Here is a 72,089-nt window from a genome sequence, read left to right as displayed (position 1 = left end):
CTACCCTAGAATATAGTCATCCCCCTCCTAGGTATTTACCCAAGAAAAAAATGAAAGTGTATATCCATACAAAGACCTGTATACTAATGTTCATAACAGTTTTATTTGTATTAATCATAAGAATTGGCAAACAATTCAAATGTACATCAACAAGTGAATGGATGAAGTGTAAATTAAAACAATGAAATAATATTTAGTAACAAACAGTAATTAACTATTGTTACATGAACAACATAAATAAACTTAAAAATTACTATGAGTTAAAGAAGCCCAACTGAAAAAGAGTACATGACGAATGAGTCCATTCCTATGAAGTTCTAGAGTATGGAAACTGATCTGTAGAAATAGCAAGTAGCTTAGTGGTTGCCTGAGTCCAAGGTGTGGCAGAAGTAAGGAGGGGTTATAATGGGGCAGGAGGAAGCATTTGAAACGATGGCTATGGTTGCGGGTGATGGTTTTACCTGTGTACACATATGCTAAAACTTACCAAGTTGTACACTTTAAATACGTGCAGTTCATTTAATGTCAATTCTGCCTCAATAAAACTATCAAAATAGGGTGACCTCGATATTTGTCTTGAATGTCTTTTAGTGGTGTTAAGGGGAAAAAACCAGCAAACCCAAAGGTAAATGAGAAATTCTATCTCTGAAGAGTTAAAAGTCATCATTTGAAAATGCTCCACTAACGTGAAGTGTTTCTTGCCTCTTCTCATTTGGAAATATAAAATGATGACTAAAAACTACTCAACATGCATGCCAAATTGAAGTTGATTAACCTCTAACCTTTACACATCATTTAATGAGGCAGTATGCTCGCTGGCATGAAAAAAGCTCTGTCAAAATGCTGAGTTTGAGATGATTCCTTTTTCTGGAGCTCTTTGTTTTGCTCCCAGCCCACATAATTTGACCCTTGTCATGCTTGTACGAGGCTGGGGGCTTTATGTGAATCCCAATCAGTCACAGTTGTTGGCAGAGCAGCCTGGTGGAGAATGACAGTATGGCTTTTCATGTATAAAAAGATGTATGTGATCAACAGAAAATAAAATTTCCTTTTGTCTCTGGTGAGTCCAATTTAGCAATCATTATGGTATTTGAAGAAAATGTCAGTGTAGTGATTTTGTTTAGATTATCTTGTATCTTGATGAGCTAAGAAAAGAGAGCGGATGCCAGGTAGGTGTGTGATAGCAACTGACTGAATTTTCTGTGCTGTACACAAAGGCTGGAAACAAATTGCCCACAGATTGAAATAATTTCCATGGGGTCACAAATGTCAACAACATCTTTTAGAATTGGTTTTCTTTCATGATGTTGTCCAGCTATGAAAACGAGCCCTGCATTAAACATATTTAGAGCCTTTAGAGGACAACATTTTGGTGATGTGTCATCCTTTTATTTTATTTATTCATATCACTATTATCATTGTGATTGTCAGTGTCATTATTAAACATTTATTGATTGTCATGTGCAGGGATTAAAACAACCCCACTGAAACTATACATTTAAGGGAATGTGAAATTTAAGTACTCTCTTTATATAGTTTCATGTAAACATGTGACAGGTCTGCATATGATAAAATATCCATAATTCTTCCATAAGCAATGGAAACTTTTAAAAAATGAGCTTTTAAAAGCAATATAGTACCACTATTAGAGAGAGGCTAAAGCAAATCCTTCTAGTTGCCTAAGGGACTATTAAAGCTCTTTAAATGGAGAATATTAATTTGGGCCTTAATTTCATAGAAACTGCTTGCTATCTGAGAGAGGCCACGATGTAAGATGATTTTCTTATTCGTTCACATGATTAAGAATAAAATATATAAACTCTTAGAGGGAAAGGAGACCCTATCATCTATCTCACATCTTATCAGGCATGCATTAATTTTTGTCATGCATTAATTCAGTAATACTTACTAAGCAGCTACTATCTAGGAATACACGAAGATACACATAGGTGAAAAGCAATTACTTTGGTGAGAATATGACAGCACAGAGGTATGATCTACGTATAGTGAGAGGCACAGAAGAGGCTCCTAAGTTCATGTTTTGGGTGGTGGTGGTGGTGCTCAGAAAAAGCTTTTTGGAGGAAGTGATGCTTCAGTGAAGATCTGAAAGATGAGTAAGAATTAGCAAGGCAAAGGGAGAAAGGAGGTAGAAGAAGGTCAAGGGCAGAGGCCAGCACATGTGAAAGCTCAGAGGGGAGAGAGAGCAATCGTGGCACTTTTGGAGAAATAAATGTAGTTCAGTCTGGGTGGGGTATAGAATGAATGGAGCAATGGTGAGGCATATAACTGGGAAGGTAAGCAAAGGACAGAGTAAGGCCTAACATATAAGTTCAATTACCTAGCACACAAAGTAGTGTAAGCATGAGATTTACTTGCTTAGACTTTCACTTTAGAAAGGACTTAATATTGTCTGATGAGAAGAAAAGTAATTAGATTTGAAAGCAGATTATTATAAAATATTATAATGGAAATTTGTTAAATATATTAGTGTTAATAAATATATTGTGATTTATTTAATCCTTTTGAGGTATATGTAATTTGGGTAGTTTCAATTGTATCTTATTGTCATATTCCTTTAAGACTCATATCCATGTATGAATATATAATTTAGAATTTAAAACCATAGGTACTAAGCTACTTTGCCTGGAGGTGGGGAGATAGAAGCCTCTTCTATTTCACTAAGCTAAGAAAAAATAAATCTTTATGCACCAAACACATTCATAGTGTTCTCAAAAACACAGGTTCCATGAAAACCATCTAAAATGGAAATAGAAGAAAGAAGAATCCTGTAATACTTACTCATCATGTGAGTTGGGTTTGTATTTTGTGACTTAATTAGGAGAACTCAATGCATTTGAGAACCGGAAATTAGGGCCAGAAGTCTGTATTTTGAGGTCAAGTTTTTCTGCATTGCTATGTGTGAGCCACTGTATGAAGTAGTTAATTCATGGGTTCAGCTAACGTTTATGAGTGCAAACCATATGCCAAGCATGGTGCCAGAAGTCTGAAAGGACAAGACAAATGCAACCCTTGCCCTCCTGGAGCATTTGGTCAGTTTGTGAGGAAGAGACACATTGACCACTTAGTAAGTGGGAGGCAAGGATGGTAGAATGTCAGTGCACAACTGAGGCAGCAATGTGCTCGAGTGCAAGATAGAGGAGGGTGGTTTGGATAACTCTCCAGTCTCTGAGGAATCCATGGAAATTCTCCAATCTATTTTTATGTTCAGGGAACTTTTAGCTCATATTCAATTATCAGCACTTTAATTTTTACAGATCAATTTTGGTTTTTCAGTATATACAGGGTGTCCCCAAAAATGCACACACACTTAATCAGCTGATAGTTCAATTGGTGCTTCTTTCTTTTCATATTTAACCCATTGGAATTAGTAATTATTTAAAGTGCGTATACATTTTTTTGGAACACCCTGTGTATTTTTCACCCTGCAGGCTAGGAATTTTGCTGCAGAACCTCGCTGTTGGGGTGATAGAAGGACTCACTCAAAAGTCACTGATCACTGTAGGATCAAGGAAAAGTTTGGAAGGTGGAATTTAAATGAACTTTTTTTTTTTTTTTAGAGAAGCCATGAGCCTGGACTTGGCTTGGGCACTCCATGATTCTTGGTGGTGGTCAAGCCCCAGATTATGTTAAAAAGAACAGTTTTTGCTCCTTAATGAAGAGTGCTTTTCAAATGTTGTTATAATTTTCACTTTACAAAACTCTTGTATGTTAAAGTCCATATGTTTGTTTAATTGATGGGCAAACTGGGTCCATGGAGATTAAACCAAACAACAGGCTTGATATGTTTTTCACCTCTTATTTGCTTATGCTAAGTCACACAATTGCTTTGATTGCAGAGTAGACCCTTTAATTAAGTGAATGGATATGAAGCTGGGCTTATACGGGGTTTACTATAGTAAGACATGGTTTGGCCTGCATCTTAAAAGGACTTTATGCATCTTTGATGGGAATAGAATAATCATAGTTGGTAAAATGTCATAGAGGTGAATTTTTAATTTCTTTGAGTTTATTTGGTAATGAGATTTGTTTGAGGGTGGATCTAGATCTGAGAAAGCAAAAATATAGCCCTACAGTGTTTTTAATGAATGTTTTAATTATGCTTTTAAAAAAATTACTGGAAATAAAAGTCTTTTGTTCTAACATTCTAGCACATTCCCAAGAAGCTTGCTTTCTTGGGGCTCTCTGATTTAAGAAGTCATATAGTATGTGTGTTAAGTTATTTGATACACTCCAAGGGGAAATATATATATTTTTTGTGATATATATATAAAATATATTACAAAATTTGGCTTCTATAAGCTGCATGTCTGAACAACTCATCTTTTTCACAGAGAGAAAACTATTTCATATGATTGTGGTCCTAACAATTCAAATCCATGTGCCCAGTTGTTGGTGCATGACTCATGGAAATAGGTTTGTTTGTTTGTTTATTTATTTATGTACTAGAGGCCCACTGCACGAAATTAATGCACTCGGGGTGGGAGGTCCCTCAGTCAGGCCTGTGCCCTCTCACAGTCCGGGAGCCATCAGTTGGACATCCTTAGTGCTTCCGTGGAGGTGGGAGAGGCTCCTGCCACTGCTGCTGCACTCACCAGCCATGAGCCCGGCTTCTGGCTAGGTGGCACTTTCCCTGTGGGAGCGCACTTACCATCAGGGGGAAGTTTCTGTGTTAAGTGTCTGCCCCCTGGTGGTCAGTGCGTGTCATAGGGACCAGTTGTTCTGCTGTTTGGTTGATTTGGACATTAGCCTTTTATTATATAGGATTTATTGTTAATCCTCACCTGAGGATATTTTTCCATTGCTTTTTTAGAGAGAGTGGAAGAAAGAGGGAAAGACAGAGAGAAGTCTGGGCTGGGGAGGAGTCTGCAACCGAGGTACGTGCCCTTGACCTGAATCAAACCTGGAACCCTTTTGTTTGCAGGCTGACACTAGCCACTGAGCCAAACTGGCTAGCGTGAAATGGATTTTTTTTAGACTGTACTATGGGTATACACAAAGAGGCCAGTCTTAAATGATTTTGAGACTTAATTAGTGAAACATTAATGGGAAATCCCCTTGAGGTAGGTTCTCTATTATGCTGCTGTGCCTGATGGGCTACTTTATAGGGAAACCGGTGTATAAGGTGGCTTTGGGAATTAGCAGAAACCTGTACCATTTACATAAAGATATAGGCATAGTGTACTAATGGATCTTGTTTGATTTAAAATATTGTTGCTTTTGTTCACTATTTTGCAAAACCAAAAAAAAATGACTAGTGGACAGAGCCTAGGGCAGTGATGGCGAACCTTTTGAGCTCGGCGTGTCAGCATTTTGAAAAACCCTAACTTAACTCTGGTGCCGTGTCACATATAGAAATTTTTTGATATTTGCAACCATAGTAAAACAAAGACTTATATTTTTGATATTTATTTTATATGTTTAAATGCCATTTAACAAAGAAAAATCAACCAAAAAAATGAGTTTGTGTGTCACCTCTGACACGCGTGTCATAGGTTCGTCATCACTGGCCTAGGGTGTCTCAAACATAAGGAAAAGCCACCCCCATCTAAGTAATTTCAGAGTATTTAATAATTTTTTGTGACTTTTATATGTCAAAGTTCTTGTGTAATCTGAGAAATCATGACTGGAGAAACAGCAGCACAATTAGTTGTTTATTTTATTCCAGTGCTGGGCAGTGGAGCTGCGGAAAACAGTTTTGCAGTTCTGTGTTTGTTGTTGGGAAAAGCTGAATTTCACACTACCACTTATTAGCTATGAGATCCTGGACAAGTTTTCTCTTTCTTTCCTTTCTTTCCCTTCCTTCCTTCTGTTAGCATAACAAAAGAAAAGGGAGCTAGACTGGCTGAGCCTGATTAAAACTGGAAGTTACCGCTTCAGACACCCTCAGGGGAAAGCCACTTCTTCCAAAGGGGCCTTAATCCTGGGAAGATCAGCTCTCCAATCTAGCCCCGGGGACAACCAGTCATTAGCTGGAATTACCAAGGCGGGTAGGGAGGTATGGGGGTAGGCACGTGCCCAGTAGAAGCCAACTTGGTGCAGGAGAATGTCCTTCTACTTTGAGGCATGTGCAGTAGGAGCCAAGATGGTGACCATAAAGGGGAGGTGTCTGGGAAAAGAATCGGGTTGGATGGAGGTATGAAACCCCAGAAAATCTAGGAAAGGGATTGATAGGGGGAGGGGCCAGCACAAGGATTAAGAAAAAGACTGGCTAGTTTGAAAGAAAACCTGCCTTCTCCCAAGCCTGAAGTAATATAATAAAAACTTAACAAAAGCCCATCTCCGCAGCCCACGTGTGCATTGGTGTGCTGGTGTGCACAAGCTCTCTCCCAGTAGCAGCTGGGCGGGCCTGGCAGTGACTCTGATCCAGCAGAGCTCCAAGCATGGGCCTGGGTGTGGCAGCACAGTGCTGGCAGGAGCACAGCCAAGAACAGAGACTATGCTGGACCACCAAAGCCCAGGGTGGTGTCATTATAGTTCTGGATTCTGACCCTCCTGGTGGGCATTTATGCTCATCAGGCCCAAGACTTAGTCCACAGTGAGATGAAGTTAAGCCACCTAGGCATGGATGAGATACCAGGCACTTGGGGACAGTCTTCTGTGTTTGCTCCAACTCCAATAAATCTTATGACACCACATCCTCCTATGCCACTTCATCCTCCTAGGCATGGGTCCCCAAAATGTTTCTCTTGTGACTGTGAAAGAGCCCTATTTCCACCACCAGCAGCCCTTCCTTCCTTCCTTCCTTCCTTCCTTCCTTCCTTCCTTCCTTCCTTCCTTCCTTCCTTCCTTCCCTCCCTTCTTCTCTCCCTTTTCCCTTCTTCCCTTTCCTTCCCTTCCCTTCCCTTCCCTTCCCTTCCCTTCCCTTCCCTTCCCTTCCCTTCCCTTCCCTTCCCTTCCCTTCCCTTCCCTTCCCTTCCCTTCCCTTCCTTTCCCTTTCCTAACTTCTGTTTCCACATCTATAACATGTGGATTACAAGAAAACCTATCCGAGAGGGTAGTTGTGAGAATGAAATGGGACATTTAGGTAAAGAATAGGTCCTGACACCTAGGCAGTGCTCAACAAGTATGTACTTGCTTCTGTCAGCCTGTTAGGTGTCTATGGGACCCAAGGAAAAAGGACCTTCTTTGTAAATTTGCTTGTGGTGTTCTTTTCATAGGAATTTGCCTGCCTGAAGATAAAAGCTGTGGCAGATATTAGCTCATGTTCTAAGAGTAAGGGTGACCCTAGGAGAAGCAGAGTTTGATGGAGAATGCCTTGGCCAGGAGTTCGAAAACTTGGCACTTTGGTCCAGAGTTTGAAACTCATGGTGTGACTTTAGATTCTACAGACTTCATTTCTCTCCTCTCTAAGTACATAGGAACTTAGAAATATTTGTTGTCTGAATGAAGGAAATAATCTGCAAAATGAAGTGATTGGATGAAATGATCCAATCCAAATCCTCTTTTGGGGCTCCCATTCTAATGGAAAAAGTTCCGCAGTGATTGGACATTTGCTCTAACCACCACATAGGGCTTTCTGTAGGGTACTTCCACTTGATTTGATTGACACCAGCTTTGGGTGGTGGTGTGCTTGTGAGAATGATACTGGTTTAAGAAAGTAGCTGCAGAGGAATAAAGAAATGGTTTTATCAGAAGCTAAAAAAAGAACTAGGATACTCCCATAGACAATCAGCACTCTAATCTCCATTGCCTCTGAACATGTGCCATTATATTTTCCTGTTATTCTTTTTAGCTACTAAAGAGAATAGGACTAGATCCTACCAAGCTCTATCTTATATGTTTATTTGAATTCTTTCTTTTTTTTTTTTTTTTCAAGATTGCCCTTGGTATTTTAACCCAATTTCATGAAAGATTTTCAATGAGGGCAAGTGCAGGGCAAGGGGACAGTAATATGATATAAACTCATCATGAACTCTTATGCATGGTTCTGAGCTCTTAATGTTTTAAGGGATGATCAGACTGCTTCTTTCTACTCTTTTGGGGTTGGATATAAGAGCAGTTCATGAGAAGTCGCCCTTACGACTGTGTGCCTAAGTGTACTTTGAGATGTAGTTCTTCCACATCCATCATACTAGGGTGTGGAAAGTTTCCAGGCTCATTCATAGTACCTGAGCTGCCTTGTTCTTCTAGTCTGGGTGAGGATCAACCAGAATGATTTACTTAAGTAGTAGGGCGGAGAACCAAAATGGCGGCGTAGGTGAATACCTGTACTTGCTGCCTCCCACAACCACATCAAAATTACAACTAAAATACATAACAACTATCATCCAGAACCAAGGGGAAGCTGGCTGAGTGGAACCACTACAACTAGAGAGATAAAGAAGAAAGCACATTGAGACTGATAGGAGGTACGGAGGCACAGAATGGGCTGGCACCCAGGTGTGCTGCTTTTTAATTGGGAGGGAGATACAAGCTCCTGCTTGCTCTGAGCTCCAGTGCAGGGTGAGGCTCTGGGGGACCCAGTCACATATGGGGAGAAACTGGACTGGCATCAGGGCAGGAACACTGGGGTGGCTTTCTTCCAGATGGAGGTGCTTGCAAGGGTCATTGTTCCTGTGCTAGAACCTCCCTGGTCCAGGGATGACTGGCAGCCATTGCTGTTTGCTCCACCCTGGAGATTCCCTGAGACCCCGCCCTACCCAATTTTCAACCCCATCCAAGCTGTGTGCAGCAGCTTTTGCATATGAACGGCCTGTCCTTTCTCAGCCTAAAACTTGTCAAACAAGCTGCAGCTGGGTCAGGGAGCCCCAAAGCTATCAAAAGAAGGCCCAAGCCTGGCACCAGCACCAGCCTGCCTTGCTTCACAGCTATGCCTCGTCTGGGCACTTCCAAACCCGATACAAAGAGGAGGAATCTGCAGATATCTCTGTAGCTCCTGCTGGGTGGCCGCTGGAAGTGACTGACTTTGCACCTTCTCGGAGATCCAAGAGCCAGTGTACCCAGTGGTCAGTGTGAGACCATACCAGATTACAACTCTTCACATCCATAAGTGACACACTCAGGGGGCAGACTCAGTGAGCACCAAAGCCCCACTGAAGCAAGTCCTGCCCCATAAGGGTGTCTCTTGCACAGCAGCTCTTTTATTGTAGACACAGCTGGTCCTCACAGCCAATTGGCCTGGAGGTCAATTCCTCCCAGTGATAGCAACAGCAATCAAGGCTCACTACAAGACTGTGCACACAGACCACAAAGGGGTGCACCAAGATTGTCCACCTCAGGTGACTGGGGAGGCTGAGCCACTGGGCCTATAGGACACCTACGACACAAGGCCACTCTATTAACTCAAGGAGACTTAGCAGCTACCCAATACATAGAAACAAACACAGGGAAGCAGCCAAAATGTGGAGACAAAGAAACATGTCACAAAGGAAAGAAATGGGAGAAAGCAAACTACTGGATAGAGCAGGAGTGGGCAAACTTTTTGACTCGAGGGCCACAATGGGTTCTTAAACTGGACCGGAGGGCCGGAACAAAAGCATGGATGGAGTGTTTGTGTGAACTAATATAAATTCAAAGTAATCATCATTACATAAAAGGGTACGGTCTTTTTTTTTTTTTTTTTTTAGTTTTATTCATTTCAAATGGGCCGGATTCGGCCTGCGGGCCGTCGTTTGCCCACGGCTGGGATAGAGAGTTCAAAACCACATTTATAAGGTTACTCAAGAATCTTCTAGAAACCTCTGAGGAACTTAGTAGACCTTCAAGAATCTTAGTGAGAATGCCAAAAAAAAAAAAAAAAAAAATGGAAAAAGACTAGTCAGAAATTAAGCATACACTGACTGAAATAAAGAATAATATACAGAGATTCAACAGCAGACTAGAAGATCCCAAGAATCAAGTCAAAGATTTGAAATATGAAGAGCAAAAAACACCCAACTGGAAGAGCAAAAAGAAAAAAGAATCCAAAAATATGAAGATAGTGTAAGGAGCCTCTGGGACAACTTCAAACGTACTAACATTCGAATTATGGGGGTGCCAGAAGAAGAGAGAGAGCAAGATATTGAAACCCTATTTGAAGAAATAATGAAAGAAAACTTCCCCTACCTGGTGAAAGAAATAGACTTACAAATCCAGGAAGTGCAGAGAACCCCAAACAAGAGGTATCCAAAGAGGACCACACCAGGACACATCATAATTAAAATGCCAAGAGCAAAAGACAAAGAGAGAATCTTAAAAGCAGCAAGAGAAAAACAGTCAGTTACCTACAAGGGAGTACCCATATGACTGTCAGCAGATTTCTCAACAGAAACTATTCAGGCCAGAAGGGAGTGGCAAGAAATATTCAAAGTGATGAATAGCAAGATTACTCTACCCAGAAAAGCTATCATTTAAATTGAAGGTCAGATAAAGAGCTTCACAGGCAAGAAAAAGCTAAAGGAGTTCATCACCACCAAACCAGTATTATATGAAATGCTGAAGGGTATTCTTTAAGAAGAGGAAGAAGAAGAAAAAGGTAAAGATAAAAAATTATGAACAACAAAGTGACAACAAATACATATCTATCAACAAGTGAATCTATAAATAGATGAATAAAAACCTGATGAATAGAACAGACTGGTGAGTGTAATAGAATCAGGGGCATGGAAATGGAGCAGACTGACAATTCTCGGGGGGAAGAGGGTGTGTGGGGGGTGCAGGAAAGGATTGGATGAAGATCTTATATGCATGTATGTAGTACCTATGGACACGGACAATGGGGTGGCGAGGGCCTGGGGTGGGGTGGGAACTGGGTGGAGGGGAGCTATGGGGGGAAAAAGAGGAACATCTGTAATAATCTGAACAATAAAGATTTAGAAAAAAAAGAAGTAGGGCGAGAGGAATAAAGAAACCAGAATAAACATTGGAATGGGTCTGACGTGTTTAGAATTTTAAGGAAATAACATTGTAGAACTCTCTCCCTATATACTATATATACCATATTAACATAACATATATGTACATGTCCATTACCATAACATTTAAAGAAAGACTTACTATGTATCAGGTGCTGTATAAACTCTTTGAATGCATCACGTCACTTACTAGTAATCTTCAAAATACCCTATGAGGTAAGTGCTATATTTATCCTCATCTTAAAAATGAAGAAACTGAGACACAGAGAAATTAATTTGTCCAAGATCACGCAGCAAGTAGCAGAACTTGAATTTAAACTCAGAAGGACTTGTTCCAGAGCTTTAGTACAGATACAACTTGTCATAGCCTGGTTGCCCTTTGCTCAGGCAACATGGGATGAAGTCTTGCAGGGGTCCTGCATCTGGAACAGTGCTCTGAATTACCAGGAATGCCAGGACCTCCATCAGAGCCAAAATAGACCCAGCGAAGGTAAGGCACTCCTATAGTTATATCTGAACCTTGAGTGTCCTAGATTGTCATTCTGTATTTCTTTTAGAGACATACTTACCCTCCTAGTGTCATACTACAGTGACTCAAGCCAGCACCCTCACAATTCTACTTCTCAAGTAGCTGCTTTTAGCTCCAATTGAAATGAGACCTCACCATCCTATGCTTTTAACTCCAGTGTAGGTGGAATGTTCACCTACAGTCTAATAATTGTCTTGACTTCAGAGAGGGCACCACACTCAAATATCTGCTTTCTGTTCTCAGTCTCAACTTAGAAAATACCATAATTAAGAAAAATAATGCCCAGGTCCCCACCCTTGTTTGCATACAGGTATAGTGCTTGCCAGTGGAATGTGAGCACATGGGGGCCACGTCTGAATCTGTGCCTTAAGAAACTGGGCATGTGCTCTTCCACAAGCGCTCTTTCCCTTCCTGAGAGCTGGAATACAGAGGCGATTGTGACTGCCTGCCATCAAACAGACATGGGAGCTTGTGAGAAATGCAGAAACTCGGGCCCTGTCCCAGTTCCCTGAACCAGAAATTTCATTTTTAGCAAGATCCCCAGCTGATTCACATGCACATTAAAATCTGATGTACCAACAACAGAAAGACCCTGATTCTCTAAGTGATCACACGTAGCATGGCTTTCCTGGTATGTGAGAGAGGAATAAGCCACCATAATTTGAGGCCTCTTTATGAATGGCTTAGCCTTTATCCTAAGGAATGCAGTACTGTTATCTTGATTTTAAGGACAAGAAAACAGATTGAGAAAGCATATCATCAGGGCCCTCACAGAAAACAAGATTCAACTTGGATGGTTGGAGTAAAGAGATCTTAATAAAGGGAGGACTGAGCAAGGTTAAGAATAGAGGGTTGATATAGGGTCCTCTTCCAAGAAGCTGGGCAGTAAAGAAAAGGAAACCAACTGGTAGCTAGAAATCACAGTCTAGGACAGTGATGGCGAACCTATGACACGCGTGTCAGAGGTGACACGCGAACTCATTTTTTGGGTTGATTTTTCTTTGTTAAATGGCACTTAAATATATAAAATAAATATCAAAAACATACATCTTTGTTTTACTATGGTTGCAAATATCAAAAAATTTCTATATGTGACACGGCACCAGAGTTAAGTTAAGGTTTTTCAAAATGCTGACACGCCAAGCTCAAAAGGTTCGCCATCACTGGTCTAGGAGTTAGGAACCCAGATATATCTGTGGGCTGTGGGGAAGGGGTAGTGAAATGTAAGTAACTGAGGTTAAAGAGATGATCGATGAGATCTTGAAGGAGGCAAGGGGCAGAATAAAAGCATGGCTTGTAGGGAGAGGGGTGTCTACTTCTATGAGCTAGGAGGTACGGAGGGACAGGTGTGTGTGGATGTGGTCAATTTATGATGTGTGTGTGTGTGTGTGTGTGTGTGTGTGTGTGTGTGTGTGTGTGTGTGAGACTAGGCTTGAAGGAGCTCATGCCTTCTCTGCAAGCAGGATACCAGGCCTTGTGCTGAGGAGCCATTTCCTGTGCTAGCTGAGGAGATCTTGTATGAATCAGGATGGGGAAGATAGTGAATCCACGTGGGGGAGGTCTGTGTCAAATTTGAAAATCTCTCTTGTTGTAAGTGTTCTGCTTTGTTCCTGGGCACAAGGTGGTCAAATTGGAGAGCCACTCTGGTCTGGGAGGAAGTCACGATTCTGGTGAGGAATCTCCTATGTTAGATACAATTTGATAGAGAATTTCTTTAGAGTAAAGTCTGGACAATGGCGTCAATATCTGAACTACCATTTATCATTGGAAGCACTAAAATTTCTTTCTTTATTTTTGTTGTTGTTCATCTGCAGAAGCTGCACCCTGGACCTGGGGCTTGAGACCATGTGCTCACCTAGTTGCTCTGAAAGACCGAGCCCACGTACAATAGAACAGCTGCTTCAGCCACTCTCTTTCAAGTCTCTGTTTAGAATCACATGAGGAAAATTTGCTTGGTGCCATAACCAAAGTTGGCTGGAAAAATGGGGACTTTCCCCAGGGACTCAAGTTGCTTGCCACATATTCTGCAGACTCGGATCAGGGATGCTTGGATCCGGGATGTTGCCACTTTATAATCATTTCCATGTTAGTCGACTTTGCTGGCCAAACCATGAGGCCAGCTGGTAGCTTCTCTTTGGCAGCTGTTTTAAGAAAAGGATTTCTTTTACAGAGACAATGGATTTTTTTTATGCATATTTGAATGGATTTGGGTTCTCTCTTCCAGTGATGAATTGTTTTTCCAGTTGAAAAAAAAAATGAACAAGGACACATAATGCTCAATCTCTCTGTAACTTCTGGCTTCCAGTCCACATGGGAAAAGGGCTCTGCTTTGTACTTGCTGCAGGTAATCATTTTGAGTAATTTTTATATTTAATTGTATATAGGCAGGGGATGATTTTAGAAGCATTAAAGCTTTCACAAGTTTCATATAAGGAAAGATTTGTAGAAACCTAAAAGTTATATAATACAATGCATGAATTACTAGATGTCTAGTCACATAATGTTTTTTTGACATGGATACATTAAATAATTTTATATAAATTCTTGGCATTTTTCTTAACTCTGAGAACTAAATAACTAGGAGAATTACCTTATTTTGAATGCTGTTTCTTGTTAACAGAAAATATAAACTATCTAATTATTTACCAAACAGAAAGAAGCAAATTAAAACTTCGTTAATAGAATAATTTATTACTTGAAGTTTTCTGTGTTATTCTGGCTAGTAGTGCGTTTGTTTTGCTACGAAAACAAATTTATTTTTTTAATTATAGGCAAACATATCCAAAAATAAGCATTCATGGAAAAAGTGTCCATAGATATTGTTAAATGAAAAAAAGCAAATTATATGTGGTATGATTCCCAAACTTATGAAACAAAAAGTAATACATGCACATACAAATACACAGAGATGCATTTGATGTATGTTGATGTAAAAAAATAATTGGAAGATATGCTGAAATTTAATTTCATTTTTTATTGACTCTTTCTTGCATTTGCTGTTTTCCTGAATGGAGATACTTCCCATGTGTGGCCAGAGGGGAGTAGGTTTTAGGAATAAAGAACATGATGCTTCTCAGATGAGGATATGGACTGAGGTCTCCTGATGAATTTGAAGTGCTGAGAGGTATCACATTATTTTCCAGGGAGCATATGATGATGCAAAATTGGAAGCCTGAAATAACTGAGCCCTATTTCTTCCCTAAAAATAAAAAAAGCAGTGTTGCACAATCACTTTACTCCCAATTGTTGTAACTCTCAGCACTATATATTTGAGGACGGATAAAATTTATGTAATCAGGGAAAATGATTAAAAGCAAGGGAATTTCCAAGTAATTAACACAAAAATAATGTGATGACCTGTAGAGCATGTACTTGATTTACTAGTAAGTCAAACAAATTCCATTTACTGCACTAACAGGTTTCTAATGAGATGGTGGTTTAGGAAATAAGAATGGAGAATGCCCATGGAAGAAAAGAACATACAACACATTTTGCCCCTGTGTGTGTCTGGCTCATCTGACACCCAGTACAAACGAGCATGTTTTGGGGTGTGTTAAATTGTTATAGAAGGGATGCCAAGTGCTGAACAGATTCCTACATATAGCAGATTATTATAGCAAAAAACACTTTATTATAGCCTAGGAGCCAATATTGTGTGATTTCTGAAAACACACCTACGATTTAAAGTAGGCCCCAAGGGGAGCTCGTGGTGAGCCATCTAGCCCAAGGCAGTTTAATGGGCCGAATTAAGTTCTGGCTAATTTCCGTAGTGCTCGTGTGTCCAGCCCTCTCATTGACCGCACTGGTTACCAATGGAAAACCCGTCTTTCAGTGCAGGGCGCTTTGCTGAAGTGGAGCCAGCATCCTGCGAAGTGCCTGTAAGATTGGTGTGGAGTATTCTGAGGTGGTGTGGCGGTCTCCAGAGACTCACAGGCATGGCATAGTGACTCCTGTCAGGGGCTCCTTTGGCCTCGGGGGAAGGTTCTGAGGTGAGACTTTGTACTCATGCCAGGCCTGGTCGCTAAGACAGCCACCCGCGTGTTACTGCGCGGGAAGAGTTCCTTCGGCTCCACAGCTCACCTCTCACGGCGGGGAGAGGGACTGAAAGGGAGAGCAGAGGACTTGGGGGAGGGACATGAAGTAACGGAAGCGCAGAGGCTGGAGATGAGTCTGGAAAAGACTCCAGGTACGGTCTCTGCAGAAGAAGCCGTAGTCAAGGATAATTTCCAGCCAGAGAGCGTGCCATTTATGGAGTTCAGGCATCTTAGCAGAGTGTAAAGAAGTGAGAGGGACGGGAGATGCAGAAAAGATGCCAAGGTGGCGGGGGAGGGTAAACTGGAGTGGAACGGGTGGGGGCGGGGGCGCGAGGGGGATACATAAAATCAAAATGCCTTTGGATTTACAGCGTGAGTGGGTTACCCACACAACACACACTTCTAGAACTTTCTCTGTGAAGACTTCTGCACTTTTATTCGACAAATTCCCATTATGCTATTGTGTTTTCTGTTCGCCAATGTAATGAGCAGGCGAATGCTTTTTATAAATGACACTCAAGTAAAGGACTGATGTTCACCGCCAGTCTCTAAATCGTCCAGCAGCTTAATGCAGCGGGACAGGGTGAAGGGCAGAGGCACAGGCAGAGCGGACTTTAGCCAGATTGGAGGACGTGGCTAGCACAGAGATATGGGCACGGCGGACCTGCTTCGGGTTTATTCTCAAACAGTTCACCTTTCCTTGCAAGGAAGGGGAGACTAGCTAGTGCATCCCATCAGGCATCGGGGTGATGTCATCCTGGCATGGGGGGAACTCTGAGATGAAAGTATGGGATATATTGCGACCAGGGGTGTCACTGGAACAACAAAAGAGGGTGTAGTTGGAATCCTGAGAGCACGGCCATAAAAGGGAGAAAAAAGGAAGTTGAAAATTCGCCTAAGGATTGTAGCACAGCTCTAGGAAATTGCACAAGTAAGAGAAGACTTATCAGCAGATGCCTGGAGGAACCAACTAGAATAATTTACTTCATATGCTTAAGAAAAACAGCTGCAGAAAATCAATAAAAGGAAAAGTGAGGAGTCAGGATAGAATAGGGAGGCGTTTTTTTCAAAGGATCCTCCAAGCCCATGAGGCATCAGAAAAAAGCTATTACTTCTATTATGACAGACTTGGTGATTTAAGATAAGTTCTACCCTCAGTGAATATAGCATATAGTAAACTATGAACAGCAGGCTTGTAAAATTTCAGCGACTGTGCTTACTTATTTGCCTGTGCTCTGTCATTAAAGAGAAGGCACTCATATCCTCATATACTTTTTGCTTTATGATGCTTTCATCTCTGTAATTCTTTGTGTGTTAAAATAAAAGCTGTCCTTTTAAGATACCAGCATTTTTGCCTTCCTAATGAGCTTCCCTAGCATGTAGGAAAGAAAAGGCAACCTTATGGTTGCAGTTTAGTTTAATGCCTTTGGAGAGTATAAATAACAGTTTGGGCAAAATATCATGAGAACTCTTTCAGTAGTGTCTAATTCAAAGACTTAAAAAAGGTGATTTTTCTAAGAGGAGTTCAGTTATAATACTTCTGTATATAATTGATTATATTTTTCTATGCATATTTACGTTATTATGAAAACTGCTTTTCTGTATTGTAAGGTTAAAGTTGTTAATATCTCTCACTTTCTATAGCTGTAGGGCAATACTGACATCTTATTTTTAGGGTGTACTTTTAAAGGTAATATTTGTAAATGATGGTACTCTTTTCATTATAAGATTGACTTTCTAATACAAGGGAAAAGCATACTGGTATACCATTTTTGTTTTTTGTTTTTGGCTTCCAGTATCTGAATCCCTTTCCAGTGTTATGGGAGTTTTCTAAAAGTTGAAAATGACAGGGAACGTCTTTCCATGCAGCTGCGATGTAGATATGTGAGCGGGACTTGGCCAATCAGAGGCATGTACCCTGGACTTCGAATTGGGAGAGAACAGATTCCTGTTTGTCAACATGAACAGTGACAGCCACTTCACAGATGCAGCAGGGACAGCAGAGCCGAGGGTGCTACAAGCTGGGCACTGACTGCTTGGTAGTTGTCACTGGGGAGTTCTGGGTACGAGTTTGGTTAGCAGTGGTTGTGGTGCCTGGTCTGCCTTTTTCTTGCTCATTTTCTGATCTTGGTCTTCTGGTCTTCCCTGTGACTTAGTGAGGTACCCAAGTCCTTCCAATAAATCTCACTTTTGCCTGAATCTCATTTTTGTTACTTACGATTGCATTTAATGTTCAGTAGGTGTACCTCACTGAATTAAGAGGGGCCCAGGTTCCTTTCCTTTCAGTGCTGGGACTAATAAACAGGGTGCCCAACAGTCCTGGTTTGCCAAGGACTGAGAGGGTTCTGGGGACACATGGGCAAGACCCTGTGTTTGTTTGTTTATGTATTTATTTATTTTTAATCCTCACCCAAGGATATGTTTTTGTTGATTTTTATACAGAGAGGAAGGGGGAGAGAGAGAGAGAGACAGAGAGAGAGAGAGAGAAAGAGGGAGATATCAATGTGAGAGAAACATCCATTGGCTGCCTCCCATACATGCCCTGACTAGGGATCAAACCCGAAACCTTGGTATGTGTTCTGACCCAGAACTGAACCTTTTGGTATACTGAACGATGCTCCAACTGACTGAGCCACCCTGCCAAGGCCCCTGTATTTACTTTTAGTGGGTCAACCCTACTAAATAGATATGTGGCCTTAGACATGTTTCAAATCTGTACCTGTTTCTTCATCTGTAAAATTGAGCATACTTATTATGAAGATCAAATTCAAGAGCTGAAATGAAAGCACTTTGCAACATGTCATGGGTCACACAAAAGCAAGATGGCAAAAAGTCGTTATAGACAAGAGCCTTTAGTGTGATTCCCTAGCCAGTATCAGAGTGTGATTCCAGGACCATCTACATGAAAATAACCTGTTAAAATACATCTATATATATAAAAGCCTAAGCAATCGTCCAACAGTCTGACCGTCCAACTGGTAGCTATGATGCACACTGACCACCAGGGGGCAGATGCTTGACTCAGGAGTGGAAACCACAGGCATGGAAACATGGAACAGACTGATGAATCTCGGGGAGAGGGGAGGGGGCAAGGGGAGGGCAGGAAGAGATTAACCAAAGATCTTATGTGCATACTAGAGGCCGGGTGCACAGATTTGTGCACTGGTGGGGTCCCTCCACCTGGCCTGTGCGCTCTCACAGTCTGGGACCCCTCGGGGGATGTTGAAAAGCGAGTTTCTGCCTGATCCCTGCAGGCCAGGCGGAGGGACCCCACCGCGCCTTGGGCCTCTAGTATTAAATAATAAAGTGCTCCTTAGGAATGCAGATCCTTGGCCTCCACTCCAGACCTATTGAGCAAAAATTTTTGGAGTGAGTCCCATTAATTTCTGTTTTAAAACATTTTCAGATGATTCTAATCCACACTAAAATATGAAGACCCCTGTGTTAAAAGGAGGAAGCAGGGGGTGTAGAATACCCTTTCTCCCCTTCTTACTGTGGGCCTGTGTAAATGGGCACATTTACAATTCTTGCTACTCTAAGTGTGGACCACGAACCAGCAGCATTGGCATTGCCTGGGCACTGGTTAGAAATGTGAAATCTGAGGCCCCATCCCAGCCCCGAGGAATCAAAATGTGCGGGTTAACAAGATCTCCTGGTGATTTGTATGCACATTAAGTTAATGTCAAACAGCAGGGGAAGGATAGCCCTGACTGCCAGGTGTCAGGGGTGGGGCCCAATGGATAACCAGTTCCTCTTTTCTAAGCTCTCAACCAACTGAGAGACAGACCCAGGATTCAGACATTGGGGATCCGACGGCCAACTTTTTTACTGAGAAAAGCTGCATTGGAGGACATGACTTGGTGGAGTCAAGCATACCTATTAACCCTTTCCTGAGTCGAATGTGACCTCCCAAATATCAGGTTAACCCCGCGAAGCTTTGCCCCACTAGGCTCTCACATGAGCAGGGCACCAGACCGGAGCTCACCCTCCCTGCAGACAGACAGAGCCAGAGGAGGGAGAGGACAGAGCCAAGATGGCCAAGCTTTCACTTCCTAACAGCCAGCAGGTTCCTCGCGCCTCCTTGCTCTTAAGAAAGCCAGGAGTCCTATCTAGGCAAGTCACTCCACCTGGGGTTCCTTCTAACATCAGGATGCAAAAAACTGTCAAGGGAGCTTTTTGTCCCTTGGGAAACCATGAGTCACATGGGGCAGTCAGACCAGGTGGCCCCATGGTTACTGGGACATGGGATCTGAGATGACACCTTGGGGAATCTGCGTAGGAAGCCCCTGTCGCCTGCCCAGCTGCTTTTTCTGTCTTCCCATAACATGCTGGTTCCACTGCTGCCAAAGCTGGGGAACTGCATGGAAACCCTAGTGGTGGCTACATCTACAGAAGAACCTCTGGAGGCAGGAGCCAGTTAGTAAGCTGCATATTTTTGAAGAGAGAGGGATGCATTTCACTCCATGCTAAGATCAGCACCTTGGAATCTTCAATTATCCCTAAATGGTGGTAAGGGATAATTGAACACCTCAATTTCCATGCTAAGATCAGCACCTTGGAATCCTTCCATTCACGAAGAAGCTGCTTTTCTCCCACACATAGGTTTCTCACCTCCATTACATGAAAATGACTCTGAATTTAGACTTATTGCCTTGTGCCTAGTGGTGTGTTAGTGATATGCAAAACCAGGCATGGAAACCCAGTGTGTCTAGCATTGCCTAATCATTTAATTGGCCATAATGATTTTATTATCTGGGTTTTAAAATGGCACAATTGTCAATTTTCCCAAAAGTGCTTCCAGGTTGATTACAAATGTAATGGGGAGGAGGCATGTAATATCTATATGCCCAGTAACCGCTTTTTCAAATTATATTCATTCCTCTTTATTTTATTTGAAAGTGTGGTTAGTTCAGTATAGTTCAAGGAAAGCATCGAGGTAAACAGCCAGCTTAAATGTGAGCAGCGTAAAGAGCAGCAGCTTGCAGAAATATTGCTATAGATACTAGGACCGTATCCTGCCTCGATACAGACCACACATAATTGAATCATGTTCAATAGAAGGCCATTACAAAACCGAACTTATTTGCAATGCTAATGTGGGGAAGACAGCTGTCACAGAGAATTAAATATGATCATTCAGAGCTTGAATAAATGAGGTGTCCATTATCTTCTGGCTGTGTTGCAGGCTGCTTGAAGAACACAAATAAATGATACTGTAGCGATAACCAGCCCATGGTTTTGTTTTTTAGTCATAGAAATATGAGAGCGATGGGGGTGGGGGTGGGGAGACAGAAAAGAAGCTTGGCAGCTAAATATAGGCAAGTGGGCAAAGAGTTTGATTTCTCCATTTCCCCTAAGACACCATGGATGCAAGGACATAATCAAAATTCTATTTTTGATGCCTGGAATAGATTTTTAATTCTATTAAAGATTTTTATCAAGATTCATCCCTTCTCTATAAGACTCAAATCACAGCCAACTCACAAAGGAAGCTGAATGTGCAAGGGTCGAGTGGGGAGTAAACAAAGCTAATCCTTTTGTCCCTTCCCCAAGGCCTTCCTTCTCAACCAAACAGATAATAAAGGTAACAGAGAACTTCATGGATAATCAATCTGCCAATGAGCATAAAAGGTACTTGGATCAGTGCTAGTTTTAAAAATGTCATTAATTATCTAATTAACAAAAAGGGAGACTTCTTTTGATTGGTTCTGAGCAACCTGTCTACAAATCAGTTTTCTTATTTAAAAACAGGGGGATACTGGCTGTCATCTTTTTGACACATGAAAAAGTTAGCAACAATCTTTAAAAAATCACCTAAAAGGAATACTATTTTCAGATACTATATCTACTGCAGGTAATTCTAGAACATAGGTTATAGCCTGAAATTACATGACTCTGTGGTTGAGAGAAAAGCCAGCCTCCAGTGAGCAGTGGCTAGTAAGACTGGCTGGTCTTTCCTTATGACAGATACTGGCGATCCCTTGGAAGTAAACAGGTCTGTGAAAAAGTCTTGTCTTTTGCTCTTTTCTGTAAACTGTCAGTGTAGTTAGCAGTCATTTAAAGAGAGAGAGAGAGAGAGAGAGAGAGAGAGAGAGAGAGAGAGAGAGAGAGAGAGAAAGAGAGAAAGAAAGAGAGAGAGAGAACTCATGGACTTGGACAACAGTGTGGGTTGGGGAGGTGGGTGGAGGTGAAAGAGGGTATAGGGGGGATAAATGATGATGGTCAAAACATTAAATTAAATTTTTAAAGAAAGTAGTAAAAAATAAATTGATATAATTGTGTGTGTGTGTGTGTGTGTGTGTGTGTGTGTGTATCTATGTATTAGTTAGCATTAGATATTTTGTGTATTGTGGTATAGGGTTATATTTATGCACATGTAAATTAAATTAAAAAATGTATTATATTTTTAGTTTATAAGGGCTCTGAGTGCCTTGGTGCTGCTGGTATGTTAATTCAAACAGGTTGGTTTCAGGCATTTGTGTAATGTTTTCAAAACTTAACTGGAACTCCAAGCATTTGCAGTGTATCAGCTATAAATAAAAATTATTCCTCCAAGCTCACAATACAATACTTTCCTATCAGGGCTCATATATTTTTGGGTGGTTAAAAATCTATTCCTTTTGATAAAAAGACTGTTGGTAGGATATTTATTGTGGTGGGAAGAGAAAAAGCACACCATATTGGCCTTAAAGATTCTATTTTATATTACTAAGGCCTTGAGTCATGCTGTGTCAGTTAGGCCAGATGGTTAAAGGATTCTCTAGCACCCTGGCTTGGAAGCAATGCATGTGCTGGGAGAACTGCTCCTAATCTACTAAATACAGAAGTCACCCTGTATTCAGGATTTCTTACTTATTAAAAGCTTGAATAGTTTAGTATGAAACTAAATAGGTCTTTCAGCTGGATCCTTAAGATTTTTCTGAAATTGATTTTTCTATGTGATTGTAAATAGCATGCATGTTTGTAGTAAAAAATTTCAAACAATACAGAAATGTCTGATCTAGTAAGTGAAAGTCGCGCATAATTCCAGCCTTCCAGAGTCTCCTCGACAGTCTCATGTATATCATTTCAACATTTCTCCTGTGTATACACATCTTCCTCCTCCCCAAAAGATGTATGTAGGGTATGATTTAACATGTTTTATTCACTTAGTTGTACCTCATAGGCATCTTGTCATATCTGTACATATAGATTTACTTACTTTTTAAAAAGTGACTAATATTCTGTTGTGTATAACAATACTTATTATAATTGACCCAGGGTTTGGCAAGCTATGGCCTGCAGCCAATCTTGCCCCCGCTGTTCATGCATATTGGAACACAGCCATACTCGTTTGTTTATGATTTGTCTGTGGCTGCTTCGGTCCTACCGTGGCAGAGCTGAGTAGCTGCAACAGAGATTGCATAGCCTGTAAAGCTGAAAGCGTTTACTATATGGCCCTTTCCAGAAAAATTTTGCTGACTTTTGACTTAACCAATCATTTATTAGTTGGATGTGCCAATTGTTTCTAATTTTGTACCATAAAAACGTTGTAATGAATATATTTGTAAACCCATCTTTGTGTGTTCACTCACTATTTCCTGAATTCCAAGACATAAGGCTGCCGATAGTGCTTTACCTTTTATAGAACATTAGGGTTCTAGTTAGTAAATTTCTATCCTAAATGATGCCCCATAACCACCAGTTCTCAGTGGCATAGACATTAGAATCAGGCAGACCTAAACTTACATTTATGTTCCACAGTTACTAGCTGTGTGGTTGCATATATATTCCTCGAGTGCAAACAACAGAAACAAATGCTACTTAATTTAAGCAAAGAGGTTGACTGGATATTGTGCAATAAAAGATTAGTTCAGCAGGCCCAGGCTGCTCAAGCCCTGGACACTCCAAAGACAGACCTGTTTTCAGAAGGACAGCTCTAGCTCTTGACTGGCTCCTGAGAGGTAGCCTCTGAGTCCTTGGAAGACATTGCCTGATAAGGGTGTTTCTGTATTCCTGAGGCCTTGGCCATGCTCTGTCACTTTGGCCAGACCTTTAATGCCAGCTATGTGAGTTATAGTGGACACCATTCTCATTCACCTGAGGCCCTGGGCTGCACTGTAGTGTTTGACCTCTGAGGGCTGGAGACTGAGTAGCTGAGATCAGTCACACAGACGCGGTGTGCCTCGGTGACTGACCTTCATAAAACCTTGGACATTAAGGCTTCCCTGGGTGAGTTTCCCTGGTTGGCAACGCTTCACACGTGTTCATACACCATTGTGGGAGCATTAAACAACTCCACTGGGAAAGGGCTGCTGGGAGCTTGCTCCTGTTTTCTCCTGACACCACCCTATGTTTTCAGTCTGCATCTTTTTGCTGTAACAAACCACAATCATGAGTATAACAGATTATCTGAATTCTGTGAGTTCTAGCAAACCTTCAAAACTGAGGGTGGTCTTGGGGACCCCTGACTCAGGAATACATGTAGTGCGTAGGCTAGAGAGAGAGGTTTAGGATCAAGATAGAATCTGCACAAGGAGCATGGAAAATTATACTTCCAGCCAGGCCAGGACCATAAAAATGATCAGGTTCTATTTGTCTGTGTTTTTGGCACCCTACTTAAGAATCAAAGTTCCAGGACAGTGCCAGCTTAGGGCATGTGCTGGTGGTAGGAGGAAGACTCTGAGCATGCAGGCTTTAGGGAAAACAGTGCACACATCTCAGTCAGCAAACATTTAGTATCTATTATCTACCACTGTTCTAGGCACTGGGGATATGTTCCAGAACAAGAAAACATTATGCAAAAGGTAATTCTTCAAAAAGGTTTTGATGTGCTTTTAGGAAAGAGTATTGGATGCTAAGTAGCCAAAATAAATAAATAAGTAAATAAGTAAATAAATAAAATAAATAAATGAATAAAAAAACAACTGTCAACTTCAACCTTTCTAACTCTTACTGGGAAACACAAGAGACTTGGTTGGAAAATTTGTAAGCAGGACATTCTACTAAAAGGGAAATGTGTGGAAGGCCGCCTTCCCTGTTTGTCGGAATTCCAACTTAAGAGAGACTTAGGGGAGTGTCGAAGGCGGTGCCCCTAATTATCCCTTATCTTTCCAAACATGCCTGTGCATATGCAGATCCCGGGTGTTTACTGGAATCCCTGTGCTTAATCTTTGGATGCCCTTGCCTAGAGGACAATGTAAACACGTGTGTCCTCCCAAGATTACTCACCTACTGATTGTATCTAAAGATAAAAATTCCAGTAAAAGCCTAATGAGGCAGGCAACTGAGGCTGCCTGGCTTCTTCAGCTGGGCCATCCCTTTGCCCTCTTTTTCACAGTGAAACTGTGTCTGAGTAATCTGTTCATCCATCATTCACGGGCTGCTGGTCAGCCCCAGCAAACTGTTTTCTCATCTGCAAAATGGGGATAAAAATGGCTTTTTAGACTATTATATGGATTACTAGAGGCCCAATGCACAGATTCGTGCACATTGAAAGGAAATTAATTAGAAGAAATATTTTAATATTGCTATTCGCCCTTTCTCTATAATAGAAGTGTCAACCAAATTCACGATCGACAATGACAGATCAAAACACATGCATGCAATTGGCGCCAGTGAGAGCTTTATATGTATCGTGCATGCATGGGTCAACTTAGCTTTTTATGTATGTATAGATAAACTTGCTTAATTAGGCCTGCTTTCTGATTTAGCTAAACTTTTTGCAGCCCAGTGAAGCACCCCAACTTCTCTTTCAGGTAATTGTTAGTAACACAGCAGTAAATATTGACATGAAACAGATTATTATTGTAGATCACACAGGGAGAACAAAGGGTAAAATATTTGACTGCAGCAGTGTTTGACTATATTCTGTGCAGTGAGAAAGCCTGAAGTCATTTTCAAGGTCCACCATTTCTTACTTCTTTTCAGTCAGGTCAAATTTTTAAACTTTCTAAATCTTCATTTTCCAGCTAATGAAAAGAAAATAGGATTCTACCAAGTCTCCTATCTACCTACTCCAGGACTTCTGTGAGGATCAAATGAGGTGAGGCACAGGAAGATGCTTCACAGACATTCGGTTAACGTGTACATGTTTCCACCTGGCTATAAAGCAAATCATATTCCTGGGCTGAAGAAACTCCAAGGAGGCTAATTGCTAGGGAAAGGAAGCTGGGTGTTGCTATATGACGTCATTATCCGGGCACCCACAGCCACCATTTTTGGGCTGGGCTGGCTGTGGGCCGCATTTTGCACCATGGGGTCTTGGCAGCATTGACTGCAATTTGGTGGTGGTGGTCGTGGGGCCTGTGTCCCACTTGAGGGAAGCCGAGTGTTGGTTTGTCGGCACCAGATCTGTGGTGCTGGCCAGTGTGTGTCATGGCAGCTCCTGCGTTGAGCGTCTGCCCCCTGGTGGTCAGCGTGCATCATAGTAAATGGTTAGAGGGACACTTAGCATATGAGCCTTTTATATCTATACTAATAAAAGGGTAATATGCTAATTAGGCTGGGAGACCTTTTGGGAGACCTTCTGGACATCCTTCCAGACAAAGCCATGGTGGCGAGGCCAAGGCAGAGGTGGTTAGGGGTGATCAGGCTGGCAGGGGAAGGCAGTTGGGGGCGATCAGACTGGTGCGAGGGGGCATTTGGGGGAGATCAGGCTGGCATGGGGGGCATTTGGGGACAAACAGGCTGGCAGGAGGGGCAGTTGGGGGCAAGCAGGCCAGCAGGGGGGGCAGTTGTGGTTGAGCAGGCTGGCGGGGTCGGGGGGGCTGTTGAGGACGATCAGGCCAGTGGGGGAGGGGCAGTTAGGGGTGATCAGGCCAGCATGCACAGTGGTTAGGGGCGATCAGACAGGCAGGCAGGTGAGTGGTTAGGAGCCAGCAGTCCCGCATTGTAAGATGTCCTAAACTGGCAGTCGGACATCCCCCGAGGGGTCCTAGATTGTAGAGGGTGCAGGCTGGGCTGAGGGACACCCCCGCCTCTTCCCCCTCCCCCCCTGTGCACGAATTTCATGCACTGGGCCACTAGTATATAGATAAGAGATAATCTTTATTCTTGGCACAGAGAAAACACTCAATAGATAATGTTTATTGTTGTGTCTAAGAGTGAGTGTTCTAAATTCTGAAGTCAAACTACCAGGGTTCAAATTTCAGCTACTTGTTAACTCTTCATCTTCTGCAAGTTATTTAACTTCTCTCAGTAGGATATCTTCATATATATGCCACCCGTGCAGTTGTCCAGGGCCTAACACTTGGTTTAATGCCCTGCTGCACCCAGCAGGGAGAGGGGAGAAAGCCAGTGGCAGTAGCAGGCACTTCTTTTGGCCCGGAGGAACAGAGAACTGTAGGGGGAAGTCAAGCAGGGCAATCTGTGAGCTGTGAGCTGCCAGCAGCAGGAGAGGATAGTGTCTGAGTCATGTGCTTGGCAAGCAGCCAGTGGTGAGTGGTGAGTAGACAGCTGCAAGTTTTGTGGAGCCAGAGCGAATGGGGTCTGAGTCCCATGGGAGCAGCGAGAGCAAACAGTGACTGAGTCAGCAGATGCCTGCCCAGGAGAGCATGGGGTGCTGCTGTGCGGCTCCCCACCGCTATGCCTGGCAGTGGTATTTCAGACAAAAAGGGAAATTACAGAGCCTGCTGCTGCTTAGACTCCCAAAACTTGCCTCCTGTTGCCCTTCGAGTTGGCTCCAGGAGCATATTATCTGTAAACCAAGAGCTGTTGTGGTAGAATCACTGTTTCCCTCTGTGACTGAACCATGGAGGTCAGGGGTCACCATTATGATTAGAGCAAAACAAACCCTACCCCTAAGCAATGCCATGGTACTGTCCTACAAAAGCCACAGAGGCTCAAATCTGGGAGGACACAGGTAAAAATCTTGCAATTCAGTGCCATCTACTGGAATAGTAGAAAGACTTCCTTAGAGATAAATGTGAAAACAAAGGAGGGCAGCAAATACCACGAGGAACCACAGTAATGAAGATGACCAGAAAGAAAATGAAAAATCCTCAGAAAGTAGGCTGGAACACATGGAAATGTGTGATATAAATGACAGAGATTTTAGGACTGTGTCCTGAAAATACCCAAAGAGATGTGAGAAAATACTGACAGGCAATTCAGTGCACTCAGAAAACTATTCAATGAACAAAATCAGTATTTCTCTGAGGAAATGGAAACTTTAAAAACAAATCTATCAGAATTCCTGGAAATGAAGCATGCAATTAAGATTAAGAGTGAACTGCTGAGCATAGAAAACAGAACCAACCAGTCAGAGTAAAGAACTAGTGATATTGAAGATAGGAATCAGGAAATGATGCAGAAATACCTTAAACAATAAAGAAATTAAAAAAAAATGATGCAGAGGGAAGAAGAGAGAGACCTGAGAATAAAGAAAAATGAAAGAGCTCTATGAGACCTCTCTGACCGCATCAGACGAAGTCACATTAGAATCATGGACATTGTGGAGGAGGAAGAGAGGGAGCATGGAATAGAGAGTCTCTTAAAACAGTGGATGGGAACTTCTCAAATATATGGAAAGAACTAGATTCTCAAATCCAAGAAGCAAACAGAACATAGTTACTTCAATTCAAAGAGGCCTTCTCCAAGGCCCTTGGTAATGAAGCTGCCAAAAATTAATAACAAAGAAAAAAATTTCAAAGCAGTCAGGGAAAAGAAGGAAGTGACCTACAAAGGAAACCCCATTAGAATTTCATCTGACTTCTCAGCAGAAAATCTACAAGCCAGGAGAGAGTACAATCAAATATTCAAATATCTGAAAGAGAGAAATTATCATCCATAAATAATATATCCAGCAAAATTATCCTTTAAATATGAAGAAGAAATAAGGACCTTCCCAGACACACAGAAACTGAGGGATTTATCACCAAAAAACCTCCATTGCAGGACATACTCAAGGGAGTTATTCTACCTGAAACAAAGAACATAAGGTTACAACACTATGAGTAACATCACCAAAAACTTACAGCGTACACAGGGATAACTTGTGACAATAAAAACATACAAAGGGAAGGGGGAAAGGTCTGAACTGGCAAAGGAAAATGAAGATCAGATGCACTCAAAAGGGAAAAAAACACTATGGTATATATGCCACTTCATTTTTTATAAACCTAATGCTTGCCCATCGCCATGGTGTGGAGCAGGCAGGCCCTGCAGAGAGCAGAGAACCACAGGGAGCAGGCCTAAGCCATCAGTAGGACATCCCCTGAGGGATCCTGGATTGGAGAGGGTGCAGGTCGGGCTGAGGGACATCACCCCCCTACCCCATGCATGAATTTCATGCACCGGGCTTCTAGTGTGGGATATAAAACTGAAACTCATGAACACAAACAGCAGTATGGTGGTTGCCAGAGGGAAGGGAGTAGGGGAAGAAGAGGGTCCTAATATGAGGTGACAGGGGAAGATTTGACTTTGGGTGGTGGGCACATGGTGCAATATACAGATCTTGTAACATAGTAACCCACACCTGAAACCTATATGTTCATGTTGACCACTGTGACCCCAATCAATTAAATAAATAAAATTTTAAAAAAGCACTTCTGCCACTTCCTTGAAACTATTAATAATTTTTGAATAAGAGGCTCTGCATTTTAATTTTCACAGGGCCCTGCACATTATCTAGCTGGTCCTGTCTCTGAGTTTTGTGTCCTCATGTAAAATGGAGGTAATAATATATACCACATTATTATAGAGAACAACATAGACTGATGAAAAGGGACAGACCCAAAGACTGAGAAACAGCAATCAGGCTATCAATCCCCAGAAGGAAAGTAGGGGAGGGCGGGGGTAAGGGGAAGAGATCAACCGAAGGACTTGTATACATGTATATAAGCCAAACCAATGGACATTAACAACAGGGGGATGGGAGCATGAGTGTGCGGGGCGGGGGGGGGGGGGGGTTAATGGGGGGGATGAGGACACATTTGTAATACCTTAACTAATAATAATAATAAAAAATATATATACCACATTATTTTTCAATGGGCTTATTTTTAACTCTTGGTTTAAATGTTTTTATCCTTTTTCATTTGTCTCCTTTTCAAATATATTATCACACTGTGCTTACTTTATTTATTTTTATAGAAATAAAACTTTTTTTATAGGAAGGTGAAATTTTAGTAAGTCCAGAGCATACAGTTTCATGCTTTGCAATGAATAATCAGACACTAAATGTTTCAACATCTTTCACAGACTACTCAGTGTCTTTATATGGGGAAATTGTTGCATTTAAAACTGAAGATATAACAAAATGTGGAACAATTCATAAACTTATATAATAGGAATATAGCTGGCCCTTGAAGATTGTTGCTTTTATGTAGAGCATGGTATGAAAGCAAACTTCAGTACCTTTAAATGCCCTCTTATAACTAATACTTGCAATTTAGTTCCCTGCAATTTGGGCAGAGAGAAATAAAGAACCACGTTGCACTATATTGGGGAAAATAAATTTGAATGAAAGATTGAAAAGGAATAAACCATTTCTGAGTGCTTCAAGTACAATAGCATAGTTGTCTTTATAAACAGAGTACTTGTATTTAATTTTCACCCATCAGCAGGTAGGAAGAGAAATGGAGAAAAGTGAAAATAGCTTTACAGATCAACAAAGATCTATTGTGGTAATAAGAGGTCTGACGTGAGCACAACAAAGATCTATTGTGGTGATAAGAGGTCTGACGTGAGCATATGTTCAAATCTAGCAATCTAAAAATGTTTATATTTAGATTTCTGTCTTTAACACTAGAAAATTAAGTGTTGGGTGTGAAATCTAGTACCATGTGAAGTCCCAGCCAGATTTCTTTGAAAGCTTTGAGGCATCTAAACATGCCAGTAAGTGGTGTGTGTGTGGCCTCATGGGGAGGTGCACGGACCCTCCAGGTTTGCTTCTCTCGGTGGCTCTTTGGAGGCCTGTATGCAAACGGACCAGGAATTTACAATTTGGCAAAACAGGGTCTGTTTAAATTTAGAGAGAAGCTGTATTAAAAAAAAAAAAGTTAAATTAATAAAAAATACCAGTTGAAGCATAGTTTATAAAAAAGTAAAAATACCGAGTTGAGCTAAGAATGAAATTACTAAAATGTATTTTTTTTTTTAAATATATTTTATTGATTCTCTACAGAGAGGAAGGGAGAGAGATAGAGAGTTAGAAACATCGATGAGAGAGAAACATCGATCAGCTGCCTCCTGCACATCCCCCACTGGGGATGTGCCCGCAACCCAGGCACATGCCCCCGACCGGAATCGAACCCGGGACCCCCCAGTCCGCAAGCCGACGCTCTATCCACTGAGCCAAACCGGTTTCGGCTACTAAAATGTATTTAATTAAGAAGCTTTTCTCCTAACTTCATTTCTCCTAACTTTCATTTCTATGAGCAGAAATGAAAGAAGAAAGAACATGGACAGCCACGTAAGTAGTCTCTGCATTAAGATGAGTGAGTGGTGGGATGGTGGGCAGGGAACTGGTGAACCCTTCTCCAATGAAGTGCTTTTAATTGTGCAATTAATAGAATGTTTTTGTTTTGCCCCAAATTTGAGCTTATAATGCTACCCCCCCACTTGAATTTTAACAAATGAGAGGAAAATGAGCAGTTGGCATGGGGTCCAGGAATGAGAGTGTGAGAGCAGCACATGGTTTTAAAGTTCATTGTTTATTGGTTCATGTTTATAAGCAGAAAGCTTCTCTTACAGCCTCAGAGGTCACTGGTGTAATAATGCTCTTTATTGCCTTCATTAGCATAATTATTATAGTTACGCTTTGCCACTTAGTCTGACTGTGCCACTTGGAAAAATTACTTCTGAAAATAGTTTTTCTTCAGTCCTTACCCCACCTCTTGCCAGAGTGGCATTAGGGAATTAGTGGTATTGAGTCATGAAGGGAATCAGAAGGATGCAGAAGTGGGCACAGGCCACACGCAGTGCCTGACAGGAAAGGGAGTTAGTGAAGAGTAAGACAATATCAATGGTTTCACTTCCTGCAGTGGGAAAGTGATTGGATTTCAATTTGGAGACTTTAGGGTTGAATCTGGGATTGTTCATTCAAGCTGCTTGTGGAATGTGAGTTGGTCAAAGTGTTAGGAAGAAGTCCAGCTTGGTTCCACAGCATATGTGGAGACTGGTAGCAAAGTCTCTAGATCAATGATTTTCAACCTTTTCCATCTCATGGTACACATAACTAATTACTAAAATGTGACACACCAAAAAATAAATATCTTGTTAATCTGGTTTAAAAATAGGTATAATTTTGATTAATTCATATCAGATATCTATTGTTGTGTTGGTTGTTGTCATGTTTTTTTTACTTGACAGTCTAAGGGAAAAGCAGTCAGTGCCCTGACTAAGTAGTATTGCATGTTTTAAAAATTGTTGAGGCACACCAGTGTGTCTGCCATGACACACTGGTTAACATTGTTGGTCTAGATTTTAGATTTTGCAACTTTTGTATTTGTTATTAAGTTCAAGAGAGGGATGAAGGGGCTGAGGGTGGGAGTCAGAGGCCTTGTAAATACAACTTTGTTCCTAAAAAAAGAATGTTACAAACCTTATAATTGGCAACATTTTGAGAAAATCATAAACTTGGGGATGAAACCTAGAAATGAAATTTCTCCTATGGTATGGGACCTGGAAAGTTTTTAGGAGGGATTTTATAATGTTTATGTTAATTGAATGTTGTTGGATTAGAATGTAACTTAGGCTGTAATTAGGCAAATAGGCTGCTGCCATGCTTATTGCAGGCATAGCTCACTTCAGGCATTTGTTAAATTCTAGATAGAATTTTTCCTAACTGGTTTTGCCATTGAGTGAGCAGAGATGTCTTATACTCAATGGTGTCATCCAGATACAAGCTAAGACCTACTGTCATAGTCGGCTAATTTATAGAATGTTATCACTACAAGGACCATCTCCCTGACACAGAGAGTTAGGTGTGCGAAAGACAATTAATGGCACTTGTAATCCAGGTGAAAACCTTTCAACCAATATTTTCCTCTGTTGTTCACTGATTGACTCTCACTAATATCCAGCCTTCTCTTACCCTGTCCTATCCTTGATAGACTGGTAGGAGGAGGATGCAGGGCATTCCAAGCAGATAAAAAGCACCAGCAAAGGCACCTAGGCACGGAGGTGTGGGCACGGCAGAGCTGCTCAGAGTGTTTGGAGTTGTGATGTGATGTTTTAGTGGTGGCTAGCAGGTGGGAGGTTAGGTTAAAAAGAGAACATTGTAAGATGGAACCGAAAGATAGATCGAGGTCAAATTATAAAGACCATTAAAGGTCAGTGACCTGTGATTTCTAAAAGTGAGTCTGGTGGCAGAGTGGAAGCTGCGTTAGACTGCAGAAAGGTCAGACAACCAACTATATTGTTGCCTAATGAAAGAGGATGAGGCGGACTCTGCTTGTGTCAGTCAGTAGGAAGGGAGAAAGGGACGAGAAAGTTACTTCCTGGATAGAGTTGAAAGGACTTGAGGCAAGATGGATGAGACTGTAGAAGGAAAAGGAGTCAAATGTGACCCAATTTAGGTGGCTGGGGAGATGACCTTGTGGTTCCTCACGAAAAGGGGAACTTGGGAGCAGGGCTGTGCTGGGTCGGCCATAGGGGGAGGCTCGGGATGAGTGTATCAGTTTTTCAGGGCTGAGATAATATTACTAACTGGGTGGCTTAACCAACAGAAACTGATATCTCTGAGTTCTGGAGGCTAGAAGTCTCCAATGAAGGTGTCACAGGTTGTTTCCTTCTGAAGGTTCTAAGCCTGGCACAGGCCTCTTGCCTAACTTTGGAAAGTTCCTTGGCTTGCCCAGTCTGCGTGGCTCAGTGGTTGAGCATTGACCTATGAACCAGGAGGTCATCGTTCGATTCCCATGACTGGGTTGCAGGCTTGATCCGCAGTAGGGGGCGTGCAGGAGGCAGCCAATTCTCATTGATGTTTCTATCTCTCTCCCTCTCCCTTACTCTCTGAAATCAATAAAATATATTAAAAGAAAGTTCCTTGGCTTGTGGCAGTATAACTTTAATCTTCTCATGTGTGCATGTCTGTGTCCAAATTTCCCCTTTTTATAAAAACACCGGTCCTACTGGATTATGGGCCAACTCCACTCCAGTGTGATCTCATCTCAATTATGTGTATCTGCAATGACCCTATTTTCAAATAGCATCACATTTTGAGGTACCGCAGGTTAGGGCTTCAACATAGGAATTTTTAGGGGGATACACTTCAACTCGCAACAGCGGGGTAGGGACTCAACGATGAGCTTTGGATGTGCTAAATTTTAGATTGTGGGGGTACTGATGTCAGCAGGCTGATAGAAGTGGAGATATGAATAGACATAGATTTGGTCATCATCTACATATAGGGAACACTCATGCTCTGAAGAATTTTCCATGGAGTATTTTATAGCTGCGGAAGTGAAAGCATTTGTCTGGGGAGGAAGAGCAAGAGGAAGAACATAAATTCATTGAGTGCCTCTTTATGAGTGAGGCTTTTTGCCCAGTGCATAGAGGTCCAATCTCACTTAATCCTCACATGGACCCAGTGAGGGAAGTTTTGAGTGAAACCTGAAGCCCACGGCCCCACAGCTGGAGGATGGTTAAATTGAAATTTGCACCCATGTTTATTTGATTTCACTAAAAGATGCTGCCTCCTCCTGGGGAAAAGAGTATAGGACCAGAAAAGGGTGGGAGAATACTGCAGAAGAATTTAAGAGGAAAGGTTAAAGGGTGACAGTGGGAGCTGCGAAGGGGGAAAGAGAAACCAGAACTGGTAAAGAAAGCCACTGGAAATCCAAAACAGATTTTCAAGGAGCGGGGGGAGAGCCGCAGTATGAACTATTTTAGAGAGGCTAAGGACCTAGAAGTGTCTCTTTGGTTTAGTGCTCTCTCTGCTCTTTGAACGTCCATTTGATTAAGAAGTGAAATTATAATAAATTTTTGTCCACAGTGATTACAGGCAACAGATTCACTATAAAATAAAAAAGGGAATTACTGTCAATTTTATTCCAAGTTCACCAGTCAATGTGCTGTTGGGGGAGAAACACCAATTCTGATAAATTGCTCCATCCATGTGTGTACATTTACCTAGTGATTGATATGGAGGCAAGTTTTAGTCTTGAATTCTGGCATCAGAACCTGGCATCAAGGTTGGGGTGCACACTTTTCCTGTGTACATGTATGTGTTGCTGTTTTGGTTGCTTAAAAAATGCTTTAATTCGCATAAGCACAGTATACAAGCAAGTGAAGAAATCTAATGAGGACATTTTAAAGGCTACGTTAAGGCATATTAGGACATGTGAGGTTATTAGCTGATAAATAAGCATTTATTGACTTGTTGCCTGTATCTACTTTATATTCGCTTCAAAGAAGAAAATTTTCATTGAAAATGAAGCAGTTAAAATGTCAGGGTGCCCATTCTCTTTTTTCAGCCTCTCTTTTTACATTACAAAATAAGTGGATTGAGTGAAGCATAAACTCCTGCAAATCAAGGCTTTTCTTGGCATTCCTTGGAGAAACCAAATCCAAGGCCAGCGGTGAAAGGTGATTGTACTATATCCACTACACAGACTATTTCTTCTAATTATCAGCATGAATGTAATTACTTACAAGCATCTCAGGTTCCTGTGATCATGTCCCTTAGAGCATTTCATCTTTAATGATTTTCCTTGATAAAAAGCCAGTTGGAAGCATTTGTTGCATAACATTGCTCAACCAGAAAGAAAAATACGTACTTCTTGGAAGAAAGATCTGTATGCTTTCTTCTCAATAGTACTTATATTCTGCCAGAATTTGATTAGGAGCTATCTTGGCACAAAGATCGCTAATGATAGAGTCAAATAACTACATAGATTAAACAGTTTCTTGGAAAAATAAAATGTAGTGTGACATTCCTTTTCCAAGAATATTGAAGTTCAGAACTGTATCCACTTCAGATGAATTGTTACCGTAAATCCTCTAACTTCTGAGGACAGAGTCTGGGAAGGAATGGGTTCCTGAGGGAGTCTGTGGATTCTTAGGTGAGATAGTTTTAAAGGGAGAAATTTCTGGGCTGAGAGTGAGACTAAATAGATTAGGATTTTTAAAGCTATAAGAAACATTAGCGTTTATTCCCTCTCCTGCTCCTTCATAGTCTGTTACTGCAATGGTCACAACTAGTTGCTGGGCCTCAAATTCCTTTCCAGCATTATTCCCATTCTCACTTCTTTCTATCGGACAAAAAACAAAACAAACAAACCAACCCAAGAAAATAAAACCAACACACACACACACACACACACACACCACGACTTCATTTATTTGGCATTATTAAGAAATATGTTTTAAATGTTTTATATGAAAGCTTTCTAGATAACTAAAATTTACTCCTTAAGCCTCACTTAAAAGATTTTCACAGAAGTGGTTATTTTAAAGAGTATGCTGAGCATAATTTAGCCTTTTCTTGTTGAAATGGTGTCATAATTATGAGCATTACAGTAGCTCCTCTTTATCTGAGGGGATACGTTTCAAGACCACCAGTGGATGCTTGAAACCAAGAATAGTAATGAACCCTATATATACTATATTTCTCCTATACATATTTTCCTATAATAAAGTTTAATTTATAAATTAGGCACAGTAAGAAATTAACAACTAATATTAAAATAGAATAATTATAAAAATAAAAGTTATGTAATAAAAGTTATGTGAATGTTCTCTCTCTCTTTCTCTCTATTTCTCTCTCTCCCTCTCTCTCTCTCTCTCTCTCTCTCTCTCTCTCTCTCTCTCTCTCTCTCTCTCGACCTGATAACCAAGGCAGCTATGAAGGGCTACCAGCTGTTGCATCTACAGCACAGATACGCTGCATAAAGGGATGATCCTGGGTGGGATGAAGTGCACATGCAGCTCAAAATGGTGTGCAAATTAAAAATTATGAATTACTTATTTCTGGATTTTTTTTTTTTTTGGAGTGAGGTAGACCATGGGTAACTGAAATAGTGGATAATTCCACAGTTGCTTTCTGGAGTGACTGAGGTGAAAGGACTATTCCTATGCAGTGGTGATTCAGTTGTTTTTGCTGTTGCTTATGTCTCTTACACTTCACCATCTAGTATATATTTCTTCCTCTTATTTGCTAACATGTTCTAGGGCCTAGAATCTAGGCCATTGGCACTCCCAGCAGCGGCTGAAGGTGACTGGACCCTTCTCCTGCAGAATAAAATTCAAGATTTTGTGATCACTATGTGGTTAACATTTTTAGCTTTCTTTTTGCTTGAAAACTGAATCCAATGAAGTGAAATACTATTCATAGTCTCTATAACCTTGTTTGTTCTTTGGAGATGTTATCTGGTGATTTGGGGAAATTAATTTGACATTTTCACCATGTGGGACTCTTTTCATATCAGAGACCAGATCAGCTCTCCTACCCTTTGATTTGGGAGCATTAAAAACCCACACTTTTTGCCCTAGCTGGTTTGACTCAGTGGATAGAGCATCGGCCTGAAGACTGAAAGGTCTTGGGTTGGATTCCCATCAAGGGCACACGCCCAGGTTGCAGGCAGGTTGCAGGCTTGATCCCCAGTAGGGGGCATGGAGGAGGCAGCTGATCAACGATTCTCTCTCATCATTGATATTTCTATTTCTCTCTCTCCTCCCTTCCTCTCTGAAATCAATAAAAATATATTAGAAAAAAACAAAACAAAAAAGCACACCCTTGCTAGTGGTCTTTGGTAGCAAATGGGCTTTATTCTTGCTTTTCTATTCCAGAACATTTATTATTTAACTGGATTTTTTGCACATACATCTCTGGAATTTATTGAGTAATTTTCAAAATCAAAGTGTAATAAACCACTGGTATGCACTTTTATATCATCAGTCACAGAGAGCTTGATACCTAGCTCACAGACCTCATTTCAATTCTAGCTATGTTGATCTAGGTTGGTCTCTCTTCTCCCTCATTTGCATCTGTGTGTACGTGTGTGTGTGTGTGTGTGTGTGTGTGTGTGTGTGCATGTGTGCGAACATAGGAGTTTAGGCTGATGCCACCTAATGACTTCATCCACAGTAACTTCAACATACACATTATTGATTCTGCCAACCCTTTGAGCTCAGTACATCATATGTAAGCATTGCTCCCAATCCTCTTGTCTGACTTGCCATGGCTATGGATGGTGGCACTTGTCTCTCTATCTCCCCACTCCTAACCTCACACTGAGTCTATTTTGGAGGTTGTGTGGCAAGATAGAAAGGACATCGGCTTTGGAGTTAGATGTACAGAGGTTTGAATTCTTTCCAGCTGTGTAACTTCCTGTCTGTACATCTATTGTATGGAGATAATAGCGACATTAGAGAGTTGTTGAGAGGGTTAAGTTAGATAATGAATATAAAGCATTTAGCACATAGCAGATTATTAGCTAAGGATAATTAATTACTCTCCAGACACTTGAGCCACTCACAAGGTTAGTCACACCTTGGGTTTTACCTGTCACTCAGATTTGCTCTGGCCTCGAATCTGGAGTTCCTCTCCAGAGCCACCATATGCTATGGGGAGGCAGGATGGCATGGGAATGTTGGAATCACAGCAACAGAGCGAGAGAAGAGGATTCTAAGCCATTGATAGCTAGTCCCTACATCTCACCTTATTGCAAAATTAAGGATTGGTTTAGAGTCGCCAACTGGTGGTCCGCAGACCACTGGTGGTCCATGAGGTCTGAAAGGTTGATGACCGCTGGCAAGGTTCCCTCTAGCTCCAATTCCTCTAGAATTGTAATATTCCATTCTTCCCTTGCTCTTCAATCGCAAGTGAGTCTCTTCATTGCCATCACCATGACCTTCAATTCCTTTGTATCTTCATAGCACACCAGATCTCTTCTTGGCAAACTTATTTTCCATCAGTCTTTTGCTTAAGTCTTATCTTCTCTATTTTTCTACCATAAATTCTATGTTCTGGCCAAATTGAATCTCACCATTTCTTTTTTAAAACATGCTTGTCTTTCTAATCTACGTTGTTATTTATTTTATTTTTCATCTCATCTACTAGGATATACGGCATAGACCTTTGTTCATTGCCTTACCCTTGAACTTAAACTAGTTCCTGACCATAAAAGGTATACAATAGGTATTTGTTGAGTAAATTCTCTGCCTTCCCTTTTTGCTTCCTTATCTGTATGGTTCTTAGGGTCACCCCTGTTACTGATTGGTTATGACAGGAAGGAAGTAATTCAGAAACTTTACAGCATTGTCCTCAGGACTAGGCTTTGATACTCTTGACCTGGAATCTGGTTGACTCTGCAACCCTCCCTTGGTAGTGACCTGCCTGCCAGAGAGTACTCTAGCTGTTGGTCAGAGTGTGTGCGCCCTGGAACGGTAGGTGTGGACTACTGGCCACTTTACTGGGGCTCTGTCTCATCAAGACATTGTCTCTGTTTCTCCCATTGGGCTTGCTGCTGAGATGTGCCAGCACTAGTATAGACCTGTTATTATAGTAAATTAAATTCTCTTTAGGGCACACCAGCTGCCCCCAGTGATGGAAAGGCTAGGGAGGTGGAAATCAAGAGGCAAGGGTCCTGGTTCCAACGGCATAGCTGACATTTGACCTCAGACAAATCAATTACTTCAAAAATCCTTTTTAAGAGCTTATAATGTGCAAATAGGGGAACAAGTCTGAAGGAGGTTTCTGTTCCCTAAAAGGTTCCAATCTGATTGGAAAGGTAGGACACCTGTAAAACCTTTCACTTTATTTCCAAATTTGCTCACTTCTTCCCAGCTCCACAATCCACCCCCTAGTTCTCTTCATCTCCACACTTGGCACCCAAGCTCTAGGTGGCATCCTCTCTTGCCTGGATGACCTCAGCTTTTTACCTGTTCCCACCATTTCCAGTCTTGCCCTTTCTGACCTAATCTATCACAGAAGAATTACCTTTTAAAAAACTAAATCAGATCATGGTGCTCTCCTACTTAGAGCTTCTTGCTTGACTTTGAATTCAACTGGACACCTTACCTTGACTTATTTGGGCCTGCTTTGTCCTCTCTTGCCCACTTCTCCTTTCTCATCTCATGATCCTCTCCCCTTACCAACTGTGATGCAGTCACAAAGAACCAATCCCTCAATCCTATGACATCTTACCCACTTTTGCCTGGAATTCTCTGCTTCTCCACCATCTTCCCGGCCCTGATCTTCACATGGCTGGCTCCTTCTTGGTCTCAGCAAAAAAGGACCCTCTGTAGAGGAATTATCTGATTCAAATTCCCTGGTCATTCCATTGCTGCACATTGTGTTTCCTTCATAGCCCTCATCATAGGCCACCATGATCTGCTTATTTATTTACTTGTTTGTCTCTGTCACTGGACTGTAAACTCTCTGAGGTCAGGGATTGTGCCTTCTTCAATGACCTCAATACTTGCCGAGCATGGTACCTGATATATATATAGTAGCATTCAATAGATATTTTAATACTAAGCAAATGATGACTAGCAGCTGAGCATAATGCTCCCTGGGGTGGCGCTGTATGTCTATATAGCTGGCAAATCAGTGAAAACTTGTATTAATTGTGTTTATGGTGACGGTGCTGGTTGTCTTCGGGACACTTTTATACAATTAAAAACTATTAGATACTTTAAAAGTATGCAACATCCTAAAATCAGTTTAAGTTGTATATTCTGCCTTATTGGATCTATTTAGATTTGTTAAGCAGGTGATATACATCAAAACTTCCTATTTATAATATGTATCACTCTTGCTTCATTTAAAATCAGTATTTACATTGTAGTCTCTCTGTCCTGAGAAACAAGTTTAAAAAAAGACAATTTGACTTGAGGGAGATGACACCCCTTTCCTAAGGGCCCTGCCCGGAGCCACTCTGCTGAGTCCCTTTCAGACACCCTGGGAGCTGCGGGTAGCTCTGCTATAAATCCTTCTCTGTTAAGCATCGGATTGTAGGAGTCTTGTTGGGTTGGCTCCAAAAGGCAGCTTTCTTTGTTGTGCCAACTGACAAAAGGCATTTATTCTAAAACAATACATGGAGTTTTTAATAAAATGCCTGCCTTACAGAGTTATGCCATTTGACAAACATGCAATATGGACGACTGAGCACAGAGTACGTTTCTGAACGGGCTGCTGCCTCTCGTTTACTTTGACCTGATATTGATTCATCATCTTTGCTAGATTCAATGGCCTGTTTAGTAGCATCAGGACATGGGCTCAATGCCTGCGTGCAGCTCTGGCCGTCTGGGTGCCTTTCTGTTTTATCCCTTTGATTGTAGAGCAGTTTTGTGATATTGATAAATTACAGGTATGGTACTCAGAGGGAGGAAAGGGGCAACTCAGAGTGAATGGCAGTGCCCTTGGGTATGAGGCTCACTTGGACTCATCCATTAGACAATCCTATGTAGTGTTGATGGGATTGGAGTTAGTTGGCTGGTAATTATGACACTGGATGAGCACATAAAAATCATCATAATAAACAATGTCATTCTTGTAGAACCCTTCACATGAAATCAGTCCTGACAGACAAATAGTTATTTACATAACATGGAATCTTTAAAAAAATACCCTAAAAAAACCAGCAACAACCAAATAAGCAAAATGTGTGTATAGAAGTTAATAAAAATTAGTACCTTAAAAAAAATCACTGCAAGTTATGTTTTCTGTAATTATATCAAACCCTAGAGTTTTAACCATGTAATAGTAATTTTTTCATGTTTTTGCCGTTATTGTCCTTTTGATTTACTTAACTATGTCTAACTTGAACAAACAATGTTAAGTGGGGAAACAGATGCGATTAAATAGCCTGTAATTATGTTTTTAGTCAACTGCTACCATCACAGACTCCTCTTGCTACTCGGACCAGAAAAAAAGTGACCTGATTTTACCAACTGCTTTGCCAGACCCTGATGCAGAATAGATGGCCTTATTAAGCAATCAAAAAAATCAGCCATTACTGAGGAATGGTAATCAACCGTGTTTATACAGCTCACACACTGGCCCCACAATACACAATCAGGACCATGAATTCTGCTAATTGGGTACCTTCTGCGTCCAGAGGTGCCTGCAAAGGGAAACAAAAGGGACTTGAAAATTAGTGTTTGTAGCAATTAGTTTCTGTCTAAAGGCTTAACCCAGTTCAGGGAAACCATGATTCAAACAGGGATTATTATAGCAACTCTGGCATTTAAATGTCTTCTGCCATTATTTGAGGTAGGCTTTAGCTTGGCAAAAGTAATGCAGATTTGTCTTCCCTCCTTTTAGTTTTTATTTACCTAAAATGACTTTTGTTTTGAAGTTTTCAAAAAATCAAAGCCATTTGCTGCTTTAAATTTTCTAGCATTCAGTGTTTTTTGTTTTTAAACCTATGATCTGACTCAAGACCAGTTGAAAAGACTGTTAAATACATGTATTGTTGAGGAGCTCTGCTCAGAGGAATAATGCAGTTGGGTTTGTTGTGCCATTATTTCTCTCTGAACTATTCATAGTTTAGTGGGGAAACACGGTGTAATTCTTGGTGGAGGAAAAAAGGAAAGCGAGTGTTTAATCTATAAATGTACGCACAAATCATATTCTAAGTAATAGTACTCAGACAGTGCAGGAGGAGAATGTAGGTTCTCTGTGTGTATTTTACCCGAGCAAACTAGCAGGGCATTTCCAAATGAGCCCCGTGGAAAATCCAATGTAAATAAAGTTCATTTCAAAAAACCTTTTGCCCTGTTCTTCCCTTTTAATCTTTAGCATTGCTGATGCAATCATCAGGTAGCCAAATCTCTGCTTTGTTTCTGTCCTGGTAGACTCCCTGCTGCAGCTGATCAAAGGGCAACTTAACAGAAGCACAATCCCAAGGACCTCTTCACCACCCAGGGAAAGCACCAGCTGCAGGGTCCTGCTTTCCTGAAGCTTCCCACGTGGTTACAGGAGGATCATAACCAAAAAAAAAAAAAAAAAGGCTAGGGAGAGGAAAGGAAAAAACGTACAATTCAGAAGACGAAAGAACTCGATGTTCCATTTCCTGTGACTTAAAGACTACATGAGCAAAATGACAGTTTGTCTTTTAGATTTATTAATAATTTGCTTCCTTTAATTACTTAAATGATGGTTAATCCATGTGTCAGTAAGTATAGTAAATTTTTCATTATTAATACCAAATTTTACATTATTAAGACAGAAATTTTAGAAAGAATATTGGTGCTTTGAAGACAATCAGAATGATCAGTATGATAGTTTTAGAGACACCATAACAACATTTTCTCCTGACTGATTACATTACATATTGATATTAGTGAGCATCAGAATGTAGTGCAATCAGTCAGGAGAAAATAAGTGAAATGTGAACTAATGAGAGCTAATTGTGTCGTGTAATAGCAAGGACACAGAATTCTATCATTAAATTAGTTTGAGATGAAACAAATATGAATATAATAATGTTTATAATAATGAGGCAATTAGAGATAATGAAATAAATGCTAGTAAAACCAGATCCCTAGCCCATTTCTGTCCTTCTCCTTCTGATTCCTTCAAACTTTGGGTCACTTGCATATTTTCTGCCATCATTGCTGTGTCTGTGTCTTCATCTCTGACATAGGGATGAAGAATTTAAATCTCCTCTATTTTCATGTTTCTTGATCTCATACCTTCAGAAGGCTCCTCACAGTCATGTACCTCTTGCCAAGCACACCCTTCTCTCTTTTATGAGTAAATCATGGCTTGTTCTGTAGATTTTTTTACTTTCATATACTGTCTTTCCTTGGCCTGGGATAGAAAATGGGCACTTCTTGGTTTAAACGTTGATCTGTTCTCCATGTGTCGTAGAGCTGACTGTTCAGGTCTAGTGCTGCTCCATGTGCAACTCAATTGGATTCTGTTTACTAGTCCCTTCCTTGGTGTCCTTAAGTCTTTGACATTCATTCCAGTTAAATCTCTGACAAAAAGATTCACAACAGGGGTGGCAAAGCCAGTTTCTTAGATACCTGGTTAGGAGAGCACTGACCCATTTCTCTTGGAAGATGGTTTGGACACCCAGCTTAAGCTTGGTAAATTATTAAGATCAGTGAGGTGACTAGGATCCATATTCTGTATTGCAATTTAGTTTTGAGCTAATAGTCAATGGTGCTGAGCACCTAACAGGGCAGGCGGGTATGGGTACGAGGGGAGATGGTACAACAGTATATTTCTGATCAGTTTAGAAACAGATTTAGTTAAAAAGACTATCTCCCAAGGAGTGACACATTTATACAAATTATGGACTAAGAAAAAATGTATTTTCTATGGTGCATATCTGTTATACTATGGACATTGCACTGGCAATTTAATGGGAAAATTGAAACTTTTAGTCATTTCCTCTTGTGTCTATTTGGATGTTACTCCAGTGGGGGTACTTATGTTTATCCCCAATTTAGACTAGGGTTAGTAGTGTTAGCGAGTGAAATTTGACCCTTTAAGTAGGCGGAACTTTGTGCTGTGGAAGTTACAGCCATCTTTCTCTTTTGGCTACTGTGTTTTTATCATGTATATTACCAGTGTTTTTGCTTTTGCTTTTGTATTACATTAAAAAGACATCAGAATGAGCTGTGAGTTAATGTTTCACCTGTAAAAGGTTATGGATTATGCTCAGCTGGTTTCTCAGGCTGACACAGGGTTCAGGATTAGAAGAATGAAAACAAACATGAATTGAAAATGTCACTAACCTTTATTGGGCCCTGAGAATCCCAGAGCCTGCATGACAGGAGGCTTTCCTGTTTTCAACAGTATAAAGAAGATTGAAACAAAACAGCACGGATCTTGGCTATTTACATCTTTTAATGAATGCTCTTCACGTTTGGGTTCCTTTGTCCATTTCCTAGTTTTCAAGGATTTAGTTGTGAAAAGTGTGGATGGTATCACACACTCTTATAAGCCATGGAGCAGACATCTGTCTAGGATGTTTCTTCCTCCAAATTATGCTCAGCATAAAGGGCATATATACAGCTGTGCATGTATAAGATAGTCCATCACCCATTTTCCATGTTACCAGCAGTGAGTTGGAAAGTATTTTGGGATATACTATAAGTAAAACTGTGTGTTTAAGTGGGTGTGCAGTGAAGGGATATTTCAGATGAGATCTAATATCTTACAGCAGATGAGCCCATTCAGTTTGAATCTGATACTGCTGTCTTTAAATACCTTCTGTGATCAGTGAAGAAATACATTCACATCCTAGGCCCCGGTGTGAGCGTAGGTAGCTAGATATTAATAAAGGAAAGGTGCAAAGGGTATCAGACATTTTAAGCATAATAAACTGGAGAGCTGAATTGGATAATGAGCCTGCTTGCTTCACTGGGAAGCAAGCTCCTCAGGGGGCCACTGAAGGATGTTGCCTGTCGTTACCCGGGAAGGAATGAAAACAGCAGGAGGAGTTCCTCTGCTGGGCGCATGCCCAGCAGAAGATGGCACAGGGGGAGGTACCTCTACTTTGAGGCATGCACAGTGGGAGCCACGATGGCGACCGTTGCCTGTCTGTCTAGCCTGGTAAAAGGATTGTATTGGGTAAGGAAAACAGAACCCCAGGAGATCTGGGAAATGGGTTAGTTTGGGGAGGACCCATCAGAAGCCCCTTAGGAAATTGATTGGTTAGTTTGAAAGGGCACCTGGTCTTTCCCAAGCCTGAGATAATATAATCAGTCTAATAAATCTGTCTCTCCCCCCCGCCCCCATATATATCTCACTGGTAATACATGCTCACCCTATTCATTCACATGTTCTCTCTCCATGGCAGCCATGTAGCCCTGCAGCCACCAGGGGCCAGCAGCAGCGAGGACTCCAAGTGCAGACTCCCAGTGCGAGCCTGGGTGCAGCAACGCAAGACCAGCCGAAGCGCAGCTGGAACTGACTAGCTAGCTGGACAGGAACAGACATGGACTGAACCAACAGAATGTTTAAACTTCCACAATAAATCTTACCACTATACCTTTCCTCCCATACGTGGGTCCCCAGAACGCTTTCCTTGCTTCTTCCTGCAAGGACCCCATTTCCACCATCAGCAGCAGAACCTTATCAGACTAGAGGAAAGTAAAACTAACTTAAACAAACTGTTTATAGAATGTCTAGGGATTAAACTGTGATTGATACAGGAGATAACACAAATACCCAGCAATAAATTGTTAGAGTTTTAAGTTTCTATTAAGATTCACTGTCGAGGAGAGAACCAAGATGGCGGCATAGGTTAATGCCGGAGTTTGCTGCTTTGAACAACTACTTCAAAAGTGAAACTAAAAGATGGAAGGGACATCACCCAGAACCACTGGAACGCTGGCTGAGTGGAAGTCCTACAACTAGGAGGAAAGAGAAACGCATACGGACACCCAGAGGAGGCGCAGTGCTGAAGTCAAATTCTGAGGTGCGGAGTGCGTGGAGCGGGCTGGCGGCAGAGGGTGCGGTTGGCGTTTTCAATCAGGAGGGAGTCGCAGACTCTGAGCTCCAGATCCAGGCGAGTCTTTAGCGACCCAGACTCAAACGGGAGAAGCGGGACTGTCTGGCTTCGGTCAGAGCGAGTGCAGCTTTCTCTCTGAGCTTTGCAGTGGGTGCTGGCACTCAGAGAGGCAGAGCCCCTGGGGACAGGACTGAGAGCTGCCATAACTGTTCTCTCCGGCCCACCCTGTTGATCCTGTGCGACCCGCCCCACCCAAGCCCTGCACAGAGGCATTTGCCGGATAGCCTCAGGCAAAGGCTAGATTAGCACCTCCCTAGAGGACAGAAGTTCTCTCACTGCTGACACAGCTGATTCTCATAGCCACCTGGCCTGGAGGTCAAACCCTCCCTGGTATTAGCTACAACAATCAAGGTTTAATTATAAGACTGTGCACAAAGACCACTAGGGGGTGCACCAAGGAAGCATAACAAAATGCGGAGACAAAGAAACAGGACAAAATTGTCAATGGAAGATATAGAGTTCAGAACCACACTTTTAAGGTCTCTCAAGAACTGTTTAGAAGCCGCCGATAAACTCAATGAGATCTACAAGAAAACTAATGAGACCCTCGATGTTATATTGGGGAACCAACTAGAAATTAAGCATACACGGACTGAAATAACGAATATTATACAGACTCCCGACAGCAGACCAGAGGAGCGCAAGAATCAAGTCAATGATTTGAAATGCGAGGAAGCAAAAAACACCCAACCGGAAAAGCAAAATGAAAAAAGAATCCAAAAATTCGAGGATAGTGTAAGGAGCCTCTGGGACAGCTTCAAGCGTACCAACATCAGAATTATAGGGGTGCCAGAAGATGAGAGAGAGCAAGATATTGAAAACCTATTTGAAGAAATAATGACAGAAAACTTCCCCCACCTGGTGAAAGAAATGGACTTACAGGTCCAAGAAGCGCGGAGAACCCCAAGCAAAAGGAATCCAAAGAGGACCACACCAAGACACATCATAATTAAAATGCCAAGAGCAAAAGATAAAGAGAGAATCTTAAAAACAGCAAGAGAAAGAAACTCAGTTACCTACAAGGGAATACCCATACGACTGTCAGCTGATTTCTCAACAGAAACTTTGCAGGCCAGAAGGGAGTGGCAAGAAATATTCAAAGTGATGAATACCAAGAACCTACAACCAAGATTACTTTATCCAGCAAAGCTATCATTCAGAATTGAAGGTCAGATAAAGAGCTTCACAGATAAGGAAAAGCTAAAGGAGTTCATCACCACCAAACCAGGATTATATGAAATGCTGAAAGGTATCCTTTAAGAAGAGGAAGAGGAAGAAAAAGGTAAAGATACAAATTATGAACAACAAACATGCATCTATCAACAAGTGAATCTAAGAATCAAGTGAATAAATAATCTGATGAACAGAATGAACTGTTGATTATAATAGAATCAGGGACATAGAAAAGGAATGGACTGACTATTCTTGGGGGGGAAAGGGGTGTGGGAGATGCGGGAAGAGACTGGACAAAAATCGTGCACCTATGGATGAGGACAGTGGGTGGGGAGTGAGGGTGGATGGTGGGGCGGGAACTGGGAGGAGGGGAGTTATGGGGGGGGAAAAGAGGAACAAATGTAATAATCTGAACAATAAAGATTTAATTAAAAAAAAAAAAAAAAGATTCACTGTCTTTGTTTCCACGATGGCGACCATTGCCTGTCTGTCTAGCCTGGTAAAAGGATTGTATTGGATAAGGAAAACAGAACAGTGATTTGGGCTTGGTTTTTCTTAACCTAAATATGAATAACCTTGCAGCATCTGAAAAATATTAGTCTGTTTCTTAACCCCCTATTTCTTTCCCTGCTAAGGTCTGATTTGGCATAACTTGCATACAATTGCACAGTACTTTTCACTGATTTCATAGGTAATTTGAGGAAATACTGTATGAGGATCACTGGGGAAAACTCAAAACAAAACATCTGAACTGTAAATATGTAGTGAGGAAGTTTAGACTTTTACAAATGCATTTGTTTCTGAATTAAAATGAGTTCTATAGACTCATGCTTAGTCCAAAATTATTTTTAATATTAGTAGTTCATGGTGCAACTCTGAACTATAATATGGATTTAATGACATTCTTTGGCAGAGTATAAGCATTTGGGAAACACAAACCTATGTGTTGTTATTCTCACTTGACCTAATTATATGCTGTTCTTTTAAATACAGAAATGTTTTGCATTTTAAAAGAAGTTCAAAGTAATCTTTTGGCCAGAAAGGGTTTCCACTTAAAACAGAGGTCCTCAAACTACGGCCCGCGGGCCACATGCAAATACAAATATTGTATTTGTTCCCGTTTTGGTTTTTTACTTCAAAATAAGATATGTGCAGTGTGCATAGGAATTTGTTCATAGTTTTTTTTTAAAACTATAGTCCGGCCCTCCAACGGTCTGAGGGACAGTGAACTGGCCCCTGTTTAAAAAGTTTGAGGACCCCTGACTTAAAACATATGGAGACTTTCTTTTATTTATTTTTTAAAGTATGTTTTTATTGATTTTAGAAAGAGAGGAAGGGAGAGAGAGAGACATAGAAACACCGATGAGAGAGAAGCATCAACATCGACCGGATGCCTCCTGCACGCCCCCTGACGGGGACTAGCCCACAACCCGGGCATATGCCCTGCTGGAGAATCCAGCCTGTGACCTCTTGGTACTTGGATCGATGCTCAAGCACGGGGCCATACCAGCCAGGCCACTCCCCCTTCTTTTACACACTAATCCAGGAACAGATTCTGTTGGAAGTTCTATTTTCAAAATAAATCCTAAACCTGATCACTCCCACTACTTCTACTTCTGCCATTTCTGCTTCTGTCACCTTGGTCCAAGCCACTGCTATTTTTCTCTGGGACCATCACAGTAGTTTCTCAACTGGTCTCCCTGCTTCTCCTCTTGCTACTACTTTCTCCCCCAAGTCTATTCTCTGCCTAGGAACCAATTCTTCTAATACCACTTAGGGAAAACTTAAGGAATAAAGATTTTGATTCTCTTAGCAAAATATTCTTTTGTCATACAGAGTTTGGTTAAGTTCATTGTGTGACTCTTTTAGCCCATGCATTCTCTGTGTTGGAATACGATGCAGAATTTATAGAGAATGGATATTTTGCTGAAAAACAGTTTCTCACTCTCTTTTCTTTGGGTCACTGATTTCTCCTAACTGGTATAGTCATGTGATGATGATGATAAAACTGGTAAAAAAATCATGCCCCCTTCTCTTATCTTTCATTATTTTCAACATAGTGCCAAGATTAGAATGGGAACAAGGAGTCATTTATATCAACTTTTGGCTTGGTGCTGTCAAGCTAAGAGTAGATTAATGCACTTGTCTTACTTTATTTGCCAAGGTGTTTATTTTATTTTATTTTTGTTCTCTTAATAGGTCCTTTTGAGTCCTCAGTATTTTTTGGTTAAGACAAATTTGTATCCCATCCCATCATTTACTTGCCTCTTCTTTTCTTTTTTTAAAAATATGTTTTTATTGATTTTTAGAGAGAGAGAGGAAGGGAAAGGGAGAGAGAGAGAGGGAGGGAGATCATCAATGGGTTGGTTCTGCACGCACCCTGACTGGAAATCTAACCCGAAACCTGGGGATGTGCCCTGACTGGGAATGGAACCAGCGAGCAGGGTCGAGGCTTTTGGAGCAGGGGACGATGCTCAGTCAGTGGAGCCATACTGGCCCGGCTACTTGTTTTTTCCATCTAGGTTACTAAGGGTGAGTCTACCTTCTCAGGGCCTTGCACATACAAGAGACAGGATAACAACATCTGAACAAGGCCCATTGAAAATGAAAACTGATCAGGTTATTTCCTGGGTGGTAATTTAAGGCTGCTCTCTGTATTTGAATCCGTTTTGTTTAAAGGGTCCCATATAATTGGACATCCATCCTACCGATAAAGAAAACAGTTTTTTCAGGGCATGCAGGGCCAAGCCAGTTAACCACTGCCTGCCATGCATGGTGCCTTACTGATATGGGCAGGGATTAAAACTCCTATGGAAGGCAGAGACTATTATTTTTCCTGAAATTCAGCATGGTGGCTTCAGAGCAAATCCAGTGGCATTTTTCGGAATTCGTGCTTCTATTTCAGCTATCTGAGAGGAGGGTAATGTCTCCTGGTTTGCCCAGGTCGTGTTCCAGAGAGAAGCTCTTTTTCTTTACAAGCTATAAACTGGATTTCCTAAAGCACAGAAAAGCAGTGACCTAGTAATTCTTTGAGCTCCTGTGACCTTAGGGATGAATTTTAGTGATGTGGGAGCAAAGTGTGACAGCATCTATAGAGGGAAAGGCATAGCTGGTGGGTCTCTAATTGGCTTCTAAGAGCACCCCAGTGTCTCGGTCTGACTCATGGGCTGCCTGCTGCAGTTCTGAAGCTCTTAGCATCTTTAAGTGGTGGTAATTATTTGGCTATTGCTTAACTCTTTCCAACCCATTTAGGTTTTGGGAAAAAGGGTACAATTTTATTGGTATTGAGGACAGCTAAATACACACACCTGGAAAGTGACATTTTCTATTTTCTTAACCTAGGCAAACTATTAATGAATAAGCTTTCTGGAATATAGTACTCTTCCCCAAATTTGACCTGGTGGGATCATGTATAGACTCAATGAAATCATTTGATACTCTGAGAAAAGGGAAAAGATATTCCTACAAGGAATCTAAATATAGTACGTGGTTGTTTAGGCTACCCTTAGGGGTGTACTAATTGTAATGCTAAACTTAGACATATCCTGGAACAATATGGCACTTTTGTTAGTGATTTTGTGCATTGTTTTCACCTCTTCTGCCCTTGTTGCAAATACATGCTAGACTAAATCTAGTATTCTGTGCTTCCGTATTTTATCTGTGTCAACTGACTCATAGTTTTATTTTGAATATTATGAGGAATTCCCCTTGTTTGAAATGGCATGACTAAATTACTGAACTGACATAGGATGACTCTGTTATTGTTATAAAAGTGATGTGCACTGATCTGTAAGCTTAGACAAAGACATATTAGAATAGGCTGTTTTCCCTTTGGTTGAGAAATGGTAAATTGAACTTGAAAGGAGAGGTGTACTTTCCTTTTGTGGCCTGTAGGAATGCATAGGCTGCTGGGCTCTCCACTGATAATGCTATCCCAAAGCTCAAGTTCATTTCCTATGCTGCTCAATTGACAATTCAATCCAAACAACTAGAATCAAAACTGTTTTGAAAGAAAGTACTACTAAGCGATGATTGAGTAGACTCCTTTAGCTCTGAGAGCCTTTCATAACTCAAAAAACAGAGTTAAAAAATATCTGAATTCAACCTTTGAACTCTACTTTCAAAGTTAGGATAATGTCAAGAGGTCTGGTGTTGATGATAAGGAAGAGGCTTGACTTCTCAGCAACAGAGTACAGGCTTTCCATTACTTTTCCAGAGAGTTTTATCTACAAAAATTTCCCCTTTAAAGTATTTCTCTATATCTTCTTGACCAATAGGAAATCTAGTTTTAATGTTGTTTCCTTTCATTCATTCACAGATTTCACTGAGCAACCTCTATGTACCAACCACTGTGCTAAGTACTGGTTTTACAACTGCGAATTACCTCTGCACTCATGGAGCTTACAATCTAGTGGAAAGATATACAATAAACAAATAAAAATTGATTTTCATTTCATTCTAAGTAATCCCTCTTCCTGTGTTGGTTTGGACTTTATATTTTTAAAATGTTTTTCTCTATATATTTTTCCTTTACTTAATAGGACACAAATTTTCATTTGGATTATAAGAAGAAATCCTGTTCTAATTAGTAGGGTTTTTACATCCACATTTGGCTTTTGATAAAATTCAACTAGAGACTGACTGTATTTTATGCTGTTGGTAAAAAATATTAGAGCTTTAGTGATATAATAAAACTTGACAGTTATTTAATATTCCTTTTTATAAACTGAAAATACTCTTAATTATTAATAAACTAGAGGCCTGGTGCACAAAATTTGTGCAGGGGTGGGGTGGGGAGTTCCTCAGCAAGGCCTGCACCCTCTCACAATCCAGGACCCCTTGGAGGATGTCCAATTGGGCCTAAACCAGCAGTCGGACATCCCTCTTGCTATCTGAGACTGCTGGCTCCTAACTGCTCTCCTGCTTGTTCATCCCTAACCATTCTGCCTGCCTGTCTGATCACCCCTAACTGCTCGCCTGCCTGACTGATTGCTCCTAAGTGCTTGCCTGCCTGCCTGATCACCCCTAACCATTTTGCCTGCCTGCCTGATCGCCCGTGACTGCCTCTGCTTTGGCCCCCACTGTGGCAACTTCATCTGGAATGATGTCCGGAAGGTCGTTTGGCTGTCTGGTCTAATTAACATATTATGCTTTTATTATTATAGATATTTATTGAAGTATTTATTTGTGCATATCACTGTGCTTGGGTATGAGTTGTAGGGGATGCATAAATATATTGGCAGAATGCTTCAGATATAATCAATAATGATAAAAACATAATATGCTAATTAGACTGGACAGCCAAACGACCTTCTGGACGTCATTCTGAACATCCTTCCACATGAAGCCGTGGTGGTGGGGGCCAAGGCAGAGGCTGTTAGGGGCTATCAGGCAGGCAGGAAGAGTGGTTAGGGGCAATCAGGCAGGCAGGCAAGGCCTACACCTGCAGTCGGACATCCCCGAGGGGTCCCGGATTGGGAGAGGGTGCAGGCTGAGCTGAGGGACCCTCCCCAAACCCATGTACAAATTTCATGCACTGAGCCTCTAGTAAGTAATAGAAAACATGTAAAAAATAACTGTAGTATAAGATAGTCTCTTATAGATGTCTTAATAATGAAAGAGAGCAGTAGGTGATTAGAGGAGAGATGTTTCCCTTTGATTACATGAGTGATCAAGGGAGCTTTATGAAAGGAGTTAAATTCCAATTAGTTCTGAAGGATGGTTAGATTTCATTTTAAAAATCCAATTATAACAGCTCATTTTGAAAAACTTTAAACATATATAAAATCATAAAGAAGAAAACAAACAAAAATAGCACCACCAAGCCCCTATCAGGAGGACCAGGGGGGAAGGAGGACATGCCTTTTGAGAGCATGCACACACAGCTTGAGAATTAACATCACTCTTTTCCCCCTGTCCCCAGTGGCGATGGTCATGGGTCATTCTACTTTCCTCCACCTTAACAGAACTGGCAGTTCTTGAATGGTCCCCTGCTTCACTAAATTGGGGAGTGGTGACCTGTTTTGTTTGACTATTGCCAAGCCACCAGGGATAACTGAGAAGGAAAAAGGATGGTACAGCCAAGAGGAGTGCTAGGGTTTGGACTTGAAGGCAACCTGCATTTCCACCTTGCAGTGCAACAAGAATTTGAGAATGTCCCTTGGATCAAGTGGGCATTACAGAGGGTGGCTGGGCTAGCCTTGCTGGCTCCCAACCACTCAAGAGGGCTGTTAACTCAGCAGGAAGGCCCTAGGGGCGAAAGGCCATGGGTGGACTGGTGAGGCAGGGGGCACAGAGGATGGCAAAGTCCGACTTGAGACAGATCTCCTACATCAAGGCACTGTGCAGAGGCCTCCAAACATCCACGGGCAAGACCCACAAGAGGGTTGGCGTTTAAATTCAGCCACAGAGATAGTGAGATTTGGACAAAGAAGCAGTGACAACCCAAAAAGAAGAGGGGTTATTTTCTATTTCCTCTTCCTTGCCCAACACAGCTGGGTAAGCCTCTGTAAGAACTGGCTGTGAGAAGGTGGAGCCCACGTTCTCCCACACCAGGCTTCAGGCAGCCAAGTCTAGCCCTCACTAGAGAAGAAGGGACAGAGAGGGAGGAGAAAAGGAATGGGACAGAAGGAAAGTCTTAACATGAAAATGAAAACAAGAGTTTCACTGAGTCTCTAGAACCAGAATGAGAGGATTTTAATGAAGAGAGAGTTTTAAATAGAACATGTCTTGCTTTCTATTCCTGGTATTTTCAAATGTTTTCTAATTTTAAACCTTTATTTTTATTATTCGTTCTACCCTTAACTGTCTGTTTTTATTTGTCTTTCTTGATGGTTTTCTTATTGATTTCTATCTCTGTTTTGTCATTTTCAATGTTTTCCTTGACGAGATTTTTGTTGCAAATTTGTATCATGTCAGGAATAATTATTAAGAAAATTGGATGGATGCCCACCTGCTCACTACTCTTCCCAGAATAAACATGTACTCCCCACTCCCCAATCAGCAGCATCCTACCTCCCTACTCTCCTTTTAGAATGTTCCAAAAATTATTTAGGCTAAAATTACATCCTAAAAACTCTGACAGTCTTATTGTACAGATCATATATTTGATTTATTAAACATTGTTATTTCTTATATCATACAACAACTGGTTGCTTTGCTATTTTCTAAAATATGTAGTCTTGCCACATCACCTTTGTCAATTGTATGTCAGTGCACAGCTGTGATTTGGCATGTCCTGGACTCAAATATCTGGCCTGATACTGGCTTTTGTGAAACCCATTTCAGAATATTATTGTTTTTCTGACTAAAGTCAGTTCTTAATTATTTATAATCATAGATGTATAGAAGTGAGTTTTCAAAGCTATTGCATTTTGAAATAAGTGTTTGTGCTTATAAGGTTGCATCTAATATTCTTCTCTTTAAGTCATTCTAAAGGGGTTTGCCTCAAGAGACTCTGAAAATTCTCTTTTTCAGATTTTCACAGTGCTTGCTTCTTTCTAACATTTTGAAGAAGTGGCTCTGTGCTGTCCCAGACTTTTGAAGCAAGGATAATTTTTCTGTTTTAAAATTTCCATTAAGGGCTATAGAATACAAATAGTCTCTAAAACACACAGTAGGTATAACATATAGGGGGTGAGTTGGCTTCTTAAAAAGTTGCTGAAGGCCCAGCCGCTGTGACTCAGTGGTTGAACATGGACCTATGAATCAGGAGGTCACGGTTCGATTCCTGGTCAGGGCACATGTCTGCGTTTGTGGGCTCCATCCCCAGTAGGGGGCATGCAGGAGGCAGCAGATCAATGATTCTCTGTCATCATTGATGTTTCTATTTCTCTCCCCTCTCCCTTCCTCTCTGAAGTCAATAATAATAAAAAATAAAGTTGCTGAAGACCATCTAGCATGGTAGAACTTAAAAAATTTAAGTCAGAACCATACCAAAAAGTAAATATTGTGCATGTATACATGTGTGTAAGGGTTGAATTTATTTATAGAATTTAATCAGTACACTAAAAGTGGTTCCGTTTCTCAGGAATAGTCATATTAACCAAACTCTTGACAGTTGTAATATAATATTTTATTAATCTGCAGTAAGACATATAGGGAAGAACTTATAAGAAATATAAGTTCTGTTCTGGCCAGCAAGGGCAAGTACCTGCAGGTTCAATCCCTGGCCCCAGTTAGGGAGAGTGTGGGAGGCAATCAGTCGATATTTCTCTTTCTTTCTCTCTCCCCCTCCCTTACACTCTCTCTAAAAATCAATGAAAAGATATCCTCAGGTGAGGATTAAGGAAAAAAAGAAGAAGAAGAAAAAAAATAAATACAAGTTCTCCTTGTAGAAATACCTCAAGGGTTTAGAGTCAGAAAGTGACCTGATGAGTTTGGAATCAGGATAAGGGGAGTTAATTATAATGATATCTTCTATGTTTAAGGCATCATGGTGTCAGCCTATGAGAGCCTGATGAAACTATGACCATGAGAAGGAAATTATCCTCCTAGGACTGGTCATGTCCTGAAGTGAGGTCATCTTTTTCCTTGGACAAATTCTTTAAGAATGTTATACCATTGATTAGCCTAAAGTCAGGTTCTAATTCTTCTTTTTCTGGGCCAGGAAATGTTTTCTCTCAATAATATGCATGAAGTCTATCTGTTTCATAGGAAGTAATTTTTAGTTAATGCTCAAGAATCTTAATTATCTTACCTATAGCCTACAATAAAACAAATTTTTACACTATGCTTTTGCAAAAAATATAAAATGACATATATTATTTTATTTGATCCAAGATGCTAAATTTAAAAATTACACACACACACACACACACACACACACACACACACAGATTTCTTGTTGATTGAGATAAATGCTTTTAAACTTCTTTGGTTTGGGTGTTTTGCAGTCTGTCTTTGACAAGGTCAGCTGAAACATCCCAGGAACTACTTGTTGTTGAGGGCACTACCAAGTAACTGTACACTGGGTTAATGTTCAAATAAGACTTGATGTATAAGTCGTTAACATATTGCAGTGTGAGAAAGGCTCCAGCACAGTCATGACATCATTTAATGACCTCCACTGATTATTTCACCTCTTAAAATGGCAAGATAATTCACAAATAATTAATGAACAGATGTTTCCTAATTAGATAATAAGAAAAATGACCATTTATATTTTAGAAGTTGATGGTAAGGTTTAAGATTATAAAAAATGTATTAAATTACAACTGTGATCACAATTTCACCTGCACAGATTCTTTTCACACTAGAAATGCTACTGGTGTCCTCCTGGTAGAGTGTTGTACTCATGCCCCAGCTATACAGACATTATTTGCTACTGAATTGCAATAAACTCTAGTAGTATAGTGCCTTAAAATTAAAAAAAACTCCTTTATCTACAGTTATTTTAATTACTAGAAAAAGCAATGCAGAGCTTAGCTCAGTGATGGCGAACCTTTTGAGCTCGGCGTGTCAGCATCTTGAAAAACCCTAACTTAACTCTGGTGCCGTGTCACATATAGAAATTTTTTGATATTTGCAACCATAGTAAAACAAAGACTTATATTTTTGATATTTATTTTATATATTTAAATGCCATTTAACAAAGAAAAATCAACCAAAAAAATGAGCTTGCATGTCACCTCTGACACGCATGTCATAGGTTCGCCATCACTGGCTTAGCTCAAAGCTTATATACATCTGAGATGGTCAATGAAAACTTGTCAATAGATTAGAATTCATCTGTTCAGTACCAAATGGGCCAAGCAGTTTGAAGTATAATTGTTCTATGGTATCTTTGAGGGATTGGTTCCAGGACCCCTAGAGGATACCAAAATCCACAGATACTCAAGTCCCTTATATAAAACTAGAGGCCCGGTACAGGAAATTCGTGCACGGGGGGTGGGGGTGGGAGTGGGGGAGGAGGTGTCCCTCAGCCCAGCTTGTACCCTCTCCAATCTGGGACCCCTCGGAGGATGTCCGACTGTTGGACATCCCTCTCATAATCCGGACATCCTTCTCACAATCTGGGACTGCTGGCTCCCAACCGCTCGCCTGCCTGCCTGCCTGCCTGCCTGCCTGATTGCCCTTAACTACTTCTGCCTGCCAGCCTGATCACCCCCTAACTGCTCCCCTGCTGGCCGGATTGCCCCCAACTGCCCTCCCCTGCCAGCCTGGTTGCCCCTAACTGCCCTCTCCTGCTGGTCTGGTTGCCCCTAACTGCCCTCCCCTGTCAACCTGGTCCCCCTCAACTTCCCTCCCCTGCCAGCCTCGTCCCCCTCAACTACCCTCCCCTGCCAGCCTGGTTGCCTACAACTGCCCTCCCCTGCTGGCCTGGTCACCCCTAACTGCCCTCCCCTGCTGGCCTGATCTCCCACAACTGCCCTCCCCTGCTGGTCATCTTGTGGTGGCTATCTTGGACCACATGGGGGTGGCCATCTTGTGTGCGGGCATGATGGTCAATTTGCATATTACCTCTTTATTATATAAAAATGGGGTAGTGTTTTCCATTTACCTATGCAAATGTTCCTGTATACTTTATTTATTTTATTGTTGAGAGTATTAAAGATGTCCCTCATCCACCCCTCCCCCCATTTATTGCCCTCCACCAAGCTTCCACCCCTCCCCAGGCATTCACCCACTATTGTCTATATCCATGGGCTATGCATATATTCATATAAGTTCTTTGATTAATTTCTCCAATCCTTTTCCCCTTCCTTCTGAAATCTGTCAGTCTGTTCCATGCTTCCATGTCTCTAGACCTATTTTGTTCATCAGTTTATTTTTTTCATTAGATTCCACGTATGAGTGAGATCATGTGATACTTGTCTTTCTCTGACTGGCTTATTTCCCTTAGCACAATACTCTCCAGGTCTCTCCATGCTGTCTCAAAGGGTAAGAGATCCTTCTTTTTACTGCTGCATAGTATTCCATGGTGTAAATGTACCACAGTTTTTTTATCCACTCATCTACTGATGGGCACTTGGTCTGTTTCCAGATCTTAGCTATTGTAAATTGTGCTGCTATGAACATAGGGGTGCACACATTCTTTCTGATTGGTGTTTCAGGTTAAATCATCTCTAAATTACTTATAGTACCTAATACAATCTAAATACTATGTAAATAGTTGTTATACCATATAACTGTTTAGGGAATAATGACAAGAAAAAGTCTGTATGTGTTTAGTACAAACACAAGCATTGTAGGCCTAACTGCATAGGACACATTGGCAACTTTTCCCCCCAAATATTTTCTATTTGCAGTTGGTTGAACTCACAAATGTGGAACCGGTGATATAGAGGTCCAACTATACAGCGTTAAATTAGAAGAAAAACTCGTTTTATAGCAGGTAAAAATGGATATCTCAAGGTTCCATATCTTTGTGGAAAAACTATCATGCAGAAAGATTAACTTTTAGATATTGTCTTCCTTTGTTGAAGGAAATGTCTTGCCCCATGCCATTTTTCTATTGTATTTCACTGAAACATAGAAATAGAAAAGTGTGACTCTCCCAGCACTGTTTGTTGTTGTGTAAAGGATTCAGAACAATTTTAAAAACAATATTTACATGTAATGAAAAATTTAAGAAGTACCAAATCACAAACTTTAATCAAATATTAATTTGGGGTTATTATCTTTTAGTCTTTGGCCATATGCATCATTTCACCTCTGCTTTTGGCTTTTTTTAAATTAAAATTTAACATTTTCAAGCTCCATTGTTAATAATCTGCCTTCAGATCAGAATAGTGGTTTGGGTCTTGTAAATGGTGGGCCTCAGTGGAAGCCCACTATTTGAAAACCTCCTTGCTTATTTTAGTGTCCCCATTGTTAGCTACCGTGTGCTTGCCACTACTTGTCACCAGCAGGAGCTATTTCCTTGGTTCCTAAGCTTTGGTTGTTGCCATGGAGTTCTGACCTATGACTCAGAATTTGGGATCATACCCATCTGGCATGGCCAGGAGCTCCAGACCTGTGTAACTCGCCTCACAAGCAGCTCCTACTGGCCATTTCCTGTTCCTTCTAGGAAGTGATGGCAGACATATCACAAACATTTTCTGTTTCATGGAATAACAATAGCCTCTGCGCTCAGACAGGTCTCTTTTCTAAAAGAAGGGCCCAGAAAGGAATTTTAAACTTGATTTACATTTCTCTCAAACATGAAAGAGACCTTCATGTCCTTAGACACCATTAAATCTTGCAAAAATCCGATGTTTGCTCTTGTTTCCAACACCCAGAAACTCCAGGGAGCTTCTCACTCATGCGCCCTCCGTGGAATTTGCATTCTCTCACCTCGCCACTGCGTCCATGGTCCTCAGTTTTGTCTCTCCTTGTAGCTGGATCTCCCCAAGAGCAACCCCTCTGTCCCACAGCAAATGTGCAGACTCGTGGGAGACTAATACTCTCCCTATACTCCACCCCAACCTTGACTGTAATTTTAGGCAGAATTTGTCCAAGGAGACATTTGCACAAGGTATAAAGATATGAGAATATATGCAAGGTATGAGGCAGAGAGAAGGAAAAGGGAGAAAGTTGGAACTCCCTCAAATAAATAATTTTTATCTTATCTATAGTCTTATCTATTTAGGATTCAAAATAGTTTTTGTTGTTATTATTTTTAACTGGATGCATATTATGTCAAAGGACCATAACTTTCTTAATGTCTTCTTCTATGGTTGGCATTTAATATGCTTTTACTTTAGTAGAGAGCACTGCAATGGCTATATTTGTGCTGATGGGTTTTTTCTTTTGTAGAGGGAAGTAAGAAATATATGTAAGGTAACAAGCACAGAAAATAATAGCTTTATTTTATATTCTAGAATACATTTCTAGGGCATTTATTATTAAAATGTATGCACAATTTATCAGTTTTTTATTTGCAGGGCCAGATTGCTTTCCAAAAACAGTTATACAACAGTTTTAGCCACATTTTAAAATGTGCCACCAATCTATGCAGTGTCAGTGCCTCCAGTTTGCTATGACTGCAGGCAAGAATGGGGCTCAGAGCAGGGCTGATTGGGGAGTTGGGGCGCCTCGGGAGGTTGTGATGCCACCCTCAGTCACGCTCAGGGTAGGGCTGATTGGGGGATTGGGGCACCATCCCCTGTCACACTCAAGGCAGGGTCGATGGGGAGGTTGCGGCGCCACCCCCTGTCATGCACAGAGCAGGGCCCATCAGGGGGGTTGGGGCTCTGTACCCTGTCACACACAGAGCAGGGCCGATCAGGGGGTTGGGGTGCCGCCACTCTCACACTCAGGGCAGGGCCGATGGGGAGGTTATGGCTCTATCCCGTCACACACAGAGCAGGGCCCGTGGGGTGGGGGGGGGTGGGGCACCGCACCCTGTCACACACAGAGCCGCAGGGTGATCAGGGCGTTGGGGAGCTCCTCCGTATCAGGCACAGAGCAGGGCTGATCAGGGGCTTGGGGTGCCTTCCCCTGTCAAGAACAGAGCAGGGCGGATAGGGAGGTTGTGGCCCCTCCCCCTGTCAAACACAGAGCCGCAGGGTGATCAGGGGGTTTGGGCGCTGACCCCTGTCATGCTGATCCCGGTGCTGGGAGGCATATTACCCTTTTACTATATAGGGTAGAGGCCTGGTGCATGGGTGGGTGCCGGCTGGTTTGCCCTGAAGGGTGTCCTGGATCAGGGTGGGGGTCCCCACTGGGGTTCCTGGCCAGCCTGGGTGAGGGGATGATGGCTGTTTGCAGCTGGTCACACCCCCTTCAGGGTGGGGGTCCCCACTGGGGTGCCTGGCCAGTCTGGGTGAGGAGCTGAGGGCTGTTTTCAGGCTGGGGGTGACTGAAGCTCCCAACCGCTCCTTTTTTTCTTTTCTTTTTTTTTATTCTGGGCCAGCTTTAGCTTTGAGGCTTGGCTCCAGCTCTTAGGCCTCCACTGCTGAAAGTAGGTTTCTGGCCTTTGCTTACAATGTTGCGATCCTGCTGGCTGAAGCCCGGCAGGTTTCTGGGGTTTTGTTTAGCTTCTATGTTTGTTACATAGTTGCTTGCAGCTCAGAGGCCTGCAGCGGCAGGCGGGGAACGTTGGAGTCCTCCGTCACTGAAGCAAGCAAGCCTCATGTTAGTTTCAAGCTGCCTGGCTGCCAGCAGCCATCTTGACTGGCAGTTAATTTGCATATCTCGCTGATTAGCCAATGGGAAGGGTAGCAGTCGTATGCCAATTACCATGTTTCTCTTTTATTAGATAGGATTATATCTCTTAATACATGTAACTTTTATAATATATTTTATTTCTAAAATCACTCATGGCAGTGTTTTGGGGTGCTCTTAAATATCAAACTATTGCTAACCTTAAAAAGCTTCACAGTTTCTCTAGAGCTTATGGTTTAAACTACACAAAATTTCAGAAGTAACCGTGGCTTTCTGGTATTTGCAGCCTAACGGCCCTTTTGTATTTTTTAAGAATTCCAGATTGTCACCCCACTCCTATCTGAATATTGTAGAGATAACCACATGTACGTGTTTAACCAAATTTTGCTGTTTTTAGATATTTCATGTAGTGCTACCTTCAGTAAAAGGTAGAAGATTTAGTACATAGTTTACCTCTGCTCTGTTCCAGGACTTCACTGAAATTGTAGAGCAAAAAATAAATTCATAATCAAACTGGAAAACAGGAAAGGTAAGACAATGCCCAGTGTGCATGGATGGAGGGAAATATCCATGTTCATACACAGTGAGAGTTTAATTGCCATAGTCATTGGTTTGGAAGGCAAATTTGGCTGTAGATAACACACACACACACATATTCTTTGAGCAATTACACTTGCAGGAATATGTACTCCAAAAATATTTAAATATGTGCCCAAAGATGTATGTGTTAGGATATTTATTCAACAACCTAAATGTTCATCAAAAGGAAAATGATTAAATGAATGCATACATCCATATTTGCATGATTATATTTATGAACATTATATATACATATTAAAAGGTGAACATGGTGGATGGTGCACCCAGGCAAGCTAAATAGCCATCTCAGTGATTTAAGAAAGATGAATTTAATTAAGGAAAGTGGATGGGGGATGGGATATCCAAAAGGAAGGACTATACAGCACCAAGCCAAGGGGACATTGGATTGATGATGGCAACACCCAGGAGCTGGAATTTTATCCTTTTATGCAGTCACCGGTGGGAAACTTGTCGTCAGTGGGTCTGGGGGCTGAGCTGGTGGGTGTGGAATATGAATGGGATGCAGGTGTGTGATCAGGTGTCTTCAGGACAGTTTCTGTTCCTTGTATGGTCTGACTCCTGGTGTCCAGTGACTTTTTCCTGGTCTTTTATTCTCCTGTGGCAGAAGCTTACAAATGGCCATTAAGTGTTGTATTGCCCTATAGTCCTAGTGCATATCAGTGTGTGGATGGCCTTAGAATGTTTTGAACATGTTTACTTAAGTTCTGAGTAGTGGCTACCATGAGATGGGAGTGAGACTTTGTTGAAGAGCTGTGAGGGAATAAGATAAACTTTTACTTTTTATACTGTATACTTCTGTATTGTTAGAAAAAAATTTCAAATCAGCATCAAAATCTCTCTATATAAAACCCTAATATGCAAGTAGACCAAATGGTGGAACAACTGAACAACCAGTTGCTATGACATGCGTTGAACACCAGGGGACACACCCGGAACATGGCAGGCATCGGCAGCAGGTGGCAGAGCATGGAACCTTGTGGGCGTTGGCCGCGGTGAGATGGTGGAGCAGGTGAGTGGGGGCACCAGACCAAGGTGGGGTGCCGGTCAGTGTCATTGGGGCGAGCCTCTGGTGGTTACTGAAAATTCTTTGCTCCCGTGCACCGCAATCCCGTCCGGTGCTTGCACCTGCTGCTAGTGCCGGCCCTACTCACATCTGCTGCCTGTGCCTGGTGCCAGCCCCAATCACTTGGCACCGTCAGTAGGTATGAGTGGCAGCTGCTGGCCCCAATCGTCCCTCAGGGCTTCTCCATCTCCCCCTGCTCTTGAGGGGCAATCGAGTCAGCAGCCACCGCTTGCACCCACTGACGGTGCCAGCCCTGCTTGCACCCACTGCTGGCACTGGCCCCAATTGCTCTGAGCCATCAGTGGGTGTGAGCAGGGCTGGTGCCATCAGCGAATGTGAGCAGCTGTGATAGGAGTGGGGCTGCCAGCAGACAGGGGGTGGGGGAGGAGGCCGTGGTGGTAAGGGCTGGGCAGGGGCATGGAGGCTGGGCTGCCCCTGTGCCCATGGCAGCCTCACAGCCCACAGTTCCTTTCAAGGTGCATGAATTCATGCACTAGGCCCCTAGTATTGAATGATATGCATGAGGTTTCCTCTAGCTTGTTTCACTTATATTTCATTTTCCATGGATCTCTCATTTCTCTTTGCTTATTCTGATTATAGATGATTCCATCTCTGATTTTTCTGTCAATTTTAAAATTAGTATGACTATAATTTCATGAGTAAATAGTTTGGATGACATTTCTCTTTTGATATTGTTTCTTAAAAGTGTAGACCATTGAAAACATACTATAAGTTATTTTTCACATTCTCTTTAGACAAAATGTTGAGCTTGAAACTAGGTTCAGTTTTTAAATAACACAGTTGTTGTTTTAATATTTAAGTGTCCACAAGCCCTGGATGCATTATCATATGTAGAATAGGCATGTTGGGCGTTCATTATTTCTACAGTACAGACTGAAAAAACACAGAATGAGGAATCAAAGAACAAGCAGGCATATTTTATTTATTATGATAATCCTTCTCAAGTCCTCTCTTCCTGCTTTTGATCTAGGTGAAAGCAAGCTGGGAACCTAATTAAACCAGAGCTGAGAGAGACAAGAGATACTATGCACAAAAAAAAGGATTCTGACCAACCAGATTTTGAAGTTAAACTTAATTAAGAGTAATAGACAAATAATCCGTACAAATGATGACATTTTAAAAATGCATTTTGAATATTCTGAAGCAGTTATGTAAATCACCAAGAGTAAGACTCTAGAACAGTGGTTCTCAACCTTCCTAATGCCGCGACCCTTTAATACAGTTCCTCATGTTGTGGTGACTCCCAACCATAAAATTATTTTCATTGCTACTTCATAACTGTAATTTTGCTACTGTTATGAATTGTAATGTAAATATCTGATATGCAGGATGTATTTTCATTGTTACAAATTGAACATAATTAAAGCACAGTGATTAATCACAAAAACAATATGTAATTATAGATGTGTTTTCTGATGGTCTTAGGCGACTTGCCCCTGTGAAAGGGTCATTCGACCCCCAAAGGGTTCGCGACCCACAGATTGAGAACTGCTGCTCTAGAGGAAACGTAAAACATACAGGCTCACTTTTTAATACCTTTTAGTAATGTTTTCATTAGACTTAATGTTTGCCAGGAAGGTATATTTGGAGGGACTCTGATGACAGAGGTGTAATAGTCAGTTGAGATGTGGAGACATAGAGGCAGGAGCTGCAAAGAGGGAGACCTGTAAGGGTCAATGATAATAAAAAAATAAGGCAACTAATGACATTTTCAGTGTCTCTATGGGGGTTTTGAGCCTGCCTGCAATGTGAGAAGCAAAACTAACAAGGTGTTGGAGAATCAGCACTTTAAAAAAGGCATGGCCTCAGTGCTCATGAAGGTGTGCATCTTGGATGGGCTCTTAAAATGGGGATGACAAAAATTATAACTGCAAAGCTATCTCATTTAAGTTACAAGTTGCATATGACTTTCAAGAAATTTCAGTTCATGGGATTTTAATAGGACAATTAGAGGGCATGTGGTCATTGCTGTTATTATATAGCTAAGGAAGCAAATACAGATCATTTGATGATATTTCTACCATCATGCAATTGATTAGTGATGGAATGGGGAACTGATTTCTTCCTACTTTTATAAGGTATCAGCAGACTTGGGGGGCAGACAACTTCTGGCACAGCTGCTCTAGAAGCAATTCTTATAACACATGATAAAATCTATATCTATATCTATATCTATATCTATATCTATATCTATATCTATATCTATATCTATATCTATATCTATATCTATATCTATATCTACATCTACATCTACATCTATATCTATATCTATATCATCTATATCTATATCTATCTATCTATATCTATCTATCTATCTATCTATCTATCTATCTATCTATCTATCTATGCCTAATATGCAAAGTGTCCCCTAGGGAGTTTGACCGGCCAGGAGTTTGATCGCTCGCTATGACGTGCACTGACCACCAGGGAGTGGAGTGGAATGAAGGAAGGCCCCAGCCAGCAGCCAGCAGCTGGGGAAAGGAGACCCCAGCTGGCAGCCAGCAGCTGCTAGGGACCCTACCTGTGCGTGAATTTCGTGCACTGGGCCTCTAGTTCCATCATGAATGTCTCCTAACTCCCCTCCCCAGATACGCTGGCCTCTTGGTCCTTCCCCATTCCTTCCATCCTTTTCCTCTTTCTCCTTTGGCATTAGCTGACTCCTTATTATAATTTTGATGTCTTCCATGATGCTTTTTAAACATCTATTTTAAAAACTAATTTTTGTATATGTATTCAGAGACCACTCTAGAAATTATCAGTTCTCTTGTATGCTGTCTGTTTTATCCCTGTTGAGTATTGCTTTTTGGGTGGGGGGTTTGGGGGAAATGTGCTGAGCTATTTTACGTAGCTCTGATTTAGACTTTTAGAGTCTCAGGAGCTTAGGGAACTGGAAATGTGCGCCACATTTTGCCTATCAACAAAGCCTAATCAAGAATGCATTCTTTGCCAGCAACATTCAAAACAGAGATGATTCCACGCTGTGGCTTGGAATAAACCCCCTTTATTGCATTTCATTTTATAGTGTTCTTTGCCTTCAGTTTGCACAAATATTCAGAAAAAAATTCCCATGTAGAAGAAACTAATGCACAAATTAAGATATTTCAAGTAATGCCATTCAGTATCTGTCAGGAAATTATTATGGATTGATAAGTGATACTATTCTGAGTTTCTAACAACAATCTACTCCTACATATACATGTCTCACAAGAAGGCTCATTGTTTTTGGATTAACAACATTAATTTAATACTACTGGTTTATTAATCAGACCTCAATTTGCAAACTTGTGTGTGTGTGTGTGTGTGTGTATTTTAGCTTTTTTTTTTTATTTTATTCCCACAAGCAGTCTCACAAGATATGGCGAGCAGAATTGCTCAAAATTAATTTTAGACCTCAAGTCAAACCATAGGTTAACTGACTGATTTGTAGTAGCAGAATTCAGCAACGTTTAAAAGTCATATAAACAATTAAAAAATATTCATGGGGATGAACTGTTATTCAATTTAAACAACTCAAAAGTTTGGAAACTGGTATTTACAAATTTGGCCTGTGGATCTGCTTGTGGGAATAATGCTTCTAACTAAACATAGAAAAAAAATTAAGTTGAAGAAGTGTTTAAATTTACAGAGCCAGAAAAAAATAAACCTCATATATCCATATTAAATTAACCCTGGATTTATTTTGTTAACATGGCAAGTCAATATATACTTAACACAAGTGAGATACACTTGGCTTTTCATTTCAGAGAGAGGAAGGGAGAGGAAGAGAGAGATAGAAACATCAATAATGAGAGAGAATCATTGATTGGTGGCCTCCTGCATACACTCTACTGGGGATTGAGTCTGCAACCCAGGCATGTGACCTTTACTGGAATCAAACCCAGGACCCTTCAGTCCACAAGCCGACACTCCATCCACTGAGCCAAACTGGCTAGGGCAGAGATACACGGTTTTGATGAGCAGACCATTTCTTGCAACAATACTTTCACAGTACATGAAATATAAGAGCTTGGAATAACACCAGATTTTCCTGAGGGAGATATTCATTGAAACATTGAAACATTCATGGCTTTATATGGGAAGCTGAGCAGAGTAAAGCTAAAGAATCTAATATATAGACAGACAAGCTCCCAAATGCTGAACAGATGTGTTCTTAAAGTTCATTTAAAAATCAGTAGTTTCTAATTCAGCACATTTCCCCACAATAGTATAGTGAATTCTCAATAATGGTAGCCATGTTCTAGGCACTTTCTAAGTGCTTTATATGAATTGTCTCATTTAATTTTTCAAAACATCCTATTACTTAGGTTATAATTAACCTAATTTTATAGAAGAAGAATCAGAGGCATAGAGAAATTAAATCGTCCAAGATGATAGCTGGATTTCAGGGAGTTTGACTCCAGGACTTGTACTCTTAACCATTCATACATTGAGGTGATGGCATTAATTGTGATTAGGTTAGTGATCTATCACAACATAGCAATTTACCCTCCCACACACAATTTTTAAAAAATTTTAACCACAGTTTTGTGGGTCAGGAATTCAAGAAGGGCTCATCTTGGCAGCTTGCATTTGCTCCCTGTGGTGCTATCTGAGGAAACTGTGTGGGGCAGGGAATTCACTGCCATCGTGGCTCATTTATGTGGCTGGTGATTTGATATTGGCTGTCAGCTGGGAGCTTGACTAGGGCTGTTGGTCACGGTTCTTGTTTCTTCTCTGTGGAAAGCGGCTACAGCGTTTAAACAGGTTCGGACTGATGAGAGACCACGGTCCTCTTGTGGCAAAGCCACATACAAGTCCCAGTTTGAAGGGCAAAGCTCTCTCAGCACAATTATAGCCAAAGGCTATGGTTGTAAGCTTGACCTTTAGTCCGACCCTGTGATCCTAGGTAGCTGAGGGATGTGGACTGCAGGAGGTGCAGCAAGTGCTGCCAAAACAAAGCTTGATAGAGTTCAGAGAATTGCAACAACAGGAACGAAGTAGTTTGAAACTCCCAAGAACATTGTAAACATCTTGACCACTCCCTTGTTTTGCTTTGTGTGATCTGACTATAAAACAAAGACTTGGCTTACAGGCTGTGTCATTGTATCCTCACCCAGGCACTGTGATCCACCTGGCCCCAACTATATTCTCTTGTCTGTTTTCTTTAATCCTTCACTGCCCCTCCTCAGGTTCACCACTGGCCATGCTGGACGTGGTTCACTTCTCCACAAGCATCTCTCCACATGCTTCTCCACTGTAGGGGGTTCTTAAGTTTCCTCACAGGATAGTGGCTGTACTATAAGAATAAGTGTTTTAAGAGATAGGAAGTGGAAGCTTCTAGTTTCTTATAGGCTGGGCCTGGAAAGTAGCACAGCATTTCTGCTGTATTTTATTGGTCAAATTGTGACTGAGACAACCCAGATATAAGGAGGAGTCTCCCACTAGATGGAAAAATGTGGCAAAGAACTTAAAATCATCTTTAATCTACCACAGACACCCAGAATAGACCATAAAAGACTATTTATTTTATATGTGACCTATGTTTATGTTTCTCAAACTTATCTTTAACCTCTTTCTTTATCAGCTTAGTTTTAATTTGTCTTATTTTTAAAAAATATATTTTCTTTCATTCTAAAGGTCTATGATTTTTTGAGATAAAGATACATTATTTTTAAATGTAAAATGCCTGGAATACAGTTGAAATTCCATATATGTTTATCATTTATCAGTTTTCCTATCACTTTAGGGCAACTATAAGATTTAACAAGCAATAAAAAGTTAACTACAATTCAGAAGAACAAAATGGATTAAGTTGTTTACAAGTACAAATATTCTGTTTTATCTCATAACATAATCACTTCATTTTCTAAGTTGCAGAGTAATATTTCCTTGTCCATCATCAAACTCCATTTCTGTGAGCTCTTTTGGGGGAGGGGTTATGTCTAATTCAGTACTTATACTGTATCTTTAGACTAAATATAGTGGCCTGGGAAATAGTGGGTACTCAAGTAAATATTTGGGGAATGAAACTCAACAGCAACAAAACAATTTGAATATATCTAAAATAATATACAACTCCAATTTACTAATAGATGTCTGTCTTATTGAGTCTCTATTTAATGTGTTGACTCCTAATGTAGCAGAAATCCACCTGGTGTTAAGACAGTTTAGTAATAATATTTGTTGTTTTAATTATCTTAACATACTTGTAACCAGGGACACATATCATTCTATGTCTGATAAAGAAATTCACAATATGTAAAGAAATTACTATTAAAGCAAAATTGTATATCTACCAAGGGCCCCTATTATTTCTACCTCAAAAGGTAAAACCTCTTTGTAAAATGTATTTTAATCAAATTGCATGCCATTTTCCAAAGCCTACTGCATCTACCCCGGCATTTTCTTTTTCTTTTTTTTAAAGAAAGGCAGGCTGCCACGTGCAGCGCCTCATTTGGATGTGTCTGGAGTCTTGGAAGCTTGACTACCCTACGTTCTCCTACAAATGGACCTTGAGAGCTTGTTTGGAGGTTCTAGCAGGGGAGCGCAGCTATTTGTATACCCTTGACCGAAGACCCGTCCTCTCCTCGGTGGGGGGAAGGTCGTCCTCTTCAACCGAGCGCGCAGCTTCGGGAGGGATGCACATGGATCGGTGAGGGAGGAGGGGGACACCTGCCTTGCCAGCCAGATCTGCCGAATCAACCCTGGCGATCAATGGGGTGACAGATGTCGCAGCCAGATCGCCCTCACATCCCCGGCATTTTCTATTTAGCAAAAATTAATACTAATACCAGATACTTGGCCAAGTATGAGTATGAGTATGAGTATGAGTATGAGTATGAGTATGAGTATGAGTATGAGTATGAGTCTGGTATGAGTATCATCTACTCATTTTGATGTAGAGTTTCCCTCTTCATTTGGTCTTCCCTTTTTTCTTCTCAGAAATGATGAAGAATAAATAAGACTGAACATGCAGAGCACCACTTAGTTTGAACACTGGATTTCTCAATAGCAAGAATAAGTTGGGCTTCTTTCTGCAACTGAGGCCTGTGGAACCCCAACTCTGAAGCTTCCCCACAACACACCTGGAATTCCTGGAATTTTGACCTGAGAGTTCTGAGATTATTCAATCTTGCTCTAAATTCAGAATGCAGTTTATTTACACATAGAGGAAAAGAGTTATAGAAACTATTTTCTTTGGGGGGTAGATTCAAATATTTAATGAAAAAAAAAAGCTTCATGAAGATAATTTAAGAAAAAGATGGGCGGGCCTCATTAATATTCCACAAAGAAAATATATATTCTTAATCTTTGTCTTAGTTAGGGCTCTCCAGAGAAACAGAACCAATAGGATATATATAGATCACACAAGAGATTCTTTAATTGACTCACATGGTTATGGACGCTGAGAAGTCCCACAATCTGTCATCCTCAAGCTGGAGGCCCAGAAGAGCTGAAGGTGTAATTCCAGTTCAAGCCCAAAGCTCAGAACTATGGAAGCCAGTCCAAGTCTGAAGGCCCAAGAACTGGGGGCTGATGGTGTAAGTCCTGGTTTGAGTTTGAGGGCTTAAGAACCAGAAGTGCCAGTGTGAGAGGACAGGAGAAGATGAATGTTTCCACTCAAGCAGAGAGCAAGGTCACCCTTCCTCTGCCTTTTCATTCTATTCAGGCCCTCAGTGGATTGAATGATGCCCATTTGCAATGCTGAAGGTGATTTTTTTGACTTAGTTGAATGTTTCAAATACTAATCTCTCCCAGAAACAACCTCAAAAACACATTCAAAAATATTTTTTTATCAACCTTCTTTAGCCCAGTCAAGTTGACACATAAAATTAACCATAATAATCTTCAATTAAAACATTCTAATCTGAATAGCTAATTTTCAGGACAGTGGATCTCACATTTCTTGATTGTGAATCATTCAAATTCATTACTTCTCTTTCTATTAAAAAATATTTTCATCTAAAGGATGTACTTCAATACCTGTCTTGCCCTGGATAGCAATTATAATTTAGCAAAGCAGTGATTAGAAAGGAAGTACAAAAGGAAAAACTCAAATAAACATATTTGGCTACTTATTTTGTGTTCTAGTAACAGCTCCATGGACTATAAAATTAGAATTACTGGATAAAATTAAGCATGGGTATTTAGTGTCTACAGATTATATTAATGTGTGTGGTATTTTCAATGACTCCCATGAGTAATGAAGAATTAACAGTTTATAAGTATGAGGAACTATATGTAAGAGGGGCTAATGTTGAGAGATAGGAAATGATAAGATAGATTTTAAAAATAGGAATTATTAAATCTCACAAAAAACCAAATCCATACTCTAGCACACACATTTGGAAATGAGAATAAAATCAGGTGGAAGACTTCAGAAAGGTGACTAGTTTGAGTCAACTGCTCTCCTCTTTTACATACTTCCTCGACCCGAACCAAAACACTCTAGCACTGAAATAGAAAATGATGAATTCAGGAATTACAAAAAAATCTCACTCCCGGCTTCATCAAGACCAATTGCAAATGACTTATCTCAGGGAAATGAAGAGCACCCTATCTCCGCAGTTTCGATGGCAGGTTGCATTTCACAAGCACACACACAAAATCATGAAAATGAGCATGTGTTGAGGTTTAATAGCTAATTTTTCAAGTTGATTATCTTGGCCAGTTCATTGGGATGCTCTTGCTTCTTAACTAATTTAATTTGTTTCATCCTTTTTATTGTCTCATTTAAATAGCAATTAAGGGAGATAGCACTCTATTTTGCCTCCTATTTGTCCCTTTTCTAAATCATGATTTCACCCTGTGCCAGATAGTTACGGGTGTATGAAGAGATGGCACTGGTAAAAGGCAGTGTGGGTGAACATACTTGACTCAAACTGAGTAATCCAGGGAAAAGTTGCCAATGATCAAAATGTGTGTGTGTGTGTGTGTGTGTGTGTGTGTGTGTGTGTGTGTGTAATACTCTAGAACAACTCATTTAATCATATATTCAGAAATGTTCAGAATCCCAGCAACAACACAGCACTGGTAACTCTTACGCAGCCAGCTCTGGGCAGTGAACTTCCACTGGACAGAGAGGCCCTGTAGCCTCAGAGGCCAACCCCAGAACACTGCCACCCAGAGGCTGACCTACAAACTGACTCTTTGCTAAACACAAAATAAGGCAGTCTGGGAAACAAATGTGGCTTGCTTTGAAATAAGGACTGTGGTTTACAACACAGAGGAACAGTGTATCGCAGGGAAACTCAACACTCTCCTGAATACCTGGCAGGTCTAAGGCGAGCCACACTGAAGAATAGAAGAACCGAAGGACCTTCACTACTGCAATATTTTTTTTTCTTTTTT

The 72,089-nt window shown here is 41.1% G+C and overlaps 1 long non-coding RNA gene across 1 annotated transcript; it reads left to right on the top strand.

Moving 5' to 3' along the window:
• The first annotated feature begins 30,146 nt into the window (after positions 1-30,146).
• Positions 30,147-45,530, top strand: LOC118662761. Its single transcript, XR_004969882.1, has 3 exons — positions 30,147-30,233; positions 30,780-30,810; positions 45,101-45,530. It is a non-coding gene; the product is annotated as an uncharacterized LOC118662761 (long non-coding RNA).
• The last annotated feature ends 26,559 nt before the right edge of the window (positions 45,531-72,089 follow it).

This window comes from Myotis myotis, unplaced genomic scaffold, assembly GCF_014108235.1.
Source record: "Myotis myotis isolate mMyoMyo1 unplaced genomic scaffold, mMyoMyo1.p scaffold_m19_p_1, whole genome shotgun sequence".
NCBI classification, from domain to species: domain Eukaryota; kingdom Metazoa; phylum Chordata; class Mammalia; order Chiroptera; family Vespertilionidae; genus Myotis; species Myotis myotis.
Note: the sequence above shows the minus strand (reverse complement) of the source record. Positions and strands in the feature narration are given on the sequence as shown.